Here is a 60,948-nt window from a genome sequence, read left to right on the forward strand (position 1 = left end):
TTAATTGGTAAACTACTTTAATTATTTAAATTCGTAATCTAGTTTATTTATCTTTAATTGGGAGTCTAGTTTAATTATCTTTTATTGGTAATCCAGAATAATTAGCAGGGAAAAGTTAAAATGTCCATTAAGCTAGTTTGAATTTGACTATATCCGCGACAATTTAGACCCGTGTGTTTTGATGGCGTCGCTGTAGCGGCCGCGTCGACGTCACTGCAGCAATATTAAAGCCGTCTTATCTCACTATCGATAGGCCATTCCAACCAAAAGGCATTAAGAATAAACAATCGGATTATTATGAGGCAACTATACAGGGTGTTTCTGATAAGTCTGCCATAAATCAAGGGGCGTGTTCTTTGGGTCAAACTGAGTGGAAAGTGTCAAAGAACATGGGGTGTACAAGAATTTGCAACGAAGATATGGCCCCCAAACATTGGCCCCTAAAACAAGAAAATATTCGAAAATGTAGACTAAAACAAATTCAGCCTTATCAACTTGTTTAGAAATATGAGACAATTTCAATAGTTTCCCTCTAACATCGTTATTGAACTTTCACCTGGCAGAAGTGTATTAAATGAGTAGAAGTATGCCTACTCTAGTAAAGTAAATTCAAAGTATCATGGTACCTTTCGGTTGGTATTACTTTTATTCTTAACAAGTTAACATGAACGTTACAGGTATTGTTCAAAATGTCCACCAACGGCGTTAAGACAAACATGAACCCGTCTTTCGAAAGATTCTTGGACATGTTGGAAGATTCCTGGCATGTTCCTGATTGTTTGACAACCTTCAATAATTCGTCTTCGCAAGTCTTCCTCATCACGGACTTCATTCTTGTACACGATGTCAAAAAAATCTTTGAGATGACCCCAAAGACTTTTTAGCAAACCACCGTTTATTGTTTACGTTTGTGAATAAAAAACAATGCTGACAGTCATGACGCAAACGTAAAAACTAAACGGTGGTTTGCTATAAAGTAACGCGATGTTGTTGATAACGTCACAGTATCACTTCGAACGAACGTGTGGTAGTACAGTATGGCGTATACCAATGCAGAATATGCAGACATGCATCTCATGTATGGACTGTCGCAGGGCAATTCAGTGGAAGCACAGCGGCGATACCAGGAACAATTTCCGCAACGACGCATACCAAATCGTCGTACGTTCGAGGCTGTTGACAGGCGCTTGAGGGACATCGGACAAGTACAACCCAACAACGTTCGAGAGCGAGACATTCCAGAAGACATGGAGGAAATCGAGGAAGACGTCCTTGCCATGTTCGATGAGGACCCCTCGACAAGTACCAGACAAGTTGGACGACAATTACATGTTAATCACGTTTTGGTCTGGCGAATTCTCCGCGGACATCAGTTTCACCCGTATCATATTCAAAAGGTGCAAGCTCTTAACCCGGCAGATTATCCAAGACGCATCGACTTTTGCGAGTGGTTTTTGGCCAGAGTAGAGGACAATCAATTTCCACGGGTCCTTTTAGTAACCGACGAGGCACATTTTTCCCGGGATGGAATTCTGAACTATCACAACCACCACGAATGGCGCCAATTAAACCCACACGCAACTAGTGTTAGAAGTCACCAACAGCAATTTTCTTTAAACGTATGGTGCGGCATTGTCGGTAATCATTTACTAGGTCCGCATTTTCTTCCACCCAGACTAAATGGTGAAGCATATCTCACGTTCTTAAGAGACACTTTACCTGAACTACTCGAGGACATACCGTTAGCATTACTTCGTGACATGTGGTTTATGCACGACGGGGCACCCCCACATTTCAGCCGTGCAGTTAGAGAACATCTTAATGCTACGTTTAATTTGAGGTGGATTGGGCGTGGAGGACCAGTTGCGTGGCCAGCCAGATCTCCGGATTTAAATCCGTGCGATTTCTATCTTTGGGGTCATCTCAAAGACATCGTGTACAAGAATGAAGTCCGTGATGAGGAAGACTTGCGAAGACGAATTATTGAAGGTTGTCAAACAATCAGGAACATGCCAGGAATCTTCCAACATGTCCAAGAATCTTTCGAAAGACGGGTTCATGTTTGTCTTAACGCCGTTGGTGGACATTTTGAACAATACCTGTAACGTTCATGTTAACTTGTTAAGAATAAAAGTAATACCAACCGAAAGGTACCATGATACTTTGAATTTACTTTACTAGAGTAGGCATACTTCTACTCATTTAATACACTTCTGCCAGGTGAAAGTTCAATAACGATGTTAGAGGGAAACTATTGAAATTGTCTCATATTTCTAAACAAGTTGATAAGGCTGAATTTGTTTTAGTCTACATTTTCGAATATTTTCTTGTTTTAGGGGCCAATGTTTGGGGGGCCATATCTTCGTTGCAAATTCTTGTACACCCCATGTTCTTTGACACTTTCCACTCAGTTTGACCCAAAGAACACGCCCCTTGATTTATGGCAGACTTATCAGAAACACCCTGTACGTTAAAAAAGGCCAACATTGGTCTCGCTGATATTTCCTAATAAAACAGTGTATAAATGCTAAAATATCGCAGATTGGGGTAGTTTTTAAAATTTAAAATTAAACATACTTAAATTAATTTTTCTCAAAAACCTTAAAAATGGTCCTAGAAAAAGGTTTAAATTTTGATATAAAACCGTTCCCAAACGTAACAAACGAATATTTCATTTCAAAAGTGTGGCGACAAAATGGCTAAATTTGAGAAAAACTCCATGTTATTTCTATGGGAAAATTTAACTTTTACACCAAAAGGGCTGATTAATTTTATGGAAATGAAAACCACCCTTAGCAACTTTATTTTTTATAAAATTAACTAATGGGTGGATCTTTTTGAAATTTTAACCACATATTGAGGGCCCGAATTGTAGTTCTGTGGAATTTTTTTAAGCAGTTAATACAATACGAAAAAGTTATATCCAATCAAAAAACCATCCTTATACATTAAAGTCAGTATGAAAAAACGCTGCGAGTAGAAGGAAGTGTACCTATTATTGATACCTAACACTCGGAAACTATCTCGTAAGATTTTCGAGACAAATTGTTTACCGTTATCACTAACGACTGTCATGGGTAAACCGAAACGGGTAAAGACCTGGTCTACCAATAGGGTAACTATTGCTTTGGTCGTAGCTCGGCGTAAGGGAAAGATTTCGACCCATTTGGTCATCATATCCGTCACGACAAGGAGTTGGATTATGCCGCGCTTACTGGGAGTATAGGGTTAATACAATAGCAGTTAATACAATACAAAAAAAGTTATATCCAATCAAAAAACCATCCTTATACATTAAAGTCAGTATGAAGTCTTATCTAAGAGAGCTATCGCTCTCCTAGAATAATACATTGTTTGAAAGATAAAACTTAGAGAACTAATAAGGGTTATTTATTTTATATAGTCATTTCTTTCTCCGTGTTTCTAGGCAAAGGTTTAAATGGTTAAGATTGTGTTCCCACGGTTCTCTCGACCGTTATTTTTCGCGTAAAAGTGAAGGGTAATTTATGTTTGCACGAAAATCCACTAAGCTTTATGAATATATAATCTATAATCTATATACTAGAGTTAACTTCGTTCCAATTTATTGGGCGGGTAAAGTTTCTGTTCACGATTAAGGTTGATTTGCTCGAATTCTCTCTCGAATAAATGTGACTTTTACACGCCATTCGTGTTCTATGATTAGCTACAAGAAAGATATTGAACCATGCATTATTATTAGTTCGTTGTTAGAAATACGTACAACAATAATATCTGGATTTGGAATATTTTGTATGATATATATTGAAATTAAAACCAAATAGATTTAAATTCTTTTATTATGTCCAAAATTAATGATTTTAGTTGTTCTGGAAGAAGAATTAAATTAACTTTTATGGAGGTAATATTGGGCTTTTTTCTTTATTATAATTTTATTAATATTAATGTTAAATTGTATTCTTTTTACTTCAGAGCCAATACTTTCAAGTATGTGGACGATTACCTAAAGGTGAACCAATTATCAGTGGAATTGAAGCAAATCTTTTAAAGAGCCTTGCCAAAACCATAAACTTTACGTAAAGTATTTTTGCTATTTGTAAACCTTAAACAGAAAGAAGAAACCTGCCTGAACGAAGGCACTACCAAGGCTCCCTAGATAGTCTGTTTTTGAACGTTCGCTTTTATATGGGTTCTTGACTTCATATACTTACAGGTACGATCTTCACGAGACGAAATTTCCCCATTATGGCAGAATGTTACCAAACAATACGTGGACTGGTGCAGTCGGACATATAAGTTCCAAAGTAAGTAATTGAAAAAAAACTTTTAGATTTTTAATGTTTTTAAATTTTCTCTGGTAGAAAGCCGATTTTGCATTGTCAGCACTTACTGTGACTAAGGAAAGAAGGTCCGTAGTTGACTTCAGTGTACCATATATCAAGGACACTATGAGCTTCTTTGTTGGTGTTAAAGATGATTCAACTAAGCCACCCCTTTTCTTTCTAAGCCCATTTCAATTTAATGTAAGTCTAACAACTATTAGTAAACACGTTGATTGAAAATATAGTTAATTTTTATTTTTAGGTTTGGATAGCAGTACTGGCTGGTGCAATTCTAGTTTTGATGCTAATTTATATTTTTTCGGGTGCTGAAATAAAGAGTAAATTTCACGGTTTTATGCTTGTCTTTGGAATTGCAGCGAGACAATGTACTTCAAATTTTATAAATAATCCCAAATTTTGTTTTGATATAGAAAGTGTTATTAATTTTAGGTGTTGATATACAGAAGATTAAACAACCGGCGTCATTAATCGTAATTTCATGGGTTATGTCTTGCACAATATTAACTGTTCACTACGGAAATGCACTGAAAGCTTCAACTAGCGTCTCCAGCGAACAGAGTATAAATTCTCTAGACGACTTAGCATCACTTCTCAGATTGGGAACCATGAAATTTTTCATTCCTGAACACAATTCTCTCATAAATGACATAGCAAAAATGGTAACTGAATTTTATATTTTGATAATTCGGATTCGTGTCAATGCAATTGCTCTATTGCTATTACATTCAGCCTTCGAAACCATATGGAGACATTTTTCGTCGAGTGAGTGAAATTAGACCAAGGAGAGAAACGGATTACGCAGACATCTACGCCAGACGCATTACCACGGCTGACTCTCGGCTTCGAATGGAGCTTAGATTACTCAAGGACGGGTACCATCCGTCTAAAATTCGAGCTGTATCAGAACCGCTTCTTGGATTGAATACAGCCATTGCATTTCAAAAGAACTTCACTTGTCAAGGACAGTGAACTTCAGAGTTCACATGTTTTTGGCTCTATGCCACTGACTCAGAGTATCCTCGCTTCTACCCTTACTCTCTGTTGATTATAATCTTTTGTGGTTTGGCTAGATTAAAAAAGATTTTCTACCCTTATTGTCTGTAGATTACAGACATTTATAACAACTTTGTGATGTAAAATTATTTTTATGTTAGCATTATGAGCTTGTGGGAAGGTGTTTTTTACAAATATGACAAGATAAGATAAGGTTTTCTACTCTTATTTTCTGTGAATTACTGGCTTATAAGGGAACGTTCGTTATATAAAACTATTTTTATTATAGCATTATGGCCTTGTGGGAAAGTGGTTGTTTACAAATATGGCTAGATAAAATAAGGTTTCCTGTGAAGATGCAAGAATTGATGGTGAAGGACTCGGCGGCTGTCGCAAACTACATCCGCCTCACTGATTTACGAAATACCTTGGAGTTATTGTTCATCAGTTATATTATTTACATTCTCATCATCATTTTTCAACTGTCCAAATCATGCTAATCGATTCAGAGTTAAAGTTTAATAACTGTGGCTATCAATGAGACCTCTGTCATTCTGGAAAGTCATCATTCAAAGTGCAAAGACTGGAAAAAATGTTAATCCGAAAATGAGAGAATAAATCATGAAATAAGAATTAAATTACAAAATCTATTCAAAATAACGAAATCAAAAACCTACAACATGCAGAAATTAACAACAAATGCAAAATCAGTAACAGTTCTTGGAATCAAAATATTGATTACAAAATTTAAATATATATCACGAAACCAGAACTAAGCACAGTAGTAGCTAGGCTCACAATCGCACATCAAAACCATATGCCGAAGGACACACTATGGATTATTAAAAATTCTTTGTATCGTAACAGGTGTAACCTAATTTCAATATTCAATCATCTGTGGATATTTTTTTAAGCGCTGACTGCGTGATTGTTTCATAACAAGATGGTCCAAAGGCTGGGCTCATAAAAATAGCCACAACGTACCGTACTTACCAGGCGTACAGACACCTCGGGATTTACTATTTTTATAAAAAGAAACCAGAATTTCAATATGTAGTATACAAAAGAAAGAATCTAAGTTCACTTAGCTTCTACTTACCGGGGCCACAAGCACAGTATATACTTGATTTTGCTTTTAAAATTCTTCTCAATTTCTGGCGAAATTCACGTAACTTCTGGGAACGTAATAAACACAGCCTTAAGATCATTCTAAAAACGGTTGCGAATGCACTTTTGTTTATCTCTGAATATCAAAATTTCAAAAGAAATATCCATGTTCACACTTACATGAGAAATCGGTTCAAAGAGATTCAAAACGCTTCCAAACGGGTAATATTTCCCTTAAAAATATACATAAGGTTAGAAATGGCGAAAGGTAATCATTGTAAAGCGAATAACGTCCGAAGAGGGACCAAGGTCTAAAAGCACCCGTGCTAAAGTTTTTAATTAAATAAAACCTTTTAAGAAATCCATGACGTAGCAGTACTCTTTTTAATTTACAAAAATAATTATCCAAAACCATGGATCAAAATTTCCATATTTTTGAGAAAAAAATTTGGTTTGGTCGTTTTTTCCTCTTTAAGTTTTAAGGCTGGATTGTAAGAAACGTTTAAACTATTAAATGTAAAGTGACCAATTATTAACTCTATAACGAGACTATTTACCTTAGGTTTATGTAACTTTTACTGAAAAAGCGACTAACCGTAATGGAGTCTATTTAGCAGAATCCAATTTTAGAAAGGGAGGCGTACAGACACCTCGGGATTTGCTATTTTTATAAAAAGAAACCAGAATTTCAATATGTAGTATACAAAAGAAAGAATCTAAGTTCATCTAGCTTCTACTTACCGGGGCCACAAGCAGAGTATATACTTGCTTTTGCTTTTAAAATTCTTCTCAATTTCTGGCGAAATTCACTTAACTTCTGGGAATGTAATAAACACAGCCTTAAGATCATTCTTAAAACGGTTGCCAATGCACTTTTCCTTATCTCTAAATACCCCAATGTTTTTTAAAAAAATAGTCATGTTCACGCTTAAATGAGAAATCGGTTCAAAGCGATTCAAAACGCTTCCAAACGGGTAGTATTTCTGTTAAAAAACGTATGTAAAAACATCAAGGTTAGTAATGGCGAAAGGTAATCATTGTAAAGCGAATAACGTCTGAAAAGTGACCAGGATCTAAAAGCATCTGTGTTAAAGTTTTTAATTGAATAAAACCTTTTAATAAATCCATGAGTTAGCAGCACTCATTTTAATTTAGAAAAATAATTATCAAGAACCATGGATCAAAATTTCCATATTTATGAGAAAAATGTTTTGGTTTGGTCGTTTTTTCCTCTTTAAGTTTTAAGGCTGGATTGTAAGAAACGTTTAAACTATTAAATGTAAAGTGACCAATTATTAACTCTACAACGAGACTATTTACCTTAGGTTTATGTAACTTTTACTGAAAAAGCGACTAACCGTAATGGAGTCTATTTAGCAGAATCCAATTTTAGAAAGGGAAATAGACCCGCACAAAGAAAAATGTTCTTCTCCATGTTTAACTTTTCCGTATGTAAACCTTTTAATCTTGGCTTTATCTTGATAGTAGCCGGTTCCAAATTTTCAGCATTTGACCTCTTGATAGTAGGCGGTTCCAAATTTTCAGCATTTGACCTCTTGATAGTAGGCGGTTCCGAATTTTAAGCATTTGACCTCTTGATAGTAGGCGGTTCCAAATTTTCAGCATTTGACCTCTTGATGGTAGGCGGTTCCAAATTTTAAGCATTTAACCTCTTGATAGTAGGCGGTTCCAAATTTTAAGCATTTGACCTCTTGATAGTAGGCGGTTCCAAATTTTAAGCATTTGACCTCTTAATAGTAGGCGGTTCCAAATTTTAAGCGTTTGACCTCTTAATAGTAGGTGGTTCCAAATTTTAAGCATTTGACCTCTTGATAGTAGGCGTATGCATATACTCATCCTATAAATGCTAAAAATAGAAAAAAATTCAATAATAACAAAGCTTTTATCGTTAACAGCGTTTAAAAATTAAATATTTGCTGATGTAGTTTTTTGTAGGCACTATAGTACGTTAGAAAGTTATTTTTTGGCACTCATTATAACGTCATTATCGGGGGGCTTTACTATTTCCGCTATGGCTAACGCCCTATTTGCGCCTCAGTGTCATTTTTAATTCTAAAATAATTTTTCGAAGTCAACCTATTTAGAAAGTCCTATTTTGTTACTCTAGCTCAAATAGGAACAAAATGGCAGCCAAATGCAAATGTCCAGAAACTTTTGTCCGGGACTGTACATGTACATTTCTTCGACTTGAAAATATTTCGTTCTTCTAAACTACAAATTTTGTTTAATATTTAAAAAAAATACATGGAATTACTGCTCATTTTACCTAACCACTCACTCTTTATTAGATAATCAGATTGTTGCGGGTACAGAATCTTCGTGTTCCCGAGATTTACTATATTTCTATCGGGAACTTTTAAGCATTATATACCAAATTCAAAATCCGCAAAATTGCCAGGGTTTTTCAGCCGAATGGAAGACAAGCTGTTAATTATCGTAGTAAAATCAGCTTTAAATGGGGGTGAACAGGGGTTTGAAATGGAGTAAATAGGGGTTTGAAATGGAGTAAATAGGGGTTTGAAATGGAGTAAATTGGGGTGTGAAATGGAGTAAATAGGGGTTTGAAATGGGGTAAATAGGGACTTGAAATGGTGTATTAATGGATTTGTTTTACAGCGCAAACGTGGTGCAAAATATAGAAAACAATATATTTAACACCTTTTTCACTTCATTTGATTTAGTAATGTGACGTGGCGTAGTTTTGCCTACTATTAACACCATTAAACTAAGTAGTAATATTAGAAGTCCAACCGATTGTATATGTTAGCAAGTCACGTAAAAGAAATTTACGTATTAGCTTGGTGTGGTTGAGGTGGGAAGGGCGTGTTAGTTTCGTATGTGCGAATGTAGTACAGTATTCATGTTTTCTAACTCGCTAACTTAATATTCGAGATGGCCCAACGTTTGGTGTACATTAAGTACCACATCTAGATAAAAAGGTCTTTTCGTCTATCCAGCCTCCACAGACAATCCACAAACTCACACACTCACAGATCATAATCGTAAAGCCAGTATGTTTTTCACAGCGTAGGTAAAAACCTATAACAAATACACATTGAAGGGTCAGGAGATATTTTCAACGACAACTATAAATAAATAGCAGCAACCCAGCCTTTACACATAGTGCCCTTTCCGTATGAAAATGAATCTCTCATTCTAGCTACCTTGCCCGTCTTCCCCATCCTCCTTCGCTAACCCCAAAAACCTGAGTAAGGAGAAAATATTTTAATCCGTTTCGATACGGCCGTCCGTCAAATGAACCCTAAACTTTATCCTCGCCGCAATCAAACCGGGTGAATACTTTGACGATGCCGATTTTATATCTTTCCCAATACTTTGAAGACCCTAAAGAGGATCTTTTCTTAACTATAGGTCCAGACAAACTTGTTTTACGTCCATCCGAAGTTGGAAAAGTGCTGTTAACTCATACCATAGCGCTAATGTATTTCCTCTCGCAATTCTTTCACATTACGAGCTCCAACGTGGTAGCGGATCTTGCCTTAATCGCCTTCTTTCCACGCTTGTTTTTCGTGTACCCGGGGTTAACTCACAAACACACACACCCACACCCACCCACACACACAATCCATCAGCGCCATACCTAGGTGTGATTATATAACCACACCTAGCTAAAAAGCACTATAAATTGTGCATAAATGCCTAATATTTCCTTTATACTTGCAAATAATATTTGTAAATGGCGTGAATTTATCATAAAAATGGTGTTGAAGACTTGAAGTACACCATAAATGGTGTCATTTTTGGCACCGAAAAAAACAGCATATATGGTGTTAGAATGCACCATTATTTTTTACACCGTACGATGTAATCGATCACTGTTCGCTTGGATTCATATTTAAATCACTAACTATCACGCAACCTCCTTATCCCCTTCGTCTACAGCGCCTTGTATTTACCATGAAATTACTGATGAGGTAAATTAAAGCTTAACTTCGCCAATTTCTGCGAGAAAGTTTAAATTATATCGCCGGTTGTTTTGTCATGGTTTGCACACATATTCCTCTAATTCAAACTGAAGAAATGAAGATTGAAATCACTTGCATAGAGGGGGTACTCACAACTAAACGTGTACACTGTAGCGCATCGATGGTCTACACACTATTAAGGTTACGGCTAATCATTGTAACGAATCGAGGGGCTACTCACTGACTTGTCAGACTTAACCCATCCTGTGCGAATGTGAGTATAAATTTACTTCATGGCATTTACTGAGAATCGAACGCCTTATATACCCAAAATTTCCAAAGAGGCATACGATAGAATTCGAACGTAAACAATAGCTATGTTTAGGAATAACGTTTCTTAAAAAGACTTAACTAGAATAAATGAAAATTAATGACAAATAAAATAATCAATATGAATCATATTTATTTAATTATTTAATAAAAACATCCTGATTGCGTCTAGACTCGGAGAGGCTTATTTTTGTTTCCCAACTTGTTCTCTTTACCATGAAATAACTGATGCGGTAAATTAAACCTTTATTTTCGCAAATTTCTGCCTGAAAGTTCTAATTATATATCCGTTGTTTCGTCATGGTTCTCTCACATATTGCTTTAACCAGGGATAGATAGACTTTTTTAAGACGGAATGAGTAACAGGGTTATTCGGGTGCGCGTCCAAGTCCACGACCCCCTTACCCGTGACGGAGGGGTATGAAAGAAGAGGCGGGTCTTATTTTTGTTATGGCGTTGTATGGATATCCGGGTCAAATAAACGTCGTCTGCCCCTTCGTCTGCCAAGTTGGAATGGGCTCGGATTGTAATTTTTGAAATAACATTGTTTAAAAATGGAAGTTACACAAGACATAGGGCTTGCAACTGAAAAAAAACGGGGAAGACCCAAGAAAATTAAAAGGGAGTTAGAATTGAGTAAAAGTCTTCATAGATATTACAGCACGAACAGGTTTTAACCAAACACTAAGCTCACAAAACTCCTGACCATTCACTAAGCCTTGGTTAACTTCATCAAATTCGTTTACAAAATCATGAGGATAGTAGAAATGATTGGCTTAAGAAAGAATTTGCACCCTTACAGATGTACTCCAAATCCAAAACACCAGCACCAAATTCACTAACTACCTTCTTAATTGCTATTGAAAACAATTCCCGAATAATTACCGGACCCTCGCATTTAGACGGCTCCATTTTGAACCCCTGTGAAGGCGCTTATCTGTACAACCATAGCCCACTCGATCCGCGCTCTATAGCTATAGTGCGAGCAGCTTGCGTCGTGACGCGCGTGATCGAGTGGGCTATGGTACAACGCAAGAGGGGTCGTAGTCATGGCGACAGAGGTAAACAGGAATTACGTATTTTTGGCCCTCCTTGTCAGCAACGTCACCAATACGTAGTTTTTGTGAGCCAGTAAGATAATTTAATTTTTTGGTTACGTGTTGAAGGAAGGGACTATATACTCGTCTATGAGTCGGACTGCAGTAAAGGCCAAACATTGTTTATTCCGTCTTAAAAAAGTCTATCTATCCCTGCTTTAACTCAAGTTGCAGCAAATATGAATATTTTTCTCGATTCTTGTGATAAAAGACATAACGATTCAGTATTTTCGTAGCTTTGGTCCCATTGAACCGAATTCCCATTCGACAGAAGGGTTTTTATTGGGGGGTCCCATTCGACCGAACGTAGCCAAAGGTGCGATTTTATTATAGTCCCATTGGACCGAAATTCTATTGAACTGGAAGAAGACATACTGTGTGGTTTTGCATTAAATATATTTTTAATTTCACAACTTATTATTGTTAAAATAAATGTGATTTGAAAATGTATTACTGCACTTATTTTAACTACGTTTTAATTACGGCGAACCTCACCTACCCTAGCCTAACCTAACCAAACGTAACCTAACCTAACCTAACCTAACCCAACCCACCCTTGTTTGGAGGTAAAAAGATTATTTATATGAGTATTAAAAGCCCGCCTCTTACCACGAACAATTTATTAGCAATAATAGCAATATTTTGGAAAAGATGTCAGATAATTAATTGGAGAATATTTTGGAAAAGGTGGCTGCTAATTAATAGGAGAATATTTTGGAAAAGGTGGCAGCTAATTAATAGGAAAATCTTTTGGAAAAGGTGGCAGCTAATTAATAGGAGAATATTTTAGAAAAGGTGGTAGCTAATTAAAAGGAGAATATTTTGGAAAATGTGGCAGCTAATTAGTAGGAGAATGTTTTGGAAAAGGTTGCAGCTAATTAATAGGAGAATGTTTTGGAAAAGGTGGTAGCTAATAAGTAGGAGAATGTTTTGGAAAAGGTTGCAGCTAATTAATAGGAGAATATTTTGAAAAAGGTGGCAGCTAATTAATAGGAAAATCTTTTGGAAAAGGTGGCATCTAATTAATTGGAGAATGCTTTGGAAAAGGTGGAAGCTATTTAAAGGGACAATATTTTGGAAAAGGTGGTAACTATTTAAAGGGAGAATATTTTGGAAAAGGTGGTAGCTAATTAAAAGGAGCATATTTTGGAAAAGGTGTCAACAAATTATTGGAACAAAACCAAACCAAACCTAAGCTAACCTAAGCTAACCTAACCTAACCCAACCTAACCTAACCTAAGCTAACCTAACGTAACCTATGCTAACCTAACCTAACCTATGCTAACCTAACCTATGCTAACCTAACCTAACCTAACCGAACCTAACCTAACCCACCCGAAACCAAAATATTAAAATTTTAATTTAAAATTTAAAGACATTGATGGAACTACCATTAAGACTGTACTTCATTTTAAGCACAATTTGTTTATTAATTCTATATATCTCTTGCCTTGAAAGGAATGAAAGTGAGCGTTTTAATTAGTATCACGAACCATTTACTTTTAATATTATTAACATACCTTTCGGAGATTCAAACCAACAACCTATCGCTTCGCAGTCCAACATCGTATCCACTACACCACCGAATCGCTGACGGCTACAGTGTTTCAAGTTATATTCATGTATTTTTAGGAGCATATTCGGACGATTGGGATTTCGGTCCATCGGCAATATAGCCATTGGTTTGGAAATCTAAAATCATTGCGGGATATTCGGTCGAATGGGATTTCGGTCCATTGGGAATTCGGTTGAAAGGAACGATACCTTTTCGTATGGAAAACCAAACCGATTTCAATTAATTTTTATATAAAGAGCAGCAATGAAGGATTGTACTTGTTCAGGGCTAAGACTCAACCCAACTTTTATGCAGATTGCTTTTTACCAAAATACATTAAGTTCGACGAGTCCTTACGTAACGAAGTTTTATTTTATATTAGACTCTTTACCATCAAGTTGTTAACCGATTACCTAACGGTGACCCAATTCTCAATGGAATTGAATGAAATCTTCTAAACAGTCTGGCCAGCACACTTAACTTTACCTAAGATATTTCTGTCAATTATTAGTTATGAAATGAATATTTTCAAAGGTACGATTTTCACGAGACTGAGTCTGGTCAGTATGGGAAAATGTTACCAAATATATCTTGGACGGGAGTTGTTGGACGTCTGTCTGCTGAAGTAAGTAATTGTATAAAAATTTATTAAAACAAAACCTGTATAACATATAACTCACTCGTAGAGAGCCGATTTTGGAATTTCTGGACTTACTCATGCAGGGAAGGAGAACTGTTATTGATTTTAGTGTCCCTTATATTCACGACACATTAAGCTTTTTCGTAGGTGTTGAAAACGGAACCAGATAAGAAGTCTTATCCATTAAAAGTCCATTTAAAGTCAATGTAAGTAATAAGTATAATTCGACTTCATAACCACCTAAACCATTGTTTTTAATGTTTAAGGTTTGGCTACTAGAAGTGACTTGTACAATTATGGTTTTCATTCTACTGTGCATAAGCTTTACCTTTCGTCATAAGTCAGCCTTTAAACTGCGCAGTTTTATGATTGTCTTTGCCATTGCCGCGAAACAAGGTTTTTTATTGATTTTGAAAAATATTTTACTTGACTATGCTTCAAAAAAATTAAATATCACGTTAATTCCCAACTATGGAGAACCAGTTTTTGCTAGTGAAAGTCTAAATCGTCTCTTCATAAGGTTGTTAATTTGTATAATTGCAGGTGTTGATCTGAATAACGTTCAGCAACCAGCTTCATTGGTGAAGCCCACCGCGATATGGCGGCCTTCATTACCCATCGTGGTCTGTTTCGGCCTAAGGTCTTGATGTTTGGAATGACGAACGCGCCCGCCATTTTCCAAAGAATGGTAAACTCGCTCTTTGCACATCTTACAGGGCGGGGCGTTTGTGCATACCTCGATGACTTAATTATCGCGTCCCAGGATTTTAACAGCCATCTGAGTACCTTAGCCGAGGTTTTTGACCGCCTTATGCGAGCCGGTCTAACTATAAAGGCCTCTAAGACCCAGTTTTGTCAGAGTGAAAGTAAAATTTTGGGGCATATAGTATCTGATATTGGGATTCAAGTTGATCCCGACAAAACTAGCACTATCCGCGATTTTCCCGCGCGTCAAAATATAAAACAGTTAAGACGATTCCTCGGAATGGCTTCATACTACCGTCGACTTGTGGAAAATTTCTCAAAGGTAGCTAGCCCTTTGAACCTATTATTAAAGAAAGAGATCAAATGGCATTGGCAAACCGAACAAGAATCGGCTTTTAATATTTTAAAGGAAAAGTTAGGTTCTGCCCCCATTTTGAGCAGTCCCGATTATAACCACGCTTTCGTCATCCATACTGACGCCTCAAATGTAGGGTTAGGCGCGGTTCTAAGTCAAATAATAGATGGAAAAAACCGCGTCGTGCGATATGCGAGTAGATCTCTCAACGCCGCCGAAAGGGAAGCGTTGGGTGCGCTATTCGCAGTGGCAACCTTTCGCCCTTATATCGAGGGCACTCGTTTCGAAATTTTCACGGACAATAATGCTATTAAATGGCTACACAAAGCCCCCGACCCAACTGGAAAGTTTGCCCGGTGGAACGCTCGACTTCAGCCCTTTGACTTAAGCATCACCCACGTCCCTGGTACCAGTAACGTCGTAGCCGACGCTCTTTCGAGAATCCCTGAAGCAACCGAACTTGGTCACGTTGCTGCCGTAACCGGAGGTGACTCGCCGGTCCTAGTGCGTTTTGACAACGACGAGCTCGTTAAGGCCCAACGTTCGGACGAGAAGCTAGGACCCCTAATTTTATACCTGGAAAGCAATCAGTTACCCCAAGATAAGGAGTTACGGGTTTGGGTGGAGAACAGTGCTATTCACTGTGACATTAGAAATCATTAGAAATGAAACACTTTATAAAGACACGGGAAAAGTGGACGTGTACGGATGGGACAACTTTAAAATTCTAGTTCACGTTACCCACGTTATACCGTCAGCTAGACATCTGGGCATTAAAAAGACCATCAAACGGCTTCAAAGTCAATATACATGGGAGGGAATGACCCTTTATATTACCCGCTACTGCAGGTCTTGTACCATTTGTAAAACCGTCAAGGCCCCTAATCAGGCACCTCCGAGTTTTATGAAACCAAATGAGGTTGTCAAACCTTGGTCGGTAATCTCCATTGATTTAAAAGGACCCTTCCCTCGATCTAAACGAGGATTCAAGTACCTTCCTGTTATTTCCGATTACTTGACCAAATGGGTTGAAATATTTCCGCTGAAGAAAGCCACTACACCCCCCATTGTCCGCCATTTGGTAGACGATGTTTTCACGAGATATAGCCTCCCTGACACAATAGTTTCAGATAACGGTAGTCAATTCATAGGTAAGCTATTTGATAGCGTGTGTGAAAAACTTCTCGTTAAACATAGATGCACTTCAGTGTATTCTCCACTATCCAACCCTACCGAACGGTTCAAAAGAACCATAGGCACCATGATCTCCTCATATATCTATGGAAACCAATAAGAATGGGACAGAGGAATCCAACAATTTGCTATGGCAATTCGCTCAGCTGTGCAGGATACCACGGGCTTTACGACCGCTTTCCTTATGTACGGCCGAGAAATGCGGACAGCCGCTAGCCCCTTAACACCCCAGAATCCCAACTACTATGACAATGGTGAAACGTCCAAAGTTTATGGTCTGACAGTGCAAACTAAGATTCAGGACGCTGTATTGTTCTAGCTCTAACAAGAACGGAGACGGGTTTTAGTTTAAAACTTAATCTTTATTACTCGCGGTCACAGAAAACTCTGATCGTTTATTACAGTTTTGGTTTATTAAGAAACCTCGTATTTTTAGGCGAAAGGTTTTTTATCATCATGAGTCTTTCTTTAGAGAGCTAGATAACATTGGTTTTTTAGCTATCGCTACATCTTTCCTTTTCAGTAAAGGTAGGTTTTACATTAATATACATGATTCTTACACTAACATCAGTTTAACAATTTAGAACAGCATAATTAATCTATCTGGACTTTTCCGGTGGCGCTGTGACCTTCTAACTATCGGATCTCTAGACTTCAAGTTCTGTGAATCCAAACGACCATCTTTTGACGAGGTGACGGATCTGGAGCCTGTTTGGTTGTCGGGTTCGGGCATTGGTCTTGAAGTCGAACCCCCTGGAGTTGTGGCTGGATTTGGAGGGCTTGATAACCCTGAGACTGTTACCGCTTTGGGAGACCTTGGCGTTGAATATCTGGCTGTTGGACATCTGTATATTAGCGATTCATCTCCTGTGTTGTGGCCGGTGTTTCTACTCGGCCTTCTTTCATTCGCTTCGTTTCTGTTGTTGCGAAACGATTCCTTCACCAATCTCAGATGTCTTCGGTTTCTACGCCATCTTCCTCCTTCCTCTAGCTCGACTTCGTATGATCTGGGTGTTACTTCACGTATCACTTGACCTTTCCTCCTCCAGACTCCGTGCTGATTCAGTATTCGCACTACACTTCCTGGAAGAAGTCTAGTTAGTTCTTTTCCTCGCTCCTGTTGTTTTTTTCTTCGTCGGTCTACCCTGGGTAGTCTTGTTCTAAGCACTCTACCCATTAGCAGTTCTGCTGGAGACTTGCCATGTTCAAGCGGGGTGTTTCTAAAGCTCAATAGTCCCAGATTGTACTCCTTTCTCCGCTAGTCCGTTGGACTGGGGGTATTCTGGGCTTGACGTCATGTTAATGAACCCATATTCGTCTGCAAACTCTTTGAACTCCTTTGAGCTGAACGGCATGTTATCTGACATGACGATTTGGGGAATCCCTTGGCGGCCAAAAATCCGTTTCAGACAAGAGATTACTGATTTTGCTGACGTTGTTCGCAATGTCTCAACTTCTATGTATGTTGAATACGCGTCTATGGCGACCAGATAGTCGTTTCCCGCATTGTGAAACACGTCAGTCCCTATCATGTCCCACGGCTTGTCTGGTGTCTCTCTTATGATGTACGGCTCTTGGTGTTGTTTATATTGAAACATGTTACACGTGGGACATCTTTTGCATTGATCTTCTATGTGACTATTCATGTTGGGCCAGTATAGGCATTGTCTCGCCCTGCGGCGGCATTTCTCTATTCCAAGGTGCCCATCATGTATGATTTTCAGCATGGGGCTCCTCATAGTCTTGGGAACGACGATCCGAGATCCTTTTAGGATAAGCCCTTCTGCTTCGGTCAGCTCGTCTTGGACGCTCACGTATGCTGAGGTTTGTGTGTTTTTCTTTTCCCAGCCTTGATGTATTTGCTCCAGGACGCATTGTAGTTCCTCGTCCTTTGCCGTTTCTTCTCGTAAGCGACCTAGTAATTACTGCGTTTATGTGAACTTCGACTTCTTCATGCGTGTCTTTATCTTCAGTTGATCTCATTGGTAAGCTGGCTCGAGACAACGCGTCAGCTAGGATAAGGCTTTTCCCCGGGGTGAAGACGATCTTATATTGATATTTCATGAGCTTCAGAAACAGTCTCTGAAGTCTTGGTGGCACCTCTGCTACTACTCTGTTAGCCATTGCTACCAGTGGCTTGTGGTCCGTCTCCAGGATAACCTCTTTTCCATAAATGTAGTTGTGAAACTTTTGACAACCAAACACGATTCCCAGAGTCTCCTTCTCGATTTGGGCGTATCTTGTCTCCGCTGACGTCAGTGTCCTTGAGGCATACGCTATGGGAGCCCAGTTATCGCCCTGTCGCTGCATAAGTACTGCGCCCAGCCCGTCTTTCGACGCGTCTGTGAACACTTTTGTATCCTTCTTTGGGTCGTAAAACTGTAGTACCGGTTGCTGAGTCAGCACTTTCTTGATGTGAGTCCACTCTTGGTGGTGCTCTGGCAGTATCTGATGGTCATCTGCGCTCTGTTTTCTAAGGCTTCGCAAGTTTATAGTATGCGCGGAGAGGTTTGGTATATATTTTCCAACGAAGTTCACAACTCCCAGCGCTCTTTGCACCTCCTTCTGAGATGTTGGCGTCGGCATCTTCAGAATTGCTTCTACTTTCCTGGGGTCCGGTTTGACCCCGCCCTTGGATATTACTTCTCCCATCTATGATACTTCTGTGACTTTGAATATGCACTTCTGTACGTTGAGCGTGGCTCTGGCAGCTTTCAGTCTAGACAACGCTTCTCGGAGGTTGTGGTCGTGTTCAGGTCCAGATCTTCCCCATACGATGACCTCATCGTGTAACGGTCTTGCGCCGGCCATGGTTTCAAATATCTGACTAAAGTGCTTGAAGAATATTTCTGGTGCCGATGCAATTCCAAATGGCAGTCTCTTGAAGCAGTATCGTCCATACGGCGTATTAAACGTCGTCAGTAACTGGCTGTCCGGGTCTAGCGGAATCTGGTAGAACCCTGATGCCGCATCCAGCTTCGTGAAGAATTCGGCACCTGATAGCTCAGCTTCTATTTCCTCTTTCGTTGGCAACTGGTAATGTTCCCGTAATATGTTTTCATTTAATGTTTTGGGGTCCAGACATAACCGCAAGGCTCCATCTTTCTTCTCCCGGATAACTAACGGGCTTACCCACTCTGTCGGTTCATTGACTTTTCGTATTATAGACCGTTTTTCCAGTCTGTCCAGTTAGGCCTTTAGCTTTTCTCTCAGTGAGTAGGGGATTCGTCGTGGTGGAACGATTACGGGAATGGCATTTTCCTTCAACCGAATCTTGCATGATGTTTTCAATCGCCCGATCCCTTTAAATACCGTAGAGAACTCGCTTATTATCTTTGTCCAGAACTCTTCCGGTTCTTCGGATAGATTTGGCTCTTCAGGTTTCACCATGTCTTCATTTACTTCGTAGATGAGTCTCACTAACCCCAGATTCACTTAAGTTTCTCGACTCAGTATTGGTCTCTCCCCATGACCAACCAGGATCATTTCAGTTGTCACCTTCGACGATTTTACTTCAGCTACTACTCGTATTGCGCCGAAAGTCTCGATTTTACTACCTCCATAGGCGCTGAGTCTAACAGCCGATCGCGTCACGGGTTTCGGAGACATCTTCTCGTAGTAACGTAGTGGCAACAGGTTCGCTTGAGCTCCTCTGTCTAGCTTGCAGGGTACTGTGACTCCATTTACCTTGATTGGGACCACCCAATCAGCCTCGCTCTGTCGTGCCTCGACGGCGTCGATTATGAATTCCTCTTCACTGTCTGTCTCGCGCTGCACCTCATCGACCTCTGTTGCATTACAGGCTACGGCAAAATGATTCCGTCCTTCACACCTGTTGCAAATCTTCCCATACGCCGGACATCTCTTCCGCTCATGTCTCCTTTTGCAGCGTTGGCAGTCTACCATGTTGACTTCCGACTTCTCTGTCGACGACTGACAGCCTCGTTAGGCTTGCTGTGTTTTCCATGTCTTTGTCCACAGTGACCTTGGTTTCTTGTGACGGCGTCGACGTTTTCTGGCTTGGACCCGTCAGACCAGTGTTGCATTTGTACCATCATGATTTCCGTTGCCTGACATAATTGTATGGCACGCTGCAAGGTGAGGTTTTCTTCCGCTAAGAGCGTCCGTCGGATTTTGAGATCCTTGGAACCGTAAACGATTTGATCGCGGATGAGCGAGTCCTCCAGTTGCCCAAAGTTACATGACTTCGCTTTGAGGCGCAGGTCAACAACGTACTGTTCGACGGTCTCTTCTTTCTTCTGCATTCTTTCGCGAAACACCAACCTTACGTAGGTTTCGTTCTTTTTGGGAGTGCAATAAGTCTCGAACTTGGCAACCACGTTGTCATTGGTTTTGGGAACGGCGACTGTGAAGACAAACGTGTTGAAAACGTCGATAGCTTCTTGGCCTGCAGCATGCAGCAACAAGGAGAGCTTCTGTCCGTCCGACCGGCCTGCGCTTGGAGCCGTGGCAACTTCGAAGAGTTCGAACCTTTGACGAAACACGCGCCATGCCGTGTCCGCATTACCGGACAAGTGAAGTTCCGGCGGTGGTCTTAAACATTCCATTGTATCCGATAAAGCTCGTTCGCCAAGACGTGAGTCACGATTCTGACACCATGTATTGTTCTAGCTCTAACAAGAACGGAGACGGGTTTTAGTTTAAAACGTAATCTTTATTACTCGCGGTCACAGAAAACTCTGATCGTTTATTACAGTTTTGGTTTATTAAGAAACCTCGTATTTTTAGGCCAAAGGTTTTTTATCATCATGAGTCATTCTTTAGAGAGCTAGATAACATTGGTTTTTTAGCTATCGCTACAGACGCCCTAAAGATAGCCAATGAAAACGCTCGTAAGGCAAAAGCCTCTCAGAAGGCGCAATACGATAAGCGGCATAGGGACGTCGAATTTGATGAAGGGGAATGGGTTTATAAAAATTCACATTACCTATCTAAGGCCTCGGACAATTTTTCCCGTAAACTTGCCCCGCGATACAATGGCCCCTTTCGTATATCGGCTAAGTTATCTCCTTTAACCTATAAGTTAGAGACCAGGAACGGACGTCCTCTTAAAGGCACGTTTCACATAAGAGATATAAAGCTATTTGTACCTCGAACCGACCATATTTTACAAGCTTCAGATTTGGCCGATGGCACTAGCGATCCCGCAATTCACATTCCAAATGCAAAGGATCCGAAGCCCTTTGGTGGATACAACTTGCGACCAAAAACCCGAAACCAGACAGGGGCCACCATTAATTTCCCTAAAACCCATCATTATTTATAATTGTCTCGACACCCGAACAAATCTGCTCTAAGAGGTTCTATAAAACCCTATTAATTATCTTCAATGGATTGTCGCGTAACTGACGTGACCTGTGAAAATTTAATATTTCGATCCAACAATGTATATTGCAGGTTCTATCCCTTAGAAGGTCTCACAAAACCCCAAGAACCATAGATTTTTTTCTGGATGGTTGCGTACAGTAGGTGCGGGACCCTCGACAGTCCAGTTAATATTTTTTTTTGTTTATGCACTCCTGCCCCACTTTATTTATTATCAAAATTTGATTGCATGGTATCCCTGTGGATATGAGAGATGCTCTTATTGGTGCGCCAATTTTTTTTTTAATTCGAAGTATTTACCCCTGTCAGTGCTATCCCTGTCTGACCATGTGATCTCATGAGGACATGAGACTTAAAGCGGGGGAGAGTGTAACGTGTAATTTCAGGATTATTCAAAATTTAAACTACTTACATCCATTTATTAACTTCTACCAAGCAAAACCTACCTAAAAATGCCTCGTTACACTAAGTTTTAAATTCTTAAACCTCACCCTTGACCTCCTTTGTGGAGACACGAAAACATTCACTCTATAGTATTGTCCGTGCGTTCAAGAACCTAAAGTACATAGAGCTGTGCAGGTGTTGACCGTGGGTACCGCTAAGCTTACATTGTTAACCAGTTTAAAAATGAAAAGTTACCGTCCATTCCCCTCACGAAACATACAACCCTTTCGGGGGAAAACCAAAAAGGCGAGGATTTGAACGTTGCCATGTTTTTGAAAAATAAGTCTTTTGTTATGTATTTTTGTAAATATCCATGAACTTTTTAAACCTTGTAAACTAAAAAGCTATATACGAGTGCAACGCGTCAATATGATTGGTGCGCGAGAAGAGATTTGGGTGATTTTGATTGGCAGTGACCAATTGTGGTTTCAAGTACATTAAAATCTATAAATAGGACCGACCAGGTCCTAGAAAGACAGAGACGTGTCAGATTCCAAATAGAACGGGACAACTTTTTTTCCGAACATGAGCGCGAGAAGGCGAATTACGGTCCGGACGAGAAACGAGAAGGCGAATTATGGACAAAGGACTTTAACAGTTTAACTAGTAGCCGCGGTAATAGAGAACGCCCCACGTCTATGGTCAAGTCGGCCACGTTACGAGGCCCAAGTCGCCGCTCCAACGTACGAGCTAGTTTTTCTGGACCTAGAAGGGTCCCGCGTACGCGTTAACGCTTCTCGACCGTTATAAAAGTAACTTATCACGGATTCGCGTGTACGCCATAAACCACCGTCCACAAGCTGATCCGGAACGATTCTCTCCGCCGTACTAATCTTGATGTTCCTGTCCACAGCAGAGTGAACCGTACCACATTGTGCTGCGTCACCGAAACGAACTTATGCTCAGTGCCCTAACAACGGACTTCGATGAAACCCAACCACTTAAGTACCATTCAAAACTCTATTTTAATTACGACGGCCTAAAATGGCCCATTGTTCTGTTTACCTTATTTCAAAATCTGTTAGTGTTAAGTTTAATTGTTAGTTTTAGTATATCCGTAAGTACGTAGTGTTAGCTAGTGTTGATCAATATTTATTTGCTTAATTGATAGAATAAATATATTAAATTCTGATATGGCAATATTCAATTTCCTACCCTTTATCGTTAATTATACTTAAATCTAAATAAGCCCCTAGACAACGATCTCTATATTTACCGCAAGCCCAAATAGTGTCAGCTTAGCGGACACCCGGACCACCATTATACTCTAAATTTATCATTTGTAGCGTAGCTGGAAAATAGCGTTACAAATTTGGGGGTCCGTCCGGGATCACATGTGTTAATAACAATAGCAATGACTACTAATTGAATTTCCCTTTTTGACCGATTACGTAAAATTCGTAGAGTATCTCAAATATCCCTGAAATCCCATGTTTTTGCACGATTGTGCCTATTTTTTTAAATATTTTGGTAGGAATTTTCCCTAGTATTTTTTATATATACATATATTTGTGTGACATTTTCAGGGTTAGAGAATTACTCTAGTGAAAATCGTTATTCGTGTTATTCGTCAATATTCGCTAATTATATCCCCCTTTTACCTATTTTTATGAACCGATGATTTAGCACCAGTTCTTAGATTGGGAACCATGAAACTTTTCATTCCGGAACACTCCTCTGTATTAGAATATATCACAAAAATGGTGGGTGCCCTGATAATTAATGTTACTAATGATAAATAATAATTCAATATTCCTTGATTTGAAATCTCGCAGCCTCCCACACCGTACGGTGATCTTTTTCGTCGAGTGACTGAGATTAGACCACGAAGACCATCGAATAATGCTGACATCTTCGCAAGACCAATTACCACCACACAATCTCGAATTCGAGCGGAGCTTGAACTTTTAAAATTGGGGTATCCACCGTCAAAGATACGGGCAGTGAGTGAGCCCCTCATGAGTTTAAATACCGCCATTGGGTTTCGAAAGAATTTCACTTGTCAAGGATCGTTTAACTGGGTGTAAGTATAAGTTCGCTGAGATTCAGTGGAAAATAAGGGAAACTTAGTGTAAACGTTACTAAAGGTTTTCCTTTGTGCCTTCCTTTGTATTAATTTTGGCGATATGAAATTGAAATTTGTCATTAATATAAGTAATGTTTCCCATGGCAGCATTATAGCATTATCTGAAAGTGGCTGTCTGCAGAAGTGGCAAGAAAAATTAATGTTTCCAGTGACTATGGAAGAGATGAAGAACATGGTCTCGGCCACGGAAGTTAACTACATCGGGTTCATTGGTTTAAAATCCACATTTGGTCTACTTTTCATAAGTTATTTTGCGTCTCTGGTTGTGATTGCACTACAACATTGCAACATACTATTGGTAAAATGCTTTCGCAAGATACTATTTGTATAATCCTTTAAACTTCATTTGAAAGAAAAAAAACATCACAAGAAAACTTTTGTCTAATTTTACATTGGTTCTAATTTCATCATAGTCCAGCGATTATTTTCAAAAGAGAATGTTTCGAAAACTATTTAACTAGTAAACTAAACGGGAAGGTTATCTTTATGATTGTAATTATTTCTCCCGAAACCGTTTCAGCCTTGCCTTTAAGGGCTTAAAATTTTGAAGCTTTCTTGCACAAAAAGCTTTGACGAAAAGTAAATTTGCTTTTACTAACCTTAGAAGATAAACTCAAGGAAAATAGTAGCAAACTTTAGGTTGAACAGAATCATAGCAAATGCGTGTCGGTATTATCGGTCGGAAATTACCAAAAATATCTAAACGCGAAAAAAAAATGCTCTGATCTGAATTTCTGTAATCGGGAAAAAGTTAAGCTTCGCGGTTACCCAAAGGTTCCTTGTTTCAAATTTTCCGAAACAAGCGCCACAAATTGTGACTGTTTTTCCTCGTCAATGTCACAGATCATACCCAAACCATGTTCCTACAAGCATAATTTTACGGTAAATTGCAGAAAATAGTGTTTCTGGCTCGCACGTTCAACTTATTTTCTGGACATGCTCTTTTGCTCCTTGTAGGTCATTGAGTGTGTTTGAATTTTGGTTTTTGGATCAAAAAATCAATCGTGGTTAAAGTACTTTTAAATTCCAGGGATTATTTTTAGTTAATAATGCATTATTTGAAAGTTAAAACTCAATAGATTAATAAGGGTTAATTATATCAGAATCAATAAGGGTTAATTATATCAGAATTAATAAGGGTTAATTATATCAGAATTAATAAGGGTTAATTACATCTGGATTAGCAAGGGTTACTTATATCTGAATTTATATGGTCTTGACTTTCTCAGTGTTTCTAGGCAAAAGTTTTAATGGTTAGTATTGTGTTCCCACGGTTCTCCTGACCGTTATTTTTCGCGTGAAAGTGAAGGGTAATTTATGTTTGCGCGAAAATCCACTAAGTTTTATGAATATATGATATATAATCTATATACTAGAGTTAACTTTGTTCCAATTTATTGGGCGGGTAAAGTTTCTGTTCACGATTAAGGTAGACTTTATCGAGTTCTCTCTCTCGAGAAAATGTGACTTTTACACGCCATTCGTGTTCTACGACTAGCTATAACAAAGATATTGAACATTATTATTAGTTTGTGGTTAGGAATACGTACGAAAATAATGTCGGAGTTTAAAATATTTTGTATGATATTGATATTGAATTTAAACCCCAAAAAATAAATTTTCAATGCTTCAAAAAGATTTCAATACTTTAATGACGTCTTGTATTCCTCAGTGTATATAGGCGAACTTTAAATGGTTAAGATTGTATATTCCCTGGGTTCTCTCGCCCGTGATTTGCCGCGTGAAAGTGAAGGGTGTTGTTTGTTTTGCGCGAAAGTCCACTAAGCTTTATGATAATCTATATTCTGGAGTTTACTTTGTTTCCATTATTTGGGTGGAAAATATTTTTTTTTTTCAAGATTAAAATTTATTTGCCCGAGTTTTCTCTCGAATAAATGTGACTTTGACACGTCATTCCTGTTCTATGACTAGCTACAACGAAGATATTGAACATTATTATAAGTTCGCTGTTAGGAATACGTACAACAATATCACCTGAATTAGGAATATTTTGTATTATATTGATATAGAAATTAAACCCAAGTAGATTTCAATGTTTTTATGATGACCGAAAGGAATGATTTTAGTTGTTCTGGAAGAAGATTTAAACTAACTTTTATGAAGGCAATATTGCGATTTATTTTGCTCTATCATAATTTAATAAACATTAAATTCTATTCTTTTTGCTTCAGAGCAATTACCTTCAAGTATGTGGACGATTACCTAACGGTGAACCAATTATCAGCGGAATCGAAGCAAATCTTTTAAACAGCCTTGCCAAAACCATAAACTTTACGTAAAGTATTTTTTTGGCTATTTTTAAACCTTAAACAGTATAAGAAACCCTGGGCGAAAGCACTACAGTCTATTTTTGAATGTTCGCTGTTATATGGGTTCTTGATTTCATATATTTACAGGTACGATCTTCACGAGACGAAATTTCCCTATTTTGGCAGAATGTTACAAACAATACGTGGACTGGTGCTGTCGGACATATAAGTTCCAAAGTAAGCAGTAGAAAAATTAATTAGATGCATAATGTTTTTAAATTTTCTCTGGTAGAAAGCCGATTTTGCCTTGTCAGGACTTTCTGTGACGAAGGAAAGAAGATCAGTAGTTGACTTCAGTGTACCATATATCATGGACACGTTGAACGTTTTTGTTGGTGTTAAAGATGTTTCAACTAAGCCACGCCTTTTCTTTCTGAGCCCATTTCAATTTAATGTAAGCCTAACACCTATTAGTCAACGCCTTAATTGAAAATATAGTTAATTTTTATTTTTAGGTTTGGATAGCAGTACTGGCTGGTGCAATTCTAGTTTTGATGCTGGTTTATTTCTTTTCGGGTGCTGAAATAAAGAGTAAACTACACGGTTTTATGCTTGTCTTTGGAATTACGGCAAGACAAAGTACTTCAAAATTTATAAAATACCAAATTTTGTTTCGATATTAATTTCAGGTGTTGATATACAGAAGATTAAACAACCGTCGTCATTAATCGTAATTTCATGGGTAATGACTTGCACAATCTTAACTGTTTACTATGGAAATGCACTGAAAGCTTCAGCTAGCGTCTCAAGCGAACAGAGTATAAATTCTCTAGACGACTTAGCATCACTTCTCGGATTGGGAACCATGAAATTTGTCATTCCTGAACACCATTCTTTCATAAATAACATTGCAAAAATGGTAACTGAATTTTTAAGTTTAATAATTAGGCTTTGTGTCAATGCAATTGCGCTATTGCTATTACATCCAGCCTTCGAAACCATATGGAGACATTTTTCGTCGAGTGAGTGAGATTAGACCACTCACACCTACGGATTACGCGGACATCTACGCCAGACGCCGTACCACGGCTCGCGCTAGGCTTCGTATGGAGCTTACATTACTCAAGAACGGGTACCCCCCGTCTAAAATTCGAGCAGTAGGAGAACCGCTTCTTGCAATGAATACAGCCATTGCATTTCGAAAGAACTTCACTTGTCAAGGACAGTTTAACTGGGTGTAAGTATGAGTCTCATTGACTCCTGAGCTCTCCCAGTACCCTTGCTTCTACCCTTACGGACATTTATAGTAACTTTTGCGATATAAAATTATTTTTATGATAGAATTATGGCCTTGTGGGAAAGTGGTTGTTTTCAAATATGGCTAGATAAAATAAGGTTTCCTGTGAAGATGCAAGAATTGATGGTGAAGGACTCGGCGGCTGTCGTAAACTACATCCGCCTGACCGATTTACGAAGTACCTTGGAGTTATTGTTCTTCAGTTATATTATTTCCATTCTCATCATCATATTTCAACTGTCCAAATCATGCTAATCGATTCAGGGTTAAAGTTTAATACCGATGGCTATTAATGAGACCTCCGTCATTCTGGAAATCCATCATTAAAAGAATGAAAACTGGAGAAAAGAAACTGAAAAAACTTTTCAATTTGCAAATCTTAAAATGTTAATCCGAAAATCAGAGAATGAATCATGAAATTTAAGAATTAAATTATTAAATCTAAGCAAAACAACCAAATATAAAACTACATTAAGAAATCAACAAAAATGCAAAATCAATACCAGTTCGTGCAATCAAAATATTGATAACAAAATTTAAATATATATCACGAAATTAGAAACTAAGCATAATTGTAATGACTTCATTGTACGTGTACCTAGGCTATCACTTGCTTATCAACACCATATCTAGGCGAAAAAAACATACTATGGATTATTAAAATTTCTAAGTATCATAACAGATGAAACCTAATTTCAATGTTCAATCGTCTGTGGATTTTTTTAGCGCTGACAGCGTGATTGTTATTTATTACATTTCAACTAAGTCTTATGAATAAATAATATACAAGAGCGAGTTTGTGGTAAGCCTTTAAACTTTATCATGGAGAATCGATCCGCTGAAGTACTAACGATTATGTTGTTTTGCAATGGATTTCTCGCATGAAAAAGAATTAACACGCAGGGAAAGAATATAGCTTATAGAACGGACGTAGAAGTTTTTCATTACAAGATAGCCAAAATAGCCACATCTAGGTCATTAAGTATGTTTGAATTTTGGTTTTCGGACCAAAAAATAATCGTGGTTATTAAAGTACCTTATATTCGAGGGATTATTTTTATTTTATAATACATTTTTTGAAAGTTAAAACTTAATGAGTTAATAAGAGTTAATTATTTTTGAATAAACATAGTATTTTCTTTCTCAGTGTTTCTAGGCAAAGGTTTTATGATCTAGTCGGCACTTGCAACTAAAGTCCGACTCTTATCCAACTTCAGTTATAGCTCCGCTTTGAAGTCGGACGTGAGAACAAACAAATAGAGTTGGCTGATTGTTACATTTTATGTCGGTTGGTGTAAGAAAGCATTAGGTCGGCTGCTTAACTCCTTACCAACTAACATGGGTTTTTATCAAATTAACAACAAGGGTCGAGAGGTCGGCATATCCGACTACCTACCGATCAATACTAAACATTTCAAATTTCGTTATAATGAAGCTTCTTCCACGTTTGAGTCGGTTCGAGGTAGATTCGTCGGTTTATGGTCTAGTTGGCACTTACAACGGAAATCCGACTCTTATCCTACTTCAGTTGCTAACTCCGCTTTTCAGTCGGCCTTGAGAGCAATAGGATAGAGTAGGCTGATAGTTACATTTTAAGTCGGTTAATGTACACTCTAAGAAAATGGGGTGTGCTTTAACACCTTTAAAAGTAGTTTATATGGGTCCAAATTTGACACCGTTACGGGTGTTCATTGACACCCCTGAAAGGGTTTAATAACACTTATTTGAGCAATTGGTGTTAAAGATAAGAATAAAGTGGTGCAATAGAGGTGTAGTTTAACACCTTTTTAACTCTTATATCGAACTAAAAGTAAATTTTTTACTCTCATATGAGTGTTGTGAAATTCCTTAAAAGGTGTAGAATAGCACCTTTCCGAGTTTAAATAACGTTTTTAAGAGTGTAGCATAACACGTTTCTAAGTGACGCATAACACCTTTCAGAGTGTCGTATAACACCTTTCAGAGTGTCGCATGACACCTTTCAGAGTGTCGTATAACACCTTTCAGAGTGTCGCATGACACCTTTAAGAGTGTTTGATTTATTCGCGAATAGCGCTATATTCATAGCAAGGTTCCACCTTGAGAGAACTTAAAAGGACAGTTCTAACATGCAGAGCTATACCCCTTTAGGCTTGGGTAGTTCTCTCACGCAATGTTAAACTGCATAAAATCCAGCGTGAAACTGCATGAAAAGTTGGTCATTTTCTGAAAAGGCGGAAAGTTTTAAATTAGTATACAAATGATTTTTCTTTGCACCTTCTGTATTACCTTTAGCATACCAGACGGTATAAATCTGTATATTTTTGATTAATATAAGTAGTAATGTTTCCCATGACAGCATTATAGCATTATCTGAAAGTGGCTGTCTGCAGAAGTGGCAAGAAAAATTAATGTTTCCAGTGACTATGGAAGAGATGAAGAACATGGTCTCGGCCACGGAAGTTAACTACATCGGGTTCATTGATTTAAAAACCACATTTGGTCTGCTTTTCATAAGTTATTTTGCGTCTCTGGTTGTGATTGCCCTACAACTTTGTAAGATACTATTGGTAAAATGCTTTAGCAAGATACTATTGGTATAATGCCTTAGCAAAATACTATTGGAATAATTTTTTAAAGATTTCAAAGAAAAAAGTCAGAAGAAAACTTTTGTCTAACTTTACATCGGTTCTTATTTCATCAGAGTCCAGCGATTATTTTCAAAAGAGAATGTTTCGAAAATTATTTAACTAGTAAACTAAACGGGAAGGTTATCTTTATGGTTGTAATTAATTCTCCCGAAACCGTTTCAGCCTTCCCTTTAAGGGCTTAAAATTTTGAAGCTTTCTTGCACAAAAAGCTTTGACGAAAACATAAGTTGCTTTTACTAACATTAGAAAACTTTAACTCAAGGAAAATAGTAGCAAACCTTCGGATGAACATAATCATAACATATGCGTGTCGGTATTATCGGTGGGAAATTACCAAGAATATCTAAAAGCGAATAAATAAATGCTCTGATCTGAATTTGTGTAATTGGGAAAAAGTTAAGCTTCGCGAATACCCCATGGTTCCTTTTCTCTAATTTTCCGAAGCAAGGGCCAGAAATTGCAAGTCACTGCTATTCCTCGTCCATGTTACAGATATTACTCAAAACATGTTTCTACAAGCATAATTTTAGGGTAAATTGCTAGAGTTATTATTCACCTGTGTATATGTATTTATTCAAGAAAATAGTGTTTCTGTCTCGCACGTTCAACTTATTTTTCTGGACATGGTCTTTTGCTTCCTGTTGGTCATTGAGTATGTCTGAATTTTGGTTTTCGGATCAAAAAATCAATCGTGGCTTAAGTACTTTTAAATTCCAGGGATTATTTTTAGTTAATAATGCATTATTTGAAAGTTAAAAGTTAAGAGATTAATAAGGGTTAATTATATCAGTTTTATTAAGAGTTAATTATATCCGAATTAATAAGGGTTAATTATATCAGATTTAATAAGAGTTAATTATATCAGAATTAATAAGGGTTAATTATATCGGAATTTATAAGGGTTAATTATATCAGAATTAATAAGAGTTAATTATATCAGAATTAATAAGAGTTAATTATATCAGAATTAATAAGGGTTAATTATATCGGAATTAATAAGGGTTAATTATATCAGAATTAATAAGGGTTAATTATATCGGAATTAATAAGGGTTACTTATATCAGAATTAATAAGGGTTAATTATATCGGAATTAATAAGTGTTAATTATATCAGAATTAATAAGGGTTAATTATATCAGAATTAATAAGGGTTAATTATATCAGAATTAATAAGGGTTAATTATATTGGAATTAATAAGGGTTAATTTTATCAGAATTAATAAGAGTTAATTATATCGGAATTAATAAGGGTTAATTATATCGGAATTAATAAGGGTTAATTATATCAGAATTAATAAGTGTTATTATATCAGAATTAATAAGAGTTAATTGAATGAATGAATGAATGAATGAATAGGATGTTTATTGTGCATATAAAAACTATACATATAGTTCACGAGAATATACACATTAATTTTCAGGAATACAAGTAAAGGATAAACATATAACTTTAGTCTAGTGGAATAAATAACATTTGTAAGCTAACGAATTTGTTTTATAGAAATGGAAAAAATATCAAAAACTAATGAGGACTTATTATACGTTCTTTGAATGCGGTAAATTGGATTTAAAAATTGACATGGCACATAAAAGGTGACATTATTTCGAAAAGTATGAGGAACCAGATAGTTTAAATTAGCCAATAGGTCGCTAAGCGTTATTTGATTATTTATTAATTTATGCAGAAATTTTATATCTAATAATTCTAATTGGTATTCAATGGACGGAAGGTCCAAGCGAGCTAACAAAAGTGTGTAATCGTAATTCTCATGACGTAAAAAGAAAGTGTGACTGTAAGATATGAATTTACGCTGTACGGCCTCTATACGCTGTCTTAAGTACGAGCTGCAGCCACTCCAAGCCACTGAACCGTAGAGAAGTCTCGATCGCACAAGACTGAGATATAGCATTCGAAAGTGTTTGAAAGATCTGAGCGAGCGACATAGCTTTAACGCCACCCCCAGTGTCCTACGACAACGATTTACTGCTTGCGTTACGTGTGCTCGGAAGAGCAGAGGGCGATCGAAGGTAACACCGAGATCAGTTACGTCCAAACGTGTAGGAATAATTGAATTCCCTATGGTGTAAGAGACACAAATTTCTCTACTAATGCGCCTGGTGAAGGCCACTTGTAATGACTTGGTGGGATTAATCGGTAAATTGTTTTTGTCACACCACAAGGACAGTGCGGTTAAGTCAGCTTGGAGCTTGCGGCAGTCGTCACGTGAGTTGATAATTATATCAGAATTAATAAGGGTTAATTATATCGGAATTAATAAGGGTTAATTATATCAGAATTAATAAGTGTTAATTATATCAGATTTAATAAGAGTTAATTATATCAGAATTAATAAGGGTTAATTATATCGGAATTAATAAGGGTTAATTATATCGGAATTAATAAGGGTTAATTATATCGGAATTAACAAGGGTTACTTATATCTGAATTTATATGGTCTTGACTTTCTCAGTGTTTCTAGGCAAAAGTTTTAATGGTTAGTATTGTGTTCCCACGGTTCTCTCGACCGTTATTTTTCGCGTTTTATGAAAAGTACCTTAGAGTAAACTTTGCTTCAATATTTTTGGTCGGAATAGTTTCTGCTCACGATTAAGGGGAGGACGACTGACCTAAAGTTCGAATCTTTTTCAAACGATGGCGCTCAGATCTGCGGGGAATAACACAATTCTATCCCCCGTGTAGTAGGTATTATAGTGGATATTTAGACGTTTTCCTTCTATAAACCATCCCTGTACCGGAATTCAGTTAACTATTTATTATTATTTAACGCTATACTAACGCCGATAGAAATAACTGTCATGAAGGCTTTAATGTATTGAACAGTAGGTGAGACGAACCTGATCTCGCATCTTTGAAAATGGGGATTTTTTTTTTCCAAGCGCGGTTAAGATTACCAGTGAAAGGGAATGGGCGTGCGTTACTGATCAGGGATAGATAGCGACCTGAACCAGAGGGGATATTCACCTCGACATTTTTCATTAAGGGGGAAGACCACTGAAGACAACCCAAAATAGTTCGAGTCCAGTGTTCAAAATAATAATATGGTTAAAATTTTACTCACTTATAGTTTAAACCCTCTCCTAGCGATTAAAATAGTTTTCACTATTTTTAACTCAATATTTAAGTCAGAATATTTTTTCCCGCTGGTGAAGTTTTGGTTGTAGTTATTCAAGACCAGCTCTTACAATTCAATACCTAATTTTTTGCCCAATATGTAATGCTGTATCGATTAAAATAATTTTCAATTAAATCCGTCCACCTGACCTGTGAACACCTGAGAATGTTACGGGAATTTTATCTTTGGATAGCACAAATTCTTACATTGACCACCATTACGCGGGTGGTTTGCCCCTCGCGTGACACCGTTGCCCCCTTTTCAATAGAAACGCTTGTAATATCTGTAAAGTTTTTTTTCTTGAAACTACAATACCTAAAAAACTAGAGCTGTACTTCTCTTCCCTATTGAAAGTACATTTAGTATAGCTTTGAAGGCACTGAAGTATTCATCTGAAACATGGTGACATTTAAGAGGGTCTGGACTAGGCCTAATGCACAATAAATGTAGCGCTATTCGAAAGAAGGGATAATTTGAGTGTCAGATAAGGTGTGAGTCTTGCTCCTAAAATGTACACATAGTTTACGGTTAGTGAGTGAACCTTTGCATCATTTTAATACAGTAATGGCAGTGCTGCGTATGCAAAAGTCATACTCTTCTCTCTTAGCTCAGTGTCACCCCCCTACCATACTCCTCTCTTAGCTCAGTGTCACCCCCCTACTGGGCGCGTACAGTATCCCCTCTTACAAGAGCGAGCCCAGATGGAGGCATACACAGTCTACGCCCCTCTCTACCGCCACTAGTAGTCAATTTTGTTACAACGAGATCAGTTTATAATTTAGCAAAACTTTTCCTAAGACTTTATATCGCTAACCAACTTCGAAATTAAAATGTATATGGCAACAGAGTTAAGTCTTCCTTAATCACCCCTAAGATAAAATCAAGTTAATCGAAAAGAAAAAGACCACCAAGTAAAGTTCTTAGTCGCAAAAAGCGCCATCGACATTATAGGAAGAAATATTACGGCAATACCAAGTATCAGACGAACGACCACGTCTCTTTTCGACGCCAGAACGTTTGTGAGCCAAACAAAATGTAGAGAGGAAGGCTAGCAGTTCAGTTTCACTCGTTACTTGACTAACTCGGCTAATTTCAGAGGGCCTGACAACACTGCACTGCAGTTAAAGCTGAGAGAGGGGGAAAAAATATCTCTAGCCCTTTTAGTGGAAGCTATCTATATTTAGAACAATAAAATAACATAAAAATTACTTTAAATTAATCTAAATCGATTAAAACTGGTTGTATTTCTGACTCCCTTTAATTATTTAAAATCATTTAGCAAAGTAAATATTATTTGAACACCCGGGAGAGGGTCAGTGAGGCCTAATTTCAAGAAGGATAAACTAGAATTTTGTTGGTAATAAGCGGGAATAGCCCCGAAATCCACGAGCAGCAAAATTCTTTGACGAAGCGAATGAAGCCTTTCTAAATCGCATTCACATTCTCCCGTATTAACCCCTCCCCTCGGTAGTTCTGTACAACAAAAGAACTTCAAAATCTCGCTGCGGGGGCCAGCCGACCAGTTTTACCTTTGCCTTTCGTTCCGCCAGTCTTTATGCCAACATAGAAGGAGAAATTCTACATAGTATGAGAAGTTCAGAGTTTAGCCTATACCCAGATAGGGTGCCCTCTAGGAATTAAGTATTGAAGCTGTCTAAATTTGAAGTTTTTCTGGTGCAGCTCTTTTATTAGTGGACGGATTTAATTGAAAATTATTTTAATCGATACAGCTCAAAATTGTCTTTCGAATGACATATTGGACAAAACATTAGGTATTGAATTGTAAGAGTTGGACTCGAATAACTACATCCAAAACTTCACCGGCGGGAAAAAATATTCTGACTTAAAAATTGAGTTAAAAATAATGAAAAATATTTTAATCGTTAGGAGAAGGTTTGAACTATAAGTCAGTAAAATTTTATCCGTATAGGGCTATTATTTTGGGGACTGGACTCGAACTAAAACGGGCTATTTTGATTAGTCTTCAGTAGTCTTCCCCCTTAAGGTTGACTTTATCGAGTTCTCTCTCTCGAGAAAATGTGACTTTAGAGAATATGCAGCCAGTATACGGTAATTCAAGATGGCGGCCACTCAAGGGGGAAGAGTCGGGTTTTTTTCGATCTCCTCTCTTTACCTGTCAATATTTGATTGATTGTATAGGTTTATAACAAAAGATGGTTTTGTAGGAATAAAGACCATAATATAAAGTAAAAAAGTTATTTTATTTTCTTTAAAAGTATAGGTTCTAATATTAAAGATATTTTTTCAATTTTCATTTTAAAATGCATTTGATTTATTCTCAAACAATTCCTTCTATCTTCGTAAGGAAGAAGATAAATTTTAATATTATTTTTAAATCTTACGTAAGTCATTAAGCCTTTCTTTGATATACAAGGCGTTAAGTTGTTTTCTAACGTAGAGTTCCAAAACTAATCTTTCGAGATCTTTAGTCTTGACTTTAAAGGTATGATAAGTTTCTTCCGTGTTTTCTTGAGGTTTTTCAGACGTTTTTTCCTCAGTCTTGACTTTTATATTTTTGGTGTACGTCTCTGTTTCATCAATGGTAAAGGGTATGTTTTTAGTAGGCCCACCTCTGATAAAATTACATTTGGGGAAATGTTTTAAATGTTCTTCGTAAGGATTATCGGTCGGTTTCCAGGCTAGTAAAATCCCGTTGCATTCGAAACATTGTACTAGATCATCGGTATGTAACGAATAAAAACCTGCTCTGCTTAAAGTTTTTTTATAGTTTTCATCTTGTGGCCAGGAGTAAAAAGAGTGATATCTTTGCAGCTCGGAGTTCATGATGCTGAATGAATATAATGATAGGAATATCTGAGATATATCCCCCTAAATTTACTACCCCCCTTTTTTTACCTTCCCCCCCTTCCTTAATATATGAAATAAAAGAAAACAGTATTAAAAAAGGTGTCACATTTATTTTTCAAAAATAAAAAAGAGATTACAAAGAGTATTTGTTAACAAAAGGATTAAGTTAATCTTTACGGGCGCGCTTCAACATGTTTGTAACAATGACGTCATTTTTCAAGCAATCTCGTCCAAACTGCTTCATGAATGATTTGTGGCTCTTTCTTTTTGTTCTTTGTATTATATACATAATACAATATAGTCCGCATGTCGAACTTGACAAGTTTTGAAGTCTTCTTTTGTTAAACGACCATTTTCTTGAATTTCTTTTAACAAATTCTTTAATCGAGGGGAGAAAGTTCCCTAAAGCCAAGGAGTCAAAGTAATAACCCCTTCTGTTTCCATCAAAGTAAACGCTTACCCAGTGGGATCCGTCTTTATAGTGATTGTCTAAATTTATTATAAGGGATGAAGGAAACTTGTCAATTTTTTCGGGTAATAAATCACTTGGGTAAACACCTAGGAAATGTGGAGTGAATCGTAGAAAGCGTGTTATCTGATCGGCGTTCATTATTTGTTTAACAAACGATTGACACGTTTCTATTTTTATCTATTTGTAACAAAGCCTGGAATTAGGCTAATACGATGCAACTAAGCGTAGTGGTCGTGGGTTTTTCAAAGCCGAATTCTAATCTTAATTGTCCTTGTTTCGTGGGACTCCAATGATCTGAATGACTCGCGTAACCGTCAGGTGTTAAGTCTAAACAGTAAATGGCGTAACCCGAGGCAAAGTCGTCCATAGAGATATTGTTCCCCTTGTCATTGTAGTGGCAGTTTGACCCCGAAAATAAAGTGTAATAGCTTCGGACAAATTGCTTTTTACTGTAGTTGGGTCTTAAGGCTCTGGATGGGTATTGTTCGGAATTGATGAATGCTGCTAGATGATTGACATTAAAATGTCCATAGTCGAAAGGGTTACTATCCAATGTTCCATTGTAAGCGGTATGCTTTACAATAGCTACTGTAATCCGTGAGGGCTGGGTACCCAAGTAGATGTTTCCGATTGATGTGTTTAAGATATTAGGCGAAATTGTAAATATTTTAGTTTCCGTTCTAGTGTAACTATATTGGGCTGGTTTAATACTTAAAGCTTGTTCATGAGCAATTAGAATTTAGGGGCTAATTGCAACTTTAAGACGTATAATATGGCTTCCACGATGACTGGTTTATAACCAGTGCCTGCCGCGGGAAGTTTACCCATAAGACCAAAATTAGGTTTGCTTCTTTGTAATTTTAATTTCATAGAAACTCCGTTTATCAGATATCGAGGGATATTAAACATGTCTACGTAAAGGCTGGAATACATCTCAATTTCCTCTGTTAATGCTCTCGTTTAACAAAACCCATATTTTCTGTAAGCGAATCCATACTTCCGCTTGTATCTTTGTAAAACAAAGAAGCCCCCAAATGAGATTCTTTAGCCGCCGGACCGTATCACGTCAGAGCCGAAAGCAAAGCCGTGTACGCGTAGTTACTAGCAGCAGGTGTTTTTGCGCAATCACCCAGCTCCAAATCGACACGCTCAAATTGACTGTGTTGGAAATTATTTACGGGTCCAACCTCGTCAGTGAATGTTAAAGCGGTTCCATCTTCATTTACAATTTTAGTTCTGGTGTACAGCATTGTTAAAGCTGTATCCACGTATTCGCTACCGCTAGACGTTACTTCAAATACGGAACCCATTTGGAATTTTCAATGGCCGTTTGAAGGGGAGGGGTGGCGAAAATATCGAAACCAGTACTGCAAGCTTCAGTCATTTTTTAGGGAGAGAAAATATCGCGAACCGTTTTGAACGAAAGTTTACGTTTATCTGATTTAAATTTGTTTGTGTTGTTTTGCTTTATAGATTTCTTTCTCTTTGGTATTTTTACCGCTCCGTGTGACGTAGTCCAGGAGAGGTTCTGTAACGGCCGTGTCTGTGTGTGTGTCTGTCTGTCTGTCCGTTGTTACACCCACGTGACCGCGTTCGCAGTTTGCGTATCGGAGCAAACGTGTTCGCCATTTCCGAACTGCTTTCACAGTCACGGAAATGGCTCCTCTACTTGAGTTCTCACACCACCATCTTCTGGTCTTTGTCCATCCCACACGGACTCTAGTCTGTTCTTACTGGCTTCTAATCACCACCATCTTCTGGTCTTCGTCCATTCCACTTGGACACCAGTCTGTACATACTGGCTTCTAATCACCACCATCTTCTGTTCTTTGTCAAACCCACATTGACACCCGTCTGCACTTACACTGGCTTCTAACACCACCATCCACTGGTCTTCCGTCTATTCCACATAGACACCAATCTGTATCATTGGCTTCAACTCCATTATCATCGTTTGGTTTTAGGATATACGCGGCGATCAGCTAGGGTTACGAGAAACGTCTAGCCTCCCTAAGGTGGGATCGGCCACCGAAGGTTTTCGCAATTGCGCTTTTTCCTTACTATTATAATGGAAACGAATCGTATATATATCCCAAAATTTGAAGAATGCGGGAAGAGGGGTACCCTTCACTTTAATCGTCAATATTAGCAAAGTTTGAGAAGATAATAGGTATAACTTTATTTTAAACGATTTAACTATTATTAATGTTAATTATTGAAGATTAAAATAATTAAAAATAATTATATTTATTTAAATATTAAAGATAAACCTCTCGTCCAAAGAGAGAGATTATCATTGCCTCCTATATCTACCAAGGCCCGTGCATGCGAAATATTTCCTTCATTGCCTCCTATATCTATCAAGGCCCGTGCATTGTGATATATTTCATTCATTGCCTCCTATATCTATCAAGGCCCGTGCATTGTGATATATTTCATTCATTGCCTCCTATATCTATGAAGGCACGTGCATTGTGATATATTTCATTCATTGCCTCCTATATCTATCAAGGCCCGTGCATTGCGATATATTTTTCAAAACAACAACAAAAATGGGAAGCTTCTCTCAGAAACATAATAATTTCTTTTCTCTGTATATGAAATGAAAATATGGATAATATTGCGCTCCTTTAATGGTATGAATCCTTGCCTGTCTATTAATATTTTACGTAGGAGTAATACGTTTTTAGCGAAGTCTAGAGAGGATAAACATAAGCGAGATTGTTTCGGAAAAAAATACTGCTTCCACTAATGGGTTTATACTCCTTGTTACTGTTGTATAGAGTAATCATGATAAAAGCTTAAAAAATTACGAGAGGACAGACCTTTTTTATCCTCTTGTTTTATTCTTAATAAGAATATAAAACATTTATTTTGTATCAAAAAATATTTTTTGGTGCTAAGATTGCTTTAAAAAAATCCAAACGGTTAGGCATTGGTAAAAAAGAGAAATGATATGTTTCAAATCTAATGAGATAACGCCCACCTACTTGAAAATTGCCCTTTTTTATCCGTGGGAGCCATTCTTAATGAGAATTTCGATGCTAGTAGGTTGTCAATTAAACTACCGGTATATTATTGTTGTTGGAAATTGGATATTAAGTCAAATTAAGTGGTTGTAAAGAGCCAGCAGGTTTTTGACACTTCTTTTTGTGAGTATTTGATTTTTGTATGTAAAATGGAGAAAGATAATGTTGAGAGTAAGGATGAAATGCGGAAGCGCAAAGCGCGGGAAAGGATGAGGGCAAAAAGGTCGACGTTTTCATTGGATACTTAAGGTTATATAATCTTCTCGACACGGAGAGGTAATATTTTGGTTTATCCAACTTGTTTTCTTTTTAGCTAGTCTTTTCTTTTGTCTGGCACCCCCTCTACCGTATTGTTGTTGTACATCATCCAGCGTTTCGATGAACCTTCTTTTAGCGGAAGTTTTCAGATCCTTTCCAGAGGCGACATCGTTTATAATCTCTGAAGATGTGCCCAGAAGCTGTTTACCAAGGAACTTTGCCCCTTTAATTAAGAAAGGTGATACGTATCTTCCGAAAGATTTCAGGAAGGACCCTATCCCGTGTCCATTTTGGCCGTGGCCGTGTTGTCCTTGTTTGCCGACGTAAAAACTCAGACCACCACCACCTGACATCGCTTGTTGGGTATAATAATCCGTGTAGACAGATCTTTTGTTATCTAACGCGTTTGACTTGCGCATCTTAAATGAACTTTACAGTGCAACAGTCCAAACTGAAATAAAGCCGGTTCACCCATGTGATCCTTTATATAAATGCCAACCTCGCTAATATAATGTTTTGACAAAGGGACGTAATGGGGTGAGACAAACGTAAGGCACACGGTATCCCCGTGTTTCTTGTCTTCGATGGGTATAATACGTAAGAGGGGTGCGTGGATGTTACCGACAATTTACCCTTCTACCAGGTCGCAATAAATATATAATTGAGATGGTACGTGGTAGTTTAGCCTGGCTGGTCTATCGCTCAAACCTTGTATATTGAGATAGGTGTCGGCTAGTGATTTGTGGGTCTTGAAGATAATTTTTGTATCACCAGAGGCATCGGTTTTTAGTTTTACATGTCCCGTCGTTTCATTAATATGAAATAAAGAAGCTGTTTTTTCGCATACTTTGGAAGTATTGACAGTTTCCACAACGTGGTTTAGTGATTTGTAATGATCAGCCGGTATATTATGCAGCTGATAGATTTCGTATCTGGTCAGTTTTGCATCTTTTCGTTCAACCTGGTATGTTAAGTCACATGACTTGGGATTTTTAGGTTTTTTAAAGTTGGCATCATCCAATGAATCTTCAGGTGTTTTTCTCTTATTGGGTTTGTATATTACATTGTAGAAGCTGTTTGTATATATTATCTCTACTAACGAAATTTCCCATTGTCCTTGCAAATTAATAGGATCCGGTAGTTTAGTGATGTAACTACCCATAGTGTTATTAGGGTAGATGTCCATACTAGCGTCGCTAGGTAGCGTTAAATAGAATTCAGATTTTCTCGACATTTTCGGCTGTTACCCAAGAGTTCTGTGATTTAGGTAAACCGATAAACGATACAAAATATTCTAATTTCCCTTTACGTTTACGTTTCTTGAGTATGGAGTCTATCTTAAACAGTTTGGGCTCCACTGTTCGAATGAGCTGATCAGAGTAAAACAACCCGCTTATATCTTTCAGACGATGTAACACTGGTTTTCTGAAACTCAGAATAGAGAAAATGACAAATACTTCCGTCGAGAAATTAGGTTCATAACCTTTAGAAAATTCTGGTTTAAGCTTACTTAATCTTACAAAATCACCAACACGATATTTGACATCTTTTTTAGTAGGCTTATGACTCAATTCAGGCTTGTAAGTGTTTTTGTAGACTTCCAGAACGTTAGATGGGGAAACATTATCGGGTGCCATTTTTATTACGGAGTGATAAGAGGCATTGTAGCCTTTAACTATGTCTGGCAAATGATCGATATATCTATGAGAATTGAAATGATTCAACATTTTGAATATTCGATGTTTTAAAGTTTTAATTAATCTTTCTACAAAAGGACAGTGGAATTTTTCTGACGTCATAGAACCGTATTTGATTTTATTTTTCTTTAGAAGTTTTTGCGTACTTGAATAAATAAATTATTTTCCTAAATCGGACCAGATGGCTTTAGGTTTGCTTTGTTCGATGATTATTTCGAAAGCTTTCGTAGCTTCGGTAGCGTGTTTTCTTTTCATGGGTACTACAAAAGCTTTCCGGGAAAAGCAATCAATGCCTACCATAAGGTTTCTGTAGTTATCGTTGTACTTGGCGATTGACCCCAAGTCAGCTAGATCAACTTCGACTCTATCCGAGATGTTAAATACAGGGATTTTACGTCTTTTGAATTTATTTATAGCAGTTTTATGTAGTGTGTAAACGTCAGTGGCCTCTAGAAAGGCTTTGACATCGCTTCTCGAAATGTCAAGATGTTGAACCGCCTTGTACAAGGGGGCTAAACCCGTGAACCCTGACCTGTGTTTGCTGTTGAGATAAGTGTCCTTTAAGATTACTTTTTTTTGGAGCTGCGATAGACCTCCCATACTGTACCCTTGGTATTAAAAGGTTGTTTCTTTAATATTAAGGGGCTGGCTTTATTGTCAAAAGTTAATCTCTTCTTCGCTCTTAAATACGATCGTGGTCGAAGCCTATTTCTTAAGGGTACGGAGAGAGGCGATTTCTTGATTGATGAGGGCGGTGCTGAGAGAGGCTTTGATTTACTTTTAGGAGGTAGAAAGTTTTGAACAAAAGGTTCAAACTCTGTCCATCCCGTAGGGGGAATCCCCATAAGCGAACGAGTTACCCCGTATTTGTTGAAGAGCATAGGTTGTATAGTAAAATATACGAGTTGAAATGTATCTGAATCAGGGATCTTAAGGTCATTCACATAAAGAACCCCCGCATCATCCCAACGTTGGGTATACTATGAGAGTTACTTGTCAAGTGATCAAATATCTTTCTCGCTGCTCCCCTATATTTCAGTGGAAACATATTAATGCAGCTATCTTGTTTATTCGATGGGCGGGGTTTCAAGATGTTCTGGTATCGTTTCAAGGCTTCCTCGTAAAAAACCCACTTGGTTCTTTCATCTAAAGTAGGATTTGAGATAATTAGGTTCATCTCTTTATCCAACTCTGATAACACTGCATTGTTTTTTGAAATATCATTGTTTGTTGTTGTTGTTATTAATTGACGGGGTGGTGGGTTAGGATTTTGTTCGTGTTGTTGTTGCTGTTGTTCCAGAGGCACTAAGGTCATTTTATTAGCGTAAACTAACTGTTTATTCATTTTGAAAATAATCCGCCTAAAAGGCTCGAAATTACTGGAAAAAGTACGCTAAAGAAACCACTTCCGGTTTGTTTAGATAAAATAGCTCTTTTGTCTTTCCAATTAGTATTTTTGCAAGCAATTTTACGAATATGTTTCTTATGCTTACACAGTTTATTATAAACGTCTGGTTTCCAATTGATGGCGCCTTGTAAAGCGTTATGACAACACTCGCTAATTGAATCAATAATTTCTCGATTAGAGTGTTTAAGAATAGCTAATCTTTGTGGTTTTTTTTAATTGCCCCAAAGCGGCTATTAAATTGATATTTTTAGCGGCTAAACTTTTTTTCTTTTTATTCAACGATGTTTTCTTGACCTTTCTCGGTGGTGACATCGTAAAGAATGATTGAATTTCGGAAATGTTGTTTAATTACATAGTTTTCTTCTTGGGAGCATAGATGACGATTTGTTCTCCCGGTAAAATATTTGTTCTAAACCTTAAATCGGAATGACATTTTTGGGTTAAATCACAAAGTAAATACCCGTGTGGTTTTTCAGTTGCGTCCAAATAACATTCTACTATAAATTTAGAGTTGTTAGGTGCCAATTGTTTTGAAAGGGCCACTAATTGCATAAGATCTCTTACGGTTTTCATAAGAATCATGTAATGAGCGTTTAAGGAAGCTGTTCTCAAGTTTTTTTCAAATATATTTTGTAAAAGGGTAATTAAGAATAATTTCCTATGATGCGATTGTTTAGTAAATATTTCGGAAAAAATATTATTTTTATTTTCTAACATGAGATCGTCTAATACGATTAATGTTGTTTGAGTACCATCGTATATAGTAACGTCGGGTAAACCTTGACGCATAATTACACCCATTTCTTTTAATTCATCGTAACAAGGTTGATATATACTATAATGCCAAACAACTAAATCAACTTTAGGTTGAAACATTTTATCCTTATTTTCTATTATTCGTTTACATAAAACTGTTTTACCAGATCCCGAAGGACCAAAAATAATTAAGTTTCCAGGTGTAGTGAATGGTATTATGTCTAATACTTGAATGAAACAAATTTTTAATTTTCATTCATACTTAAACGCGATTAATTAAAACGCGCGGCGCGGCTCGCGGACCCTCTAAACTGGGTCGGACCCCAAGCGGCTCGCGGGGAAGCGCGGTTCACGCGGGTAGGCCAGCACCACAAACGCGTTGACATCATCTTGCCTTTCACTATGGTATCTTCTATAAGCCTTTAACATGATCTGTCACTATTCGAGATGGTAAATACGGTTAAAGAAGCTTGTACTGATAACCAAAGAAGCTTGGATGAGCAAATAAAGAAATGCTGGGGAATTTTTCAAAAATCTCTTTAAAAGGAGAGATACACGAGGAACTGTGGTCCAATGACATGGCTTCGGACCAATTTGCCCGCGAAAATTTTTACCCTTGTACATGCTAACCATCTTGGGGACACGTGTTTGATCTCGAACACGCCCTGACCATAGTAAAAGGTATAAAAGGCCGAGGTTCAGACCCCAAAAGCACCATTTTTCTCTCAAGCCAAAGTCAAAAATGTCTCAACAAAACGAACCTATGGATCTTTCTTCAACCAAGTAAGCAAAAAAACTTTTTTTTTAAACTTAGTTTTTTAAGAGAAGACTTAGAAAGTCTTTCTCTATAGTTATGTGCATGGTGTTGACACACCATATTCCCCCTGTGAGTTTTCGAACTCACAGGGGACATCCCGTTCGGGGACACACTAACCCTACCCCGAACGCCCGCACTGCGTCGTCGGGCCGCAGCGGCGTCAGCCCAGCCCTGCGCTCTGAACCATAGAGATACATAGAGTCACTGTTGAATTCCCGCAATTGAGGCCGATTGTTGCTGACGTCACAGCATTTATGTATTTTACGTCATATGGGGAAAAAAAGGCCATGCGACACTCTGCGGCGGCGGCGGTAACTAAAATATATTTTTTTAATTTAATGCTGGAATATGATTGGTTAACTTATTTAAGTCATGCGCACCAGCGTCACGAACGAAAAATGCCGAGAGTGTAAAAAAAAATACAGTTTAATTATACGGTAGGGCATTATTATTTACTTTTTCAAGTAAATTAAATTATTAATGTTCGAGATAAAAGAAAATAAATGGTAAGCAACTTTAATATATTTTCTCCTTAAAGAGAGAGAGAGAAATATATAATTTATTATAAAGCAAAATCAACTCTTTTCAAGTTAGGGCTACTGCCCTTGTCAAAGGCTTAACTACTTAGTAAATTGGTAAGTTAGGTTTTTCCTTAGAGTTTCTCTATTAATTTCGTTGTAAATGTTTTTAGTGGTTTTTGTGTTGACGAAAAGTAAAATAAATCGTATCAATTCGTTTTATGAAAGCGTTGAGATGATACTATCAACATGCTGGGAGCCTAGTTACATCATCAACCGATAACAACATCGATAAATCAGTATCAATGAGCTACTCCAATACACCGATACCCTCAGAATTCCCATTTCAAATAGTATTAACAAAGCTGGTCTTTTTAAATATTCTTAAAGGTATTTACTTCTTGGCAACAACAATTTCGTGGTTAAAGAAAGACAATAATCTGGGATTTATAAGGCGTTATTGGGTCGTGATTGCGATGTAATGTGTCTTTGTGTTAAATTTTTAAACTCTTTATTCAATCGTTATGTACACTTTTCAACTGGATTCATTAAATCTTTTAATAAAAAAAAACGAAGTAATTGTGTCATCATTAACTAATTGTCCTCTAGCGTGAATCTCACTATCGTTAGGCTTGATAAACTGGTCTTAATTTTCCAGATTGTGACATTCTTCAAAGTTTGTTCTTTTTACTAGTAGTGTTGTGTTTTCTTATTGATTTATTTACCGAAATTCTACATTTTAATAAACCTATTATAGGAATGAGTTAAGAGTATTTAGGCCTACCAAAGTTGTTTTAAGAGTATTAGTTGATTATTCTCGATGAGCACTACTCTATCAGCATATTCTTTGTGATTAAATGACTGAGTCCAAAGATTCTTGTCCGAAGAAGCATGACAGCTAGTCATTTAACATATATTATCAGAGTATTTTTATGAAAATAAGTGTTTTAATCTAGTGTTTATACAACTACTTGGTAATTGTCTGGATTGGTAAAAATTGTTAGAGTATACTAGTATAGATGATAAAGGTACTCAATATTAGTTTCTATCTAAACATTTGTGTCAAGTTTTATATTGTTCCTTTAACATTTGGCCAAAGAAAATTCATCATTCAATTTATTTTATCATACTAATTTTACATATGTATATAAGCTTTTGTGTGTGTCTGTTTTATTGCAAGACGTTAAATTAACTCTCGTATTATTCACTTTTACTATTCGGTCTAAACAAGTCTCAAGTAGACTTTCTTCTGTGCCAATGCAAAACAAGTAAATAACCACAAACAGGCTTGCCTCTGTGGTTTATGGTAGGCCTCACATAGTTATTGTTCCTAGTAAAAATTACACAAATCCAATATGAATACCACTTACTAGGTACTAAGTTCACCGCTTATATGGTAGCGAGTCATTTACAGTATAGTCCTTTCTATAAAAGTAGTAATAAGAGTAAAATATCGATACCTGTGTGACATGAAATTAGCCCTCAGACTTGTAAGTAAGAGTCGAAATAAAAAAAATTATATAATTATTTTATGTATATTATGTATATCACCATACATTAAGAAACCTCATGCTCGCAAAGTGTAATTATTTATGATTCTACTTCACCTGTCTGTATATGTGCCAAATTCCGGCTTTTATTTAATTGAAATTTACATAAATAAATAGAAAACGCTTTTACATCTTAGTAAAACCTAACTTTCTTAACATAATTTGTCTTTTTTTATGCCTTCTCTTTTAAAAATACAGAAAATGCAACATAAATAAATAGCAAATGCTTTTATATCTTAATAAAACCTAACTTCCTTAACATAATTTGTCTATTTTTATGCCTTCTCTTTTAAAAATACAGAAAATGTAACATAAATTTACCGCCTTTTTGGAATTATTTTGATTTTTAGTTTCTCCGTCCGCCGCTAGGTGGCCAACGTCTTGTTTTTCCCCATAGCATATAAAATGGGTAAATTGCGTAAAATCGGCATCCAAAAAGCGCGTGTTTCTCTTCCGATAAGTGTGTCTAGGTTATTAATAGTATTCTAATGTCTATGCTCTGAACTCCACCACCTAGCCCATCACCGCCACCGAGTCCGTCTCCTTATTTAAATTAAGCTTATATTTTTACCTTCAAAGTTTAGTTTATTTTTCTAAACTCTAATTTCATAGGCTTAAATAGTAGAAGAAAAAAAAGATATGCTTAGTATTAATTATATAAATTGGAACAGTTTTTTGTTCAATTCAATTTATTGTAAAGACAAAATTTATAAAATTAAATACAAATAAAATTAAAAATGAGTTAGTAAATGCATACGGGTTTTTAAATACGTTATTTGACCCGAAATTACAGAAAATAAATTATAATTATAAAAATAATTTTCAAGATTTTCTACTTGAAGAACATTGTTGAATTTCGTCACGACCTGGTACGACGTTATAAAGTTGGTGAAGTACCCCACCACGGCGTCGAATTTCTCTGGTTGGCCATCCAAACACGGTATGCGTTCGTAGTCCCCGTATAAATTATCATAAATGGCGTTATAAAATTCTATGATAATATCCGCCATGTGTGTAAACACAATTTCATGGTTACTTATCTTAATAAGATGTTCCTTTACAGCGCCCGAAACGCGATTCAGGGCTGCTGTTTCCATACTGTTCAAAACAATAGAGTCCTCCTTTATTAAGTCTTTAATATGGCATGTGTTATGGTATGCCACAACTGTTGTCTTTTCATTGGGGGTGTCGTTTAACACGATTTCAAAATTGTTGGCTTCATGGGCAGCGGTCCAACCTGCTAAAACAGGTAAGCGCGGCATCAGCTTTTCCCACATACTTGTAGAAATGGCGAAGCTTTTTACCGATTGTTTCCGGCATAGACGAACCTCAGGATCCAGCGTACCGTTTACAAACCCGAGATGTGGAATCTCCCGTTAATTTTGCGTTCGTTAGTTACACCTATCTTCCTTTTGGGAGCGTCTTGATTTTCCATCTTGAGAGTTTAAGGTCTTCTCGAATAATGATACTCTACTCTATTGAGTCAGGGGTTTTTATACTAAATTTCTTACGTAGCTATTGCGAAATATCTATTGTCCTTAACTGTTCCATTGTTAGACTGTAGGCGTATTTTTATGTCAAAGTTCTGAAACCTTAGATTAAGGAATTCCAGTACCCCCAAAATCAATAAAATAAATAATACAATAAGTAGTTTTTGGGGATTAATCTCCAAGATCTGACGTATTCTCGACATCCTTTGTGTACTTGACTCCATAGCGACTTACGAGTAAATAAGTTATACAATACTAAATTTGACCTATTTATCTATTAATAGAGACAACCCTAACCTGTCAATATTTGATTGATTGAAGAAATACTTTCTTAACAATACATCTTCACGTAATGTCGTAAAAACCCCCACTAATGGAATGACTCATCATCTCTTTTGTTACAATCCTTTTGTTGACTTACCAAATCTATTGATGGCTCATCCTTTTGTTGACTTACCAAATCTATTGATGGCTCATCCTTTTGTTACCATCTGCCACCTCTTAACAAACAATAGTAGTTTAAACACGTCCGGAAGGTCAACGTACCATTGACCAATAGAAGCTTAGGTAACCATCCTCCCCTTTACCCCCCTCCCCCTGCTAACAAGCCTAGTGAAATTTAGTATAAAATAACGAGAGAGAACAACAGAATGTCGCATTCGTACTTTAGATCTCGTAACATCAAGATGGATCCCGAATCACTTCGCTTGAATTTGGATGAACTAGCTGTAAATAGGCCTTGGCCACTACCAGTACTATACAAGTTTTATTTTTTCCTATGTGCCTATTTACACATCGACCCTGCCAATGTACCCTCAAGTTTACCCACTTTTATTATGAATGGAGGTTTAAATACAATTCAGACATTCCTTGATGTCATTGAATACATGAGAACCGTCCCTAGAACACCGGAAGACTGCCATACAATAGACGAATTGGACCACCTAAACAACTTAATTCCTAGACCTCTAAATATTTCCTACGCCGATCGTATAGAAAGACGCCGGAATGAATTACTACCCACTAACCAGGTAGAAACCTTAATCGCCGAATTCAACAACCCACAATACGATATAGAGATGGCGGCATTTTTGAATCAAGAATGTCAACAAAACGACCCTTATGAGTACCTGTCTCTAAACTTCTCCGACTACCTACCCAGTGAACATGAGTCTCTCGTGGACTCGGAAGAAGCCGCGGCCGATGCGTACGACCAATGGGGTGGTGGCTGCCCACCTTCACCTATTCAGGATGTCCCTTATTGCGAAATCTTGGAACAGAGCGAAAAATTCTATGAACAATTTAATATGTACGGTAGAGAATTAGTTCTAAACATCACTGACGATCCCGTAGATAGTATAAGTACTATTACAGAGCACGTATTAAGCGAATATCGATCCACTGATTATGTCCTAATAACATTGAGAAGCTTAGGTATAAATTGCAGGTCTGAATTAGAATTATCCTTTAAAAGACTAGACCAAGTAGATCCCTCTATTCTCTTTGACCAACTAGCCGAACTACTTTATGACGATGAAATTGAACATTTTTTCAAGGCCCCGTAAAAATTATTTTCCATATAGTTAGAATTCCTGAAGGATACGGTCGATCTAGCGTCGTCAGCTTAAACCCTTCAATATTTTCTCTAAAGATAGGCGTGGAATACGTCGGATTACGAGTACCGATAATCTGTGCCTAGCTCGAAGTCTCTGTGTAGCTATTTCTCATCGTGACTACATGAACAACAAAAACAACGAAGAGGTCAAAACCCATTACGAATCCATAACCAGAATAGGCCCCCACAACAAAATGCAAAAAACAGCCGCTTTAGAGCTATGTCGTAAGGCCGGAGTCGCCCTAGACGAATGCGGGACCCCCCGCTTCGTTCCAGAAATTTAAACTATATTTATCGGCTTACTCCATCTTTGTCTATAAATTCGAAAATAGGGTACCCATTTTAATATTAGGCGAAAACGAACCTAGTGATACCAGACCACGCCTCTTTCTACTTAACGAAAATAATCACTACAACGTTATTACCAATTTAAAGCCTATTTTTAGTCACGAGTACTTTTGCGACAAGTGTCTCACTCCCTACTGGCGTATTCAATCTCATAAATGCAACGACTTTTGTTTTAATTGTATGCGTCCGACAGTTTGTCACGGTAGCGAAAAAACATGTGGGTCATGCTTGCGAAAATTCTGGGGGGACGACTGTTACGATAGTCATTTGATCCCAGCCGGTAACTAAAAACCCCTTTGTGAGAGGCTCTACCTTTGTAAAAATTGTTTTAAAACAATTGATTTCGGAAACCGCAAGACTAAACACTCTTGTGGAGAAATGTTTTGTCAAGTATGTGGAAAACATCAACCCAACGATCATTTATGCTACATTCAAGTGATTAAAGATAAAAACCCCAGCGTTATCCCGTCGAAAAAACCTCGTCGTAATGCACCGGAACTAATGTATGTTTTCTTTGACGTGGAATGCATACAGACGAAAATATGTCAGGAAAAATTGGGTGCTTACGAACATCAAGCAATCTTATGCGTCAGCATCTCCGTTTCCGAAGGCTGTGTTGACGAAAAATCCCTAGATATTAATTGTATCAAATGCAACCAATTTGGACCTCGCAAACAACGTTTCACTGGTGGAAAACCTATAGCTGCGTTCCTAGACTACTTAGTCAGCTTATTCGACGTAAAGAAGGTTATTGTATTATCCCACTTTGGCAGCAATTACGACAATCAACTATTAATTAGGGAAGTAATTAATAGGGACGAGAAATTTGTACCCAAAACTCTGAAAATTAACGGTACACGTATTTTAGAGATGAAGCTCTCTAATCTATTATTCCTCGACTCATACAATTTTATCCCTGTGGCTTTATCTAAGTTCCCCGCCACTTTCGGCCTCCCTAATGCCGCCAAGGGGTACTTCCCCCATTTTCTTTTCAACGTAGTCGAACACGAGTTTGATATAGACCGACAGGAAGAGACAAACTACGTGTTAGAAAATACTTTACCCCCCACAGAGGCTTACGGGTGCCAGTATTTCACTAGGAAAAAACTTGGACGCTTTTATGAAATGGCATGCCTCAGAAGTCAGTACGGGTAAAGGCTTTAATTTTTTAAATGAGCTTTATTATTATTGCGAAAACGACACCCCACTTCTATTTTTAGGGTGTTTAACCTTTCGGTCGCTCCTACTTAAAGTCACTACCGTAGATCCTTTTAATTGCGGCTCTGTTACCCTCCCTGGGGTGTGTTCCTACGTGTATCGAAAAAATTATCTCAAATCAAACACCATTAGCATCATCCCATCAAACTATTACAGACTTAATTTAGAAAATTAAAGAAATTTACGGAGATAAACCACGTGTAATTAGAGTTAAATAATAATTTATTTAAAACATCCAAATTAAAAATTCATTTTTAATTTTTATGGCACGCCTTCACCTCTTAAAACATCTCGAAATGGTGGGAGACCTATGTTTTTATATAGATACCGATAGCCTTATCTACCTCTCGCCAGATGGAGCCCCTATACTCCCCACAGGAGATTATCTTGGTGAGTTAAAGAATGAGTTAGAGCCATACGGCAAAGACGCCTATATTTGTGAGTTTGGAAGCGCTGGTGCAAAAAATTATTCGATGAATATTTATGATCCCGCAACAGAAAAAATCACTAACATAATTAAAGTTAAAGGTTTTTATTTAAATTCGTCAACAGAAATGTCAATTTTGATATTATGAAAAAGTTTTTAGGCGTAAACAACAATGGCAACCCAGAAATGAACTCTGTACAAGTACCGATTGGCCCCCAAATTCGACGATTACCTATTCACACTTTAATTACTATTGATCAAACTAAAACATATCAGGTAGTTGTCGACAAAGTCAGAGTTTTCCCCGATTACACCACGACCCCTTACGGGTATCTTAAGTAAATTTAAATTTGTAAAGTTGTATATAATTGTATAGTTTTTAAGCATTTAATTAACTGCAGACTTTTTTTTATTATTAATACCAAATTAATCTTCATTAATCTATTTAATATCATTGTTATTGCGAAATAAATGTTCTTAACTTTATATTATGGTCTTTATTCCTACAAAACCATCTTTTGTTATAAGCCTATACAATCAATCAATCAAATATTGACAGGTAAAGAGAGGAGATCGAAAAAACCCGACTCCTCCCCCTTGAGTGGCCGCCATCTTGAATTACCGTATACTGGCTGCATATTCTCTGACTTCTACACGCCATTCGTGTTCTACGACTAGCTATAACAAAGATATTGAACATTATTATTAGTTTGAGGTTAGGAATACGTACGAAAATAATGTCGGAATTTAAAATATTTTGTATGATATTGATATTGAATTTAAACCCCAAAAAATAAATTTTCAATGCTTTAAAAAGATTTCAATGCTTTAATGACGTCTTGTATTCCTCAGTGGATATAGGCGAACTTTTAATGGTTAAGATTGTCTATTCCCTGGGTTCTCTCGCCCGTAATTTGCCGCGTGAAAGTGAAGGGTGTTGTTTGTTTTGCGCGAAAGTCCACTAAGCTTAATCTATATTCTGGAGTTAACTCTGTTTCCATTATTTGGGTGGAAAATGGTTCATTTCAAGATTAAAATTGATTTGCCCGAGTTTTCTCTCGAATAAATGTGACTTTGACACGCCATACCATGACGGTATGCTATCGATTGGGCGTGTTATCAAAACAGCATTGTCCAAAACGGCTTTTACATAAACGCGTTTGCCATTATAGCCATTTCTCGTTTTAGCGCATTTTGATTACAGCGTTTATATCTTGAGCGTTGTTTCGTACGCCTTTTTCAAAATATTTTTGTTTATCTTCATTGACTTCCCAAAATAATAGGCCTTTTCCAAAAAAATAAATTTTATATTTACTTCCGATATAACATTACTCCTTTTTGCATAATATTGTTCTTTGTTCTATATACTTAATATAATAGAGATTTCCTTCCCTATCAATCACAGTTCGGGCGGAAACAGCAACCGCTGTTTTGGGAAATGGCGCTGTATTGAGAAACGCGGAAACAGCAACCGCGGTTTTGCTCCACGCGGTTTTGCAAACCCCTGTTATGGGAACCGCTTTATTCCAAAACGCTCTTTTGAAAACCGCTCAACTACCCGTGAACCTTCTATGACTAGCTTCAACAAAGATATTGAACATTATTATAAGTTCGCTGTTTGGAATACGTACAACAATATCACCTGAATTAGGATTATTTTGTATTATATTGATATAGAAATTAAAGCCAAGTAGATTTCAATGTTTTTATGATGACCGAAAGGAATGATTTTAGTTGTTCTGGAAGAAGATTTAAACTAACTTTTATGAAGGTAATATTGCGATTTATTTTGCTTTATCATAATTTATTAAATATTAAATTCTATTCTTTTTACTTCAGAGCCATTACCTTCAAGTATGTGGACGATTACCTAACGGTGAACCAATTATCAGCGGAATTGAAGCAAATCTTTTAAACAGCCTTGCCAAAACCATAAACTTTACGTAAAGTATTTTGGCTATTTTTAAACCTTAAACAGTATAAGAAACCCTGGGCGAAGGCACCACAGTCTATTTTTGAATGTTCGCTGTTATATGGGATCTTGATTTCATATATTTACAGGTACGATCTTCACGAGACGAAATTTCCCCATTTTGGCAGAATGTTACCAAACAATACGTGGACTGGTGCTGTCGGACATATAAGTTCCAAAGTAAGCAATAGAAAAATTAATTAGATGTTTCATTTTTTAAATTTCCTCTGGTAGAAAGCCGATTTTGCCTTGTCAGGACTTTCTGTGACGAAGGAAAGAAGATCAGTAGTTGACTTCAGTGTACCATATATCATGGACACGTTGAACGTTTTTGTTGGTGTTAAAGATGTTTCAACTAAGCCACCCCTTTTCTTTCTGAGCCCATTTCAATTTAATGTAAGTCTAACACCTATTAGTCAACGCCTTAATTGAAAATATAGTTAATTTTTAATTTTAGGTTTGGATAGCAGTACTGGCTGGTGCAATTTTAGTTTTGATGCTGATTTATTTCTTTTCGGGTGCTGAAATAAAGAGTAAACTATACGGTTTTATGCTTGTCTTTGGAATTACGGCAAGACAAAGTACTTCAAAATTTATAAAATACCAAATTTCGTTTCGATATAGAACGTGTTATTAATTTCAGGTGTTGATATTCAGAACATTAAACAACCGGCGTCATTAATCGTAATTTCATGGGTAATGACTTGCACAATCTTAACTGTTTACTATGGAAATGCACTGACAGCTTCAACTAGCGTCTCAAGCGAACAGAGTATAAACTCTCTAGACGACTTAGCATCACTTTTCAGATTGGGAACCATGAAATTTGTCATTCCTGAACACCATTCTTTCATAAATAACATTGCAAATATGGTAACTGAATTTTTAAGTTTAATAATTAGGCTTCTTGTCAATGCAATTGCGCTATTGCTATTACATCCAGCCTTCGAAACCATATGGAGACATTTTTCGACGAGTGAGTGAGATTAGACCACTCACACCTACGGATTACGCGGACATCTACGCCAGACGCATTACCACGGCTCGCGCTAGGCTTCGTATGGAGCTTACATTACTCAAGAACGGGTACCCCCCGTCTAAAATTCGAGCAGTAGGAGAACCGCTTCTTGCAATGAATACAGCCATTGCATTTCGAAAGAACTTCACTTGTCAAGGACAGTTTAACTGGGTGTAAGTATGAGTCTCATCGACTCCTGAGCTCTCCCAGTACCCTTGCTTCTACCCTTACGGACATTTATAGTAACTTTTGTGATATAAAATTATTTTTATGATAGAATTATGGCCTTGTGGGAAAGTGGTTGTTTTCAAATATGGCTAGATAAAATAAGGTTTCCTGTGAAGATGCAAGAATTGATGCTGAAGGACTCGGCGGCTGTCGTAAACTACATCCGCCTGACCGATTTACGAAGTACCTTGGAGTTATTGTTCTTCAGTTATATTATTTGCATTTTCATCATGATATTTCAACTATCCAAATCATGCTAATCGATTCAGGGTTAAAGTTTAATACCGATGGCTACTAATGAGACCTCCGTCATTCTGGAAAGCCATCATTAAAAGAACGAAAACTGGAGAAATGAAACTGAAAAATCTTTGCAAATCTTAAAATGTTAATCCGAAAATCAGAGAATAAATCATGAAAATATTAAATCTAAGCAAAACAACCAAATATAAAACTACATTAAGAAATCAACAAAAAATGCAAAATCAATAACAGTTCGTGCAATCAAAATATTGATAACAAAATTTAAATATATAGCACGAAATCAGAAACTAAGCATAATTGTAATGACTTCATTGTACGTGTACCTAGGTTATCACTTGCACATCAACACAATATCTAGGCCAAAAAAACATACTATGGATTATTAAAATTTCTTAGTATCATAACAGATGTTAATTATTATTAATTAATATTCAATTTTATGTGGAATTTTTTGAAGTGCTGACTGCGTGATTGTTATTTATTACAGTGCAACTAAGCCTTATGAATAAATAATTTACAACAGCGAGTTTGTTGTAAGCCTTTTAACTTTATCAAGGGGAATCGATCCGTGGATTTTTTCTTCTTAGTCTTTCTGCGTTAAAGCTTTAACGATTATGTTGTTTTGCAATGGTTTTCTCGCATGAAAGAGCATTAACACGCAGGGAAAGAACATAGCTTATAGTGCGGACCTAGAATTTTTTCATAACAAGATTGCCAAAGGGCTCCTAAAATAGCCACATCGTACCGTACTTAACAGGCGTACAGACACCTCGGGATTTACTATTTTTATAAAAAGAAACCAGAATTTCAATATGTAGTATACAAAAGAAAGAATCTAAGTTCACCTAGCTTCTACTTACCGGGGCCACAAGCACAGTATATACTTGATTTTGCTTTTAAAATTCTTCTCAATTTCTGGCGAAATTCACGTAACTTCTGGGAACGTAATAAACACAGCCTTAAGATCATTCTAAAAACGGTTGCGAATGCACTTTTGTTTATCTCTGAATATCAAAATTTCAAAAGAAATATCCATGTTCACACTTACATGAGAAATCGGTTCAAAGAGATTCAAAACGCTTCCAAACGGGTAATATTTCCCTTAAAAATATACATAAGGTTAGAAATGGCGAAAGGTAATCATTGTAAAGCGAATAACGTCCGAAGAGGGACCAAGGTCTAAAAGCACCCGTGCTAAAGTTTTTAATTAAATAAAACCTTTTAAGAAATCCATGACGTAGCAGTACTCTTTTTAATTTACAAAAATAATTATCCAAAACCATGGATCAAAATTTCCATATTTTTGAGAAAAAAATTTGGTTTGGTCGTTTTTTCCTCTTTAAGTTTTAAGGCTGGATTGTAAGAAACGTTTAAACTATTAAATGTAAAGTGACCAATTATTAACTCTATAACGAGACTATTTACCTTAGGTTTGTGTAACTTTTACTGAAAAAGCGACTAACCGTAATGGAGTCTATTTAGCAGAATCCAATTTTAGAAAGGGAAATAGACCCGCACAAAGAAAAATGTTCTCCTCCATGTTAAACTTTTCCGTATGTAAACCTTTTAATCTTGGCTTTATTAAATTACCGGAAGTATTGATTCTACGCGTTTAAGGCTGCGCAAAAAAATGGTCAAAGAACTCCAATTAACTTAATTGCGTCAAGCTTCAAGATTTCGTTAAATTGCCCAATTATGCTTATAAACCCAAGAGAGTAAAAATATAGAGAACGGTTTACGGAAACTACAGTTAACTCTGCGACTCTTCATAGTCTTTGAAGGTTTGAGAAGGATACAAGACAGGATTTAAGTGCATCCCAAAATGGGATTGAACGGAATGGAATATCTTGGAAATGACCGTTATTTTAAATACAGGTAAAAATTTGCATTTTTGGAATCGATAACGTTATTTACTCTATTTCTAAAACGTCTCTATTATTGCAGATACGCCCAAGAGACATCTATTAATTACTCAACACTTTTTGTAATTTCGGTGGCTTTTTTGAAGCCAGATTTTATTGTTTGAACAGAGACGTAACTACGGAAAATGCCCCTCCCCGAGAGACCTATGTTTGCGCCCCAGGGTCACCTTAAGGCTGGTTTTCACACAACTACTAAACATTTCCGCGTAATTTTGCTCAAAATTCCTCAAATAAAAAGGCGACGAACCATTTTCCCTAATACCAATATATTTTCTTTATTGTCGTTTTAAAAAGGCTCAGTTTTATCATAAAAGATAAGATGAAGCCGATCTTGTACAACAAAGTCTTGAGAAATTAAACTCAATAAACCAATAAACTTCAGTATATAAGCAATTTCTGACCAAAAATTTTATCGCTTTCTTTTTCGTAAAATAAATTGAGGAAAAATAGAAACCAAATTCCGTGCATGCCGATTAGAAAACGCGAACACTTGCGCCAAGTTACCTCTGCAAATAAGACTCGGCAAGCGAATTTTCTTGCGATGTGGGTCAGTGAAAACCGGCCTTAAGTGATTGTGGGGCGAGGCGGGACATCAGAAGTGTTCCCCTCCCGGGGTGTGCAAGGGCGGTAGTTACACCACGTGTCTGGGAATAAAGACTGCGTTTTCTAATCATTACAATTTCAATATTTTTTGCCAGGAATCATGGGGCATAGAAAACAAAGCGGCGAAGCACAGAATCATGGCGGAATATTTAAAACGATCGCTCAACATGAAGTAAATTTCATACCTGAAACTTAATTCGACTATTAATAGTATAGAGAAATATGTCTGGCTGCCATTATTCAAGATGGAGGCTGTTGAAAAAGCTTCGTTTTAACAGCTTCTTGAAAATTTCGGCATCGTAGGACATTTTTAAAGTACCATTTTAAAATTAAATTATTTGGACCCCTCAATTGGTTTTGAATCAATCGGTTGTTTCTGGAAGTAGCTTTGCGACGAATGAAATCTACTATTGGAAGTCAAAAACACTGTTTTCCCATCCCAACCCAATATATTGATTTTTACAATTAAGTAACCTCGAGTTCGGCTCTCCGTATACTTCGTAATCTCTATAAACTCTCACAAACGAATATTAGCAAACTTATGAAAAATATGAACTTATGTTAAAATGTTATTGTTCTCTCATTTTGTCTTTGATTTTTAGGGTGGATTTCACTCAGACAGTTGATTTAATTGACCTTCCACAAATATATAGTGAACCTAATTTTTTCAACGTAAGTTTTTGGATAGCTAATGTTAACTGGTTTTATAAATTACCGCATTTAAATATGTAAATAATCAATCCTTATGGTGGTTTTAGGAATCTCATATCTTCACATTAGACACACCACGGTCACTTTTCTATGGACTAGAACATTTAATTCCGTCTTCTCCCTACGGAACATTCAAAACAATTATCATGTCCAGACCCCCGAAGAGAGTCGTGTCCACTTCCTGGTCCTTCTTAAATATGAACACTGAAGTAAATCCCGCTCAATTACAATCCACAAAGTACCAGTTAAAATTAATTACATCCCTGGTTCAATTAGGTTATACTTTTAATAGGGTCAACAGTGGTTCTTTTGTCACTGTTGCTGGTCATTCACTCCATTGTAACCAACAAATACAAGTCTTTGCCCAAAAATAAAGTTTTTAAGAAACTGACCCAAGAAACCCTGGGAAATGTCTGGGAGAACGCGTCGCTCTTGTGCGCCGAACGTAAGAATCTGAGTCATTGCTACTATCTGAAAATAACTCAATTTAACGTGACCCAGTTTCGTTTAGGAAAGCCATTTACCAGAGCTTGACTTCCCCTAATTACGAAATATGACTGTCACTAAAATCAGCCTTTAAGTGAATTTTACAATTATGTTTTGTAGCGATTCCCACCATTTTGCCCCACATTACTTGTCGACTACTAGCATCATCGTGGCTGATCGGAGTGACTTTCATTCTATTTTTCTTGGGTTGTTTCTTATGTACGGAGTTCACGACGGAAAGTTACGACCGCATCGACACCGTCTCGGACTTGATCAAATCGGGAATTACACCTCTAATGACAGACAGAACTTACGAATACCTTCAAGTTTTGGTGAATAGCCTACACTACACTAATTCCTCTAATCTTCTGATGTTTTTGACCCGTATTTATTTCTATAGTCAGACCAGGACCAAGTTGTTAATAAATGGCTAGAAGAACTTGATCCGATGACACTTCTCGACGATTTAGGATTTTGTCTAATCCATGAACAATTCATTCCGGTTATTTCTGGGGAGAAAGCTGTAATCATAACGGTCGAGCTTCTGAATTTTTTCTTAAGAATACTAGAAGGGATTAATCCCGATTTCAAAGAGTTCATGGTGAGCCAAGGAGGACTTTACTTTTCGCAACAAGAACTCTCCTTCGACTTCTTACACACCATGTTCAACGCCTCTTGGTTGAGAAGTAGTCCCATAGTGCACGAGAACGCCCAACTGAGGTGGGTGTGAATTATATCGTAAAATGAGTACCAGACTTGACTAATGTTCTATTGCAGTGTGGCACCCTTATTCGAAACGCAAGTTTTCAAATATCTGGATTTAAATTTCGATAACACCGTTGAATATATCAAATGGAAGACACCGATGAAAAGTACGGCTGCCTTGGACCTGAGTAGCGTCTTCGTTCTTTTCTACTTTCTTCTCATGTTGTTGTCGGGAACAGTAGCCACGGTCATAACCGAAATAATCTTCAACAAACTTGGTTAAAGCTTAAAATTAAATACGTCATGACACAAAATCCAATTTCTCTTTCTACTTCGAAATGTAGTACACGAATGAAACCACTGCGTGTTACGTCACTTCAAATCTACTCTTTAGATTACAGAATAAAGAGGTAATTAAGCACTTATGATATGAATGTACCAAAATATTTGTACTCGCACGTGAACTAAATTTGAATTATCTAGACATGATTTTCATTTCATCGACATATTTGATGATAGAACAGTTTGACATGTTTATGTCATTTGTACGAAAATTTCACAGTTGCAGTTATTTTGAATTTTAATAAAATTTTTGTCAATGATTGGCACAGAAAATATGCTTTCTGAAGTCCAAAGTGTTGACAATGATTTTATAAATGAGACAAATAATGTAAATTACGAAAAAAACTTTTATCATTTCGCACAAGTGAAGTAAGAATTTGCTTTTAAAACCTGAAAGTTTACATTTTAAAAAAAGGCTAAGATGCATTAAACAAAACGTGACATTTATTATTTTTCCACCACGATCAGTAAAGAGTAAACAAGTTGGAAAAGCAAATTTATCTCTCTAAGTCGAGAGGAGGACTACCACTTATTTATCTGAATGTGCAACTATTACTCTTTATTGTTATGAAACTGCATGCATTAAAATTATAATAATACATTATTCAAGCATTATAGAAAGTTCTATTAATGACTCGGTTGGCCTGTAAACACTATCCTCTCGTTATACTTCATACACATAGTTTTCCAACTTTTGCCCATACTGTCTTTAGCCGCACCAGGGATAGATTTAATTTTAGAAGTAGGAATGGAGAACGGTTTGCCTTTACTATAGTCCGACTCATAGCCCAGTATAGAGCCCCTCCCTCCAACAC

At 37.1% G+C, this 60,948-nt stretch overlaps 4 protein-coding genes and 1 long non-coding RNA gene across 6 annotated transcripts; all 5 read left to right on the top strand.

The window, feature by feature from the left end:
- The first annotated feature begins 3,440 nt into the window (after positions 1-3,440).
- LOC149690084 (glutamate receptor ionotropic, delta-1-like) lies at positions 3,441-5,380 on the top strand. Of its 2 annotated transcripts, XM_089869603.1 has the most exons (8): positions 3,441-3,771; positions 3,844-3,880; positions 3,952-4,055; positions 4,193-4,283; positions 4,341-4,502; positions 4,564-4,687; positions 4,752-4,981; positions 5,052-5,380. In XM_089869603.1, the coding sequence occupies exons 2-8, from the start codon at positions 3,875-3,877 to the stop codon at positions 5,289-5,291; spliced, it is 957 nt and encodes a 318-aa protein (XP_089725729.1). In that variant the 5' UTR covers positions 3,441-3,771; positions 3,844-3,874; the 3' UTR covers positions 5,292-5,380. The 2 variants fall into 2 exon arrangements, with proteins under 2 accessions (XP_089725729.1, XP_089725728.1); XM_089869602.1 differs by having other exon boundaries at positions 3,441-3,880.
- A 20,863-nt stretch (positions 5,381-26,243) lies between these two features.
- Positions 26,244-28,277, top strand: LOC149690085 (uncharacterized). Its single transcript, XM_089869606.1, has 7 exons — positions 26,244-26,417; positions 26,539-26,628; positions 26,684-26,845; positions 26,907-26,982; positions 27,081-27,310; positions 27,381-27,628; positions 27,733-28,277. Exons 3-7 carry the CDS (start codon positions 26,762-26,764, stop codon positions 27,941-27,943), a joined length of 849 nt encoding a protein of 282 aa, XP_089725732.1. The 5' UTR covers positions 26,244-26,417; positions 26,539-26,628; positions 26,684-26,761; the 3' UTR covers positions 27,944-28,277.
- A 16,632-nt stretch (positions 28,278-44,909) lies between these two features.
- LOC149690086 (uncharacterized) lies at positions 44,910-45,812 on the top strand. Its single transcript, XR_016383617.1, has 3 exons — positions 44,910-45,030; positions 45,090-45,225; positions 45,290-45,812. It is a non-coding gene; the product is annotated as an uncharacterized LOC149690086 (long non-coding RNA).
- A 4,891-nt stretch (positions 45,813-50,703) lies between these two features.
- On the top strand, positions 50,704-55,363 carry LOC149690087 (glutamate receptor ionotropic, delta-2-like). The gene is made up of 8 exons (XM_089870473.1): positions 50,704-53,656; positions 53,725-53,828; positions 53,947-54,037; positions 54,092-54,253; positions 54,315-54,438; positions 54,501-54,730; positions 54,801-55,048; positions 55,153-55,363. The coding sequence occupies exons 1-8, from the start codon at positions 53,594-53,596 to the stop codon at positions 55,361-55,363; spliced, it is 1,233 nt and encodes a 410-aa protein (XP_089726599.1). The 5' UTR covers positions 50,704-53,593.
- A 3,097-nt stretch (positions 55,364-58,460) lies between these two features.
- LOC149690088 (uncharacterized) lies at positions 58,461-60,074 on the top strand. Its single transcript, XM_089870474.1, has 6 exons — positions 58,461-58,561; positions 58,648-58,809; positions 58,877-59,045; positions 59,207-59,418; positions 59,487-59,806; positions 59,864-60,074. Exons 2-6 carry the CDS (start codon positions 58,747-58,749, stop codon positions 60,072-60,074), a joined length of 975 nt encoding a protein of 324 aa, XP_089726600.1. The 5' UTR covers positions 58,461-58,561; positions 58,648-58,746.
- Positions 60,075-60,948: the final 874 nt, after the last annotated feature.

Source organism: Phalangium opilio, unplaced genomic scaffold (genome assembly GCF_054372755.1).
Source record: "Phalangium opilio isolate 3A_F unplaced genomic scaffold, DU_Popi_V2 ptg000031l_1, whole genome shotgun sequence".
Taxonomy (NCBI): domain Eukaryota; kingdom Metazoa; phylum Arthropoda; class Arachnida; order Opiliones; family Phalangiidae; genus Phalangium; species Phalangium opilio.

Coding starts and splice junctions, on each gene's coding strand:
- LOC149690084 (XM_089869602.1), top strand. CDS start 3,821: ATGTCCAAAATTAATGATTTTAGTTGTTCTGGAAGAAGAATTAAATTA. Junction 3,881..3,951: donor TTAAATTAACTTTTATGGAG/GTAATATTGGGC, acceptor TTTTTACTTCAG/AGCCAATACTTTCAAGTATG. Junction 4,503..4,563: donor TAAGCCCATTTCAATTTAAT/GTAAGTCTAACA, acceptor TTTTATTTTTAG/GTTTGGATAGCAGTACTGGC.
- LOC149690085 (XM_089869606.1), top strand. CDS start 26,762: ATGGACACGTTGAACGTTTTTGTTGGTGTTAAAGATGTTTCAACTAAG. Junction 26,846..26,906: donor TGAGCCCATTTCAATTTAAT/GTAAGCCTAACA, acceptor TTTTATTTTTAG/GTTTGGATAGCAGTACTGGC. Junction 27,311..27,380: donor TAAATAACATTGCAAAAATG/GTAACTGAATTT, acceptor TATTACATCCAG/CCTTCGAAACCATATGGAGA.
- LOC149690087 (XM_089870473.1), top strand. CDS start 53,594: ATGATGACCGAAAGGAATGATTTTAGTTGTTCTGGAAGAAGATTTAAA. Junction 54,038..54,091: donor TCGGACATATAAGTTCCAAA/GTAAGCAATAGA, acceptor TTCCTCTGGTAG/AAAGCCGATTTTGCCTTGTC. Junction 54,254..54,314: donor TGAGCCCATTTCAATTTAAT/GTAAGTCTAACA, acceptor TTTTAATTTTAG/GTTTGGATAGCAGTACTGGC.
- LOC149690088 (XM_089870474.1), top strand. CDS start 58,747: ATGTCCAGACCCCCGAAGAGAGTCGTGTCCACTTCCTGGTCCTTCTTA. Junction 59,046..59,206: donor GTCGCTCTTGTGCGCCGAAC/GTAAGAATCTGA, acceptor TATGTTTTGTAG/CGATTCCCACCATTTTGCCC. Junction 59,807..59,863: donor CACGAGAACGCCCAACTGAG/GTGGGTGTGAAT, acceptor GTTCTATTGCAG/TGTGGCACCCTTATTCGAAA.